This window comes from Apium graveolens, chromosome 9 (genome assembly GCF_009905375.1).
Source record: "Apium graveolens cultivar Ventura chromosome 9, ASM990537v1, whole genome shotgun sequence".
NCBI classification, from domain to species: Eukaryota; Viridiplantae; Streptophyta; class Magnoliopsida; order Apiales; family Apiaceae; genus Apium; species Apium graveolens.
In genome coordinates, this window is record NC_133655.1 from 155,445,218 (window position 1) to 155,517,306 (window position 72,089).

The 72,089-nt window shown below is 38.7% G+C and overlaps 2 protein-coding genes across 2 annotated transcripts; both read left to right on the top strand.

Annotated features, from left to right (window-relative positions):
- The first annotated feature begins 29,767 nt into the window (after nucleotides 1–29,767).
- LOC141685675 (uncharacterized) lies at nucleotides 29,768–30,253 on the top strand. Its single transcript, XM_074490766.1, has one exon. The coding sequence runs from the start codon at nucleotides 29,768–29,770 to the stop codon at nucleotides 30,251–30,253; it is 486 nt and encodes a 161-aa protein (XP_074346867.1).
- A 2,561-nt stretch (nucleotides 30,254–32,814) lies between these two features.
- LOC141685676 (uncharacterized) lies at nucleotides 32,815–33,231 on the top strand. Its single transcript, XM_074490767.1, has one exon. It carries the CDS (start codon nucleotides 32,815–32,817, stop codon nucleotides 33,229–33,231), a length of 417 nt encoding a protein of 138 aa, XP_074346868.1.
- The last annotated feature ends 38,858 nt before the right edge of the window (nucleotides 33,232–72,089 follow it).

Consider the following 72,089-nt stretch of genomic DNA (forward strand, 5'->3'; position numbering starts at 1 on the left):
TCAAAACTAAGCTTGAGGAGATGCCAGTGCACCTGGACCGCACCAGCCAGTATGTCATTCAGATGGTGGCGGATGAGCTCCAGAGCATTGTGAAGATGCTTCGAGAGGAAAAGACTACCAAGCCCCGTTCAGATGGAGTGGAGCCTTAGTTCTTTCCATTTACCTTTTCATGTTGTTGTACTATCAGACTCCGTAGAATTCCCAGTTGTTTCTGTTATTTCCTTTAAATAAGCATGTTATTCCTAGAATCAGACTTTGTCCTAATCCTATGTATTGTGACCTTTAAATTTCAATAATCAGGCTCTATTGTTCCATTTGCTCTCAACTGTTATTTTACGTTTTTATATGCATCGCCATGTCTGCTTAACTTGAAACTTGACCTCATAAGTAAATAAGAATGCCATGCGATACCCTCAAATTATTTTATCATTCATATCTGTTTTGACATAACTCTTATTTCAGGATCATGCCTCCCAAAAAGAAGAACCCAACAACCACATCTACCACAGACCCAAATATTCTTCGAATACTGGAAGCTTTGCAACAACAAACCAATGCTATAGCTCAACAACAACTAACTCTTCAACAACGAATTGAAAACCAAGATAACCATGAACCTCACCAACCACCTGAACCACCAGTACCACCTAGACAAGTTGTCACTTTCAAGGCTTTTCAGAATGTGAATCCACCTGCATTCCATGATACCACTGATCCAGTAATAGCTAACACATGAATTAAGGAAATGGAAAGGGCTTTTGAGTTGGTACAGTTAGGAGACGGTCAGAAGACGCCGTATGCTACTTACTTCTTGAACGGCGAAGTCATCTATTGGTGGGAATCGGTAAAAGCTATGGAAGCAATCCAGCAAGTTTCTTGGGAGAGATTTAAGAAGTTATTTCTGGACAAGTATTACCCTAAGTACATGCAGAATCAGATGGAGCTTAAATTTTTGGAGTTGAAGCAAGGGAACATGACGGTACTGGAGTATGAGAAGAAGTTCACTGAGTTGTCAAGGTTTGTGACAAAGTATACCAGCACCGAGGAGGAAAAAGCGAAGAAGTTTCAGTAAGGATTGGAGCCTTGGATCAGAGATAGAGTAGTTATGTTTGAGCTTGAAACTTATGCGGGAGTAGTACAGAAAGCTGCTCTGATTGAGAATAATGGGATGCAGTCAAGGAAGGAAAGAGATAACAGGAAGAGGAAGGTTCCATTGTATGGAGAAAAGTCTGGAGAAAAGTCTGAAGCCGGAAGTTCACAAGATCGGAATATAAAGAGGATCGGATTCCATAAGGGCGGAAATTTTCAAAAGAAGGGAAATTTGGGCAAAAGGCAAGAATCAAAGGAGAACAACCAGGCAAGCCAATGCCAAGTTAGAGAAAACAGGTTCCAGAGACCCGAATGCAAGCACTGTGGAAGAAGGCACCCTGGAGTGTGCAATAAACTGAGCATGACCTGCTATAGGTATAACCAGAAGGGACATTTGGCGAATGAATGCAAGATGCTGAAGCCATGAGTTACGTGTTACAAGTGTGGGAAGACTGGATACATAGCTAGGGAGTGCAAGGCAACCGGACCGGTCAAAGCTTTAATGAACGTGGCAAGTACCAGTGCGAGCGTGCCAGCTGAGGTATTGGCATTACCTCCACCACCTACATCAACCCCGCAAGCAACAGCAAGGACATTTGATCTGAAGATGAAGGATGTTGTTCAGAATTCTGAGGTGATAGCAGGTACACTTTTACTCAATAATGTCAAAGCTAAAGTATTGATTGATTCGGGAGCAACAAGATCTTTCATATCAGAAACTTTTTTTGATAAGCTTCAATTTGATAAAATGATTATGAGCGAGGTAGTAAATATGGTAATTGCGAACCAAGAGAAGATTCCTGTTAATCAATTCTGTCCGAAGTGTGAGATTGATATTTCGGGATATAAGTTTTCAGCCGACTTGATACTCTTCAAGTTGGGGGAGTTTGATATAATTTTAGGAATGGATTGGTTAGGAGAGAATAACGCTCAGATTAATTGTAAAACCCAGAAAGTGTATTTAAAGACGAAGAGTGGAGAGAAGGTAGTATTTAAGGGGCAGAGGAAAGAACAACTATTTCTTACAATCGTTCAGGCTAAGAAACTACTTAGAAAAGGTTGTGAGTCGTTCCTAGCTTATGTAGTGCATTCAGAAAAAGGCAGTCCCAGTATAGAAGATATACCTGTAGTTAACTAGTTTCCCGATGTGTTTCCAGACAAACTACCAGGCTTACCACCAAATCGACAAATCGAGTTCGAGATCAACCTTGCTCCAGGCACGGAACCAGTTTCAAAGGCCCCATATAGGATGGCACCAGCAGAAATGAAAGAGTTGGCGAGCCAGTTACAAGAATTGTTGGATAAAGGAGTGATACGACCAAGTACGTCGCCATGGGGAGCACCTGTTCTGTTTGTAAAGAAGAAAGATGGGAGTATGCGACTATGCATAGATTATCGGGAGTTGAATAAGGTAACGATCAAGAACCGCTACCCGCTACCAAGAATAGATGACCTTTTTGACCAGCTAAAGGGAGCAAAATGATTTTCAATGATCGACTTGAGATCGGGATACCATCAATTAAAGATCAAAGAAGAAGATATTCCCAAGACAGCATTTAGGACCAGATATGGGAATTATGAATTCCTAGTAATGTCGTTTGGGTTGACCAACACCCCGGCCGTATTTATGGATCTGATGAATCGAGTATTTAAGAAGTATTTGGACAAGTTTGTAGTGGTATTCATTGATGACATCCTTATTTATTCTAAGTCGGAAGAAGAACATAAGCAGCATCTCTGGATAGCATTGGAGATACTTTGTCAAGAGAAGTTGTATGCCAAGTTTACCAAATGTGAGTTTTGGTTAAAGGAAGTTCAATTTTTGGGGCATGTCATTGGAAATGAAGGAGTTAAAGTGGATCCGGCAAAGATTGAGGCAATGCTGTGTGCTTTGCTCGGGGTTAGTGTGTGACTGATCAGCAACCTAACCTTGGTTTTTAACATGAAAATATAATATCCAATTCTAAATCATAATCCATTGTTCACTTGATATCATAATCACGTTCACTTGATGATCATTATTCTCAGTTTTGTCATTGTGACTTGTTGAGCTAGTTAGCTCATTTGTGCAATATTGTTTCTGTTCTTTTCCAGTTAAGAAGGAACCAGTTGGTACCGCGGATCCCCAGTCCAGCGCGAGAGCTAGGGGTTCAGGTTGATCGAGCTAAGCTAGTAGGTTTTTTTTGGGATAAATTAAGTCTGTAAAAGTTTGTAATAATGTTTAATACTCAGTTATGGGTTTGGAATAGTTGGGATTTGAACCGTATGTAATATAAGTAGATGTGTGGCTTGTGTGCATACTTTAACCTGTTGCGATCCGTGGTAGTTGGTAAATAGGGTCACTGCATATTATTGTTATCTTTATTATTGCTATAAGCAGGTTATAAATAAGGCATGTGTGTGTGTGGACCCCAAACTTCTGACCCGGGTTTGGAAGGCGCCACAGGTTTGGTATCAGAGCTACAGGTTATAAGTCACTGACACAAGCCTAGGTTGACGGGAATGGGTAGAGGGTTAGGATTAGAAGTAAGGAATAGAAAGATAGAACGTCGAGAGGTTGAGTGCTTCGGTATATCAGGTATTAGTGTAATTCACGTTATGGTTCGAGATTTTGATATTGCGATATGATTTCAGATAGCAGCGATGGCCGACTCTTTTATTCCCGTATCAGCTGATCACTCAGAGCCTTCAGTTGGAGTGCCGTCTTCGGATCCACGTCTTGTTGTTCCACCAGTGTTGGCTATACTACCTCCACCTGTGTTGCAGCCCGTACCACTGCAGGCTATTCCACCTCCAGGCATGAGGCCACCTATCAGAGGACCCCCACCAGCTGATTCAGATTCCACTGGACATTCAGTTACAATTGCCCCATTCCAGTCTACATTGCCCCCAGTTCCTTACTACCGGTATGAGGCTCTTCTATTGGAGCGTGATTCCTTGTTGGCCCAGATCAGAGAGCTACAACATATCATTAGGACTACTGATGTTGATCGTGGTGTGAGGGAACTTCGAGAGGAGATTCATGTGACACGGAGGGTTCTTGAGGCTAGGCTACATGGAGCTACATTACCTGGCAGAGGCCCTGATATACTGATGGGCTGGGCTACTGAGGTGATGGAGGAGTTTGAGAGGCTGGCAGGACCAGAGTTTCCCTAGAGCTGAGTCAGAGATTCAGAGATGGAGATTTTGAGCAGTGTTTTTATGGTTATGTAGTATGTACAGTAGTGTGTAGTGTGTATCAGTAGACTTTTGAGTTGTATTTATAGACTAGCTATGCTGACTAGTGAGTAGGTTGTTGTACCCTTTTGCTTTTACTTCCGAAGCGTCTTTACGCTTGTACTACCTAAAACTTTTGATCTATATATATCAGTACCTTTTTCCTTTCCAGTACTGTCATTTATTTTATTGCATCCGTGTTACCTTACCTTATCTATTGCACCAGTTATACCCCTGTGATACCATGTACCCAATTTTCCATAACTGTTTATATATTCTGTAAAGAAGCATGCAATTTACTTAGTTATAACTGTTTTCAAAAAGAGATATTTTTGTTTTGCAAAACTGTTCTTTTATGCAAAAGATTGATTCAAAAGCTAAATAAGTTGATTGATTCTTTACAGAAAATGCCTCCCAGAAGAAATACCCGCACCAACACCCAGAATGAAGAAACCAACAACAACAACAACCAAGATGATACAAACCCAAATGTGAACCCAGGACCCATAGACCCAGCAATAGCCCAGATTCTTCAAATCTTGGCCCAAGAAACAGTTCACCTGGCACAACAACAACAAAGACAGACCAACCCCCAGGTAACTTTTAAAACTTTTCAAGCAGTAAACCCACCAGAATTTAAGGGTTCCTTAGAGCCAATTGAAGCAAATGTTTGGTTAAAGGAAATAGAGAAGGCATTTGCCTTAGTGAAAGTAAAGGAGGAACAGAAGGTTGAGTCTGCAAGTTACTATCTGAAGAATGAAGCCACCTATTGGTGGGAGATTGTAATAACCCCAAAATTTTGAACTTTTTGTAACCCTTATGAATAGTGTTTTTGCTGATATTTCTGAACAAGAAAACTTTTCATGCCACACTATGTAGGGGTTCTGTTATTGATATTCTGAGATTTTATTGGTACTCTATATGGTATATAAGTGTATGTAAAGATCGTCAGAATCCAATTCCGAATACTTTGATTTTTCCCGGAAATCCACTAGATACAGAAAGAATTGAGTATAAGGTAACATGATAAAAATGATTTAAATTAAAGGATTATAAGAGAGGATCATAAAAGGAATATAATGTATTGAGAAAGGTTAAGGAAACCCAAGTAATAAGATCCCGGGTATGATCCCTCAAACGAGAAACGAGAACGAAAGTTAAGCGAACCGTATAACAGATCAGCGGTCATTAGGAAAACAATTAGGAGTTAATCAAGGAGGTTAGGGATGATGAGGTCATCAAACCAATAAGAAGAGGGCAAGTAAGGGGTGATGACATAACAAAGGTGACATAAGCATGACATAGGGGGGAGGAGGTGTGGTTGGTTTTTAACCACACAATTTTCAAGGTTAATAAGGTAATTAACCAAAATCAAATCAAAAGCAACCAAGCTAAGCTAAACAAATCACAAACACAAAAATCATTTCCTTTCTTCTTCAACATTTGCTCTCGGCTTTTCTTTATTTCAAGAAGAAGAAATTTCAAAGTTCAAGTTCCAAGCTTCCTTAATTAGTAAGGTAATTATCTAGTACTCCTTATGCATAGATATGGCTATCCTATAAGTTTAAGTCTCCAATTCATTCTCAATCTCTTCCAAGAAATCAATGAAGAAGATAATGAATAGTGATTTCAAGATTTTTAACTTGATTTTCTTGTTTTTCCTTTAAGATCCAAGCATCCCTAAGACATCTCAAGGCTTCTTAAGGCTTCCTAGCTACTAACATCACTTCAAGGAAGGTATAACATCTCCAAACCCTAGCTTTATTTTGTATATTAGGATGATTTTTATTGTTATGGTAAAAGAGTAGCTTGATGCTTGCATGTTTAGAGTTTGGGTTGGAGTTGTAGTAAATTGGATGTTGAAATCTTATTGATTAGTTAAAGGACTTAAGTATAGTTTTAAATTGATGTTTGAGAATAACATAAATTGGAGAACTTGAGGTGTTGGGGATGTTGTAGTATGGTATGGATGGATTTTGGTTGTATGAATGAATTGGGGTTGCTTGGTGGTTGATTTGGAATGGTATAAATTTGGGAAATCGCGTAAACATAGCCGTCATAATGCCCGATTTACTTTAGACTGTTTTTGCTCTTAACATTAGGACCCGTGAACTCACTGCTAGGTTTTGACCATTGCCATTTTTAGATAGTTCATGTTACGAGCTTCATTTTGATATGTGGTTCGTTTGATTCCGATGTACGGGTTAGGAGAAACGGCCGTTTTAAGTAACGACGTTTCGCGAACGAACCATTACCCCTCGCCTTACTTTGAAACCTTGGTTAAAGACCTTAAAGGACTAATTGGAGTATGAAACAATTATTTTAAGTGGAATAGGCAGTTGGTAAGACACTCGCGAAAGAATCGCCTTAAAACTCGTAATGGTTAATTTATTAAAAATGGTGGAGCCGAGGGTACTCGAGCGACTTAAGTGAATCGTTAAGCGCAAAGCGAGCGTTAGAGTCTAAATTGGTTAAAGTATAGATTTATAAGTGACTTTGGTTTAAATTCCAACTTATATGTTGTTTATAGGTTACCAGACTCGTCCCAAGCCATTTGTAACCCCCAGTCACTCAGGCAAGTTTTCTACCCGTTATAATGTTGTTGTGATGTAAATATATGTATATGCATTATCTTGTGATAAGTGCATGATTGTTATTAGCAAATCTTGCGATATATTGGAGCATGCTGATATGGTATATACGCATGTCTGTTTCGTAATCTTGATATCTAATTGTTGATTCTATTGCTTATAAGTTGCATAATACCTATGCTAGAGATAAGCAGTAGTTGCGTATACCCTTAGTATAGGGGACCCAAAGGTGAACATTTTTCTAAAACCGGGAGGCGAGGCTCCCGAGTATAATATATATATATATATATATGAATAGTTTTTAAAACTATTAATCGAATAAGGTTTATTCGATAACTTTATATTATTTAATGAATATTACTTGAATATTCATTCGAGGACTTATGACTCCTTTTATTTTATTTATGAATATTATTTCGAATATTCATTCGAGGGCTTATGACTCAGTTTATATTATTTAATGAATATTATTTGGATATTCATTTGAGGACCTATGACTCCGATTATTTGCTGAGATATATTCTTTATTTTATTAAAGAATAAGTTGTCGATAATCAAACTTATTTTTGATTATTCAAATAAAGATAGTACTTTCGTACAAGTATATCTTTGGTTATTTAATACTCGTTTCAAGTATAAGTTTTACAACTTCTACTTCAATTATTTGTATAAAGATTATTCTTTATGGGAATATTATTTAAATAATAATATTCAGATATTTTCTAATATATTGGGACTGATTTACTTTATTAAATCAGCATTACTCCAAACACTCTTTAAAGTGTTTTCGAGTCCTTAAAATGATTTTCAAAAGTTAGAGCGGATCCCAAAACTCAATTTTTTTATATATATTTAAGATCTTCCTTTTTAAAGGGGATTTAAATACTCACTCAAAACCAGAGGGATCCGGCTCTGTGGTGTATTTTATATTCGCAACAAGGTTACGGTTTTGGTAAATGAATTGATTACTTACCCAACGTTCGGGAAGTAAGTCCATCTATCGAGTCCATCAAATGCGTAAGTGGCTGAGTGGCAGTCCAGCATAAGGTCCTATTGCGACCAGGGTGATGACCAGTGGGGAATTCGTCCATCTACTAGTAGAAAAGGTTACTTATTGGTATCTTTGCCTGATCAGCAAGATATCAAGTTTATGCCAAGGTTTTCTCCTTTCCAAAATTCATTGGATATTGCAACTCTGTTTATAATTTTCATTACAGAGGCTTTCAAGGAGTGTATGAAATGTATATATATAGGTGTATATATATATCGGGACTTAATGAAGTATCTCGTAACTTCATTATTTATAATGATATTTCAAGGATTGAATCTATTCAAGTCTTATCTTGTAGTCTCATCTGGGTGATGAACTATTGAAACTGATTATAACTTGAACGGTGGTAGTTCAAGTAGTATTCGGATATAAGTATATTGGAGTATCTTGTAACTTCATCTTTTAAACTTATATCTAGTAAATGATTATCTTGTGTATGTCAAAGATTTTCGGAAAAACGTTGAGACAAGGTTAGATATATGAGATCACCTTGCAACGATATTTTATACAGTTATAAACGGGAACTCTGTGTATATTATACATGTCAGAGGATTTCAAAGATTGTGAAAAGTATATATGTACATATATACTGAATATTTTGCGACTTGGTCGCGGTAAGATATCAAACTTGGTTCATTTCTTCTTGACCAAGACTTTCATGAGTACTATGAGAATGCTCATATATTGTAAATCATTATACATATTATTTTGGTGGGCTTGTTGCTCACCCTTGCTTTCTTCTTTCATCACACAACATCAGCTAGACAAGATGAACAGGGCCAAGCTTCCAATTCGCAAGCGGTTAGAAAATGTTCCGCAGTTTTCTGGAAGCGTTGATGCCGCCGTAGCTGAGGTAGGAGCTACCAATAGGCTAGGTTTTCAACTATTGATGAACCAGATTTATGTATATTTATGAATTGTAATAATGGCAAAGAAATGTAAATTTATTCAGAAACCCTTTTAAGGTGTATTGACATATAATTGTGGAATAAAACGACTTGTGATTATTTTTGGATATTCATCTCTGAGACTATAACTTGTGGTGTGTGTGTTTATGGTGGGGTCACAGTACAGAATAGTTGATTAATTATTAAGATTGGGTGTTATTAAGGGAAATGGAACTCGTGACAACCCGGATCCCCGACCCCGGATTTGGGGGTGTTACAGAAATGGTATCAGAGCCAAGCGTTATAAACCTCAGAGATGATGTGACGTTAAGATAATAAGTTCACTAAGATAATAAGAACTCTTGCCAAGTTCATAGTCGGACTACCTAACGTAATACTGACAGTTAAAACCCTTATGGGAACCCTTATAAATATCGTGATAGTAACATAGCTCGTTCTCGTATAGGGCAGCGGGGCACCGAACCCTGGGGTTCAGGAGCATCAGCATGAGGATATTTTATTACATGTTGGAGATCAAATTGTTAATCTGATAGAGTACCCTAACGAGGGACCGGATGAGATTCATATTGAGAATGTTGCAGTTGAGGATGTTATCCCAGAAGGGATTTTTGCCGAGGAGGATCTCGTAGAGGATCCTGATGAGAATGAAGAGAGGACCGCTGAGGAATTGATGACCGTAGTCAGGGCGACTACCAGAGCAAGAGTGGCCGCGAGGGTGGCACTAGAGAATGAAGAGTTACCAAGGGCACAAAGGTTAATGAGGGCAGAAGGAGTGGGGCCTTCCATGACACCAATTATACCAGTATCAGACCCTCTTCCCGAGGCTCCTGAAGACATCCATGAGGTTCCACCAATTCCTGTTCCCTCCCCTGTACAGAGCCCAGCACCTACTGAGGAAATGCCACCTTTATCTCCTGCACCATTGTCACCTGATACCGTGCTTGGTTATCCATTTGGATCCCCCGGGCCTGCACCACCTACACCCCATGGACTGCTAGATGCAACCACTCAGGCTTCTCTTATCGCCGATTATTACATGACTTTGGGTGGCCTTTCCGAGGCCCAGAATGTTAGGAGTGATCTGTTGGATCGACTTACTGCACCAAGGATTGAGGGCGGGGTACTTCCGGCAGGATTTGCTCATAGCATGGAAAGGATTGAGGCTATCACCCGTGTTTCAGCTAGAGGCCATCTTGAGGGTCAGATTGATCCAGCTCTACTTGCCACTATCTTAGACCTCATCACCTCTGTGATGGAGCAGGTTAGGGATGTCGTGCCTGCCCGCATTTCTTGATCCATGGTAATGTGCCGAGCCAGAGCTATCAGACAAGGGTTTCATGTAGCACCGCTTTTGGAGGATTAGCCTAAGTTATGAATGATTAGTTTTAATGACGAGATGATTATCTATGGTAGTACTTTTGGGATATAAGTGATCAGATCAAATGATGTAATTCTCTTTAATGTGTTCAGTAGTTGTACCCTCGAACAAATGGTTATGTATATATTCATTAATTTCAGTTCAGATCAGTTGTTTGTGATAAGTTCATATTGTTAATTGCATTATTAACACTTAAGAGAGTGTCATGAAGTTTATAGAACTTGAGAATTCATAATTTGCAATCATGCAAGGACAGAACGAGGGAAAGACTTAAGCAAAGTAAGTAAAATAAATATCCAGAGATTCTTAAAATTTTTCCAAGCATTATGCCCCCATGAGGAATAAGATTAGGGGAAAACCTTGAATGTGATAATTAGGGAGGTCGTAATTAAGATATAAGGAACCCAGAATATAATGAAGTGGAAAATGAAGATTTTTTTAAATTAAAAGATGACCCCAATTATGGGGAGTAGGAAGAAATATTTAGACTGAGAAAACAGAAGTCGAGCAAGATAGGAAGAACCAGGATGGTACTCCTATTGGGAAATCCATGGACCTGCCTAAAACAAAACTTATACTTTTACCCTAACCACCACCTTGAGGAAACAATGTGGTGTGAAATTCTTTCAGGACCTTTAAGTCGCTAAGCTCTCAGAGTTCCAAGGGAATAGCTGACCCAGCTGAGGCAAGAGCCTGGCTAAAGGAAATACAGGAATCATTTGAGATTCTAAATGATTGACGAATCAGAAAATAGTGTTTTTGTCACTTACCCTCCTAAGAGAGAGACCACCCACTGGTGAAAGACCAAGAAAGGCACGGAGCAAAAGGTTATGATAAACTGATTACAGTTCAGTCAATTATTTTCAGGAAAGTACTTCCCAAGGTTATGAAGATAGTGTAAAAGCTTTAGAGCCAGAACAAGGCGGACGAGTATGATGAATTATGGATCTAAGTTGTAAAAGTTGTCAAGATTCGTTCTGAGGACACGAATCCAGAATGACGGGATGTTTGAAATCAATGCTTATGTTGTGTTAGTTCAGGAAATAATGATAAGAGAAAGGAAAATAAAAAGAAACTGAAGTGGAAAGGAATATAAAGGCAATAGAGTTTGAGGAATAATAAGGAATTTGGGTATGAGGAAACCCTAAAGACTCGTAGCAATAGAAATAGAAAAGTAAGTAATCGTCAGGATGAGGGTGATTCACCATGAGTTAAATTGATGGTTGAAGGCATAAGAGATACATATATGTTGTACCCCCTTCAAGTTGGAAGGATTCGGGAAACCTTGAGATAGTTCGAAGGATAAATAATGAGACGCGGATAGACCGAGGAGACAAGAAAGTAAGAAATTAGGAAAATTGGATGAAGGAAGTGACCTTCAAGAAGGTGGAGTGTGAGACCGGTGGCTTGATACCCAGGAAGGAAGACGCCAGGAATGAGAGATATCCCAACATTGAGATGACTGTTGAGATAAACAACAAAAGTAAATACGGAATTATTAAGAATAAGTTCACGTTGAACACGACCAATATCTTCCAGGACATCCTTGTTATCATTACCGAATCAGGCAAGAAAAGTGGATAACCGTTATTGTCTTTTGGAGGCCATATGGATTGAACTCATTTTGGATAAGGATATTATTATGAAATTAGGCATATACGATCGAGGTGGGAATGATTGAATAAAGACACCCTCATCAGGGATATATGACTTGATTTATCCATGGAAGGATGCATGTACCTTTTCAAAGGTGGAATTAAGGACAGAACATCGGTAACTTAAAATGAATCCTAGGGGAATGCATAAAGGTTGGCATTTCACCCTTAATAGGGACAGCATGAGTTTTGACAAGTATGAATTGGAAAGGATCAAGGTAACAACAACCTTTAAAGATCAGTAAAGAAATTTTTCAGAAGTACATAAACAATGGTTCTAGTATTAGTAAATGGTATTTTGATATGCCCTGTATCTAGGGAATACAGGAGGAACGATTCAAGGATAACCTTAGAGGTTTTACAAGGAGAAAGGTAATATTCAAAATTCTCAAGAATAGAAATATTGATAAAGGAAATATGACGTAATTATAATGATGCCAAGTGGGGCACGTGTAAACCACGAGAAAGTATGGATCGAACCAGTAAAGGTCGAAATTTTTCAGGGAAATTAGGACCTAAGATAAAAGATGTTCTAAGTATGATTGAGAGTCAGTCGTGACAGTGATTAACCTCTAAAGACTGAGGCAATAACTTATGGAAAAATGGTGATATTTTTTTTTCTCATCAGATTTTAAGGAAAACATCTTCACATAAGCAGTGATTGAAATGAGGTAGAAAATTTATTTGGAGGTGGTTAAAATGACATTGACTGTAAGGAAATTTTACTATCAGGAAAGGCCAAAGAGGTGGCCGACACTTTAAAGGTAAGAGGATAATTATAGGCGCTTGTGCCAAAGGAATACAGTGATGATGGTTAAAGCTGTGAAGGTTGTATTATGGTTTGGAAGATTGACATTCCTTCTGATGACTGTGCAATACCCAACCGTAATAGTAGTTGGTAAAGGTTTAATTCGTGTAATCGCCATGAGCGGGCTATCTATCTCAGAAGGTACTATCTTGAGATAAGCCAGGACCATGTTTCAAAAAGGACTAGACGAACCTTTGAGTTAAGTCTTCTATTGAAGGCATATGATTAAGAATGGTATTAACCTGCTATCGTTGCTTTGATTGAAACTCTTCTGCAATTTTATCTGCTTCATGTCATGAAAGTACGTCAGGATCTGGAGTGTTCTTCATGGATGATGAATGGTAATTATGTTAACTCCTTAGAAGAATTTGATACGACAGGTATGGACTCCATATGGTTAGCTATTAAGATTCCAAGGAAAATGAATGACGACAGTAGGTCAGTGGTGGACCATAGTAATGCAGCAACGATTCTTTGAATAATGAGCCGATTACAACCGTAAGAGTTGTAGTGTAATGGATGTTGAGATTGGGTACCCCTAATTGGGTTGTGGTGATGTATAAGTTATCGTTGAATAGACTGGTTAAGTAGATTATCTACCTATTGAATATTTATTCCTTCTTATCAATAGAGAGTCGTATTACTATACGAGGAAGGTTGCGATGCAAGCATAGAATTCTAGTAACGATGGTGTCTAGAATGAGATCCCAGATTCGATTTTCGATGTCGAGGGAGTTTCAAAGGTGATTATGTATAAGCTCGAGGAAGAGTATGGGTCCATAGAATGATGGACGGAATAGCAAAAATATTTAGGCATGTGAAATATGATGCTATAATACTTGATGTTGATATAAATACATATATGTTTTGTTCTCCTATGACAAACCTCTATAGTTCAGAGGTAGATTCCAAGCCAGATATTTTATGGCAATATTTTTTACATATATACAATTCTCTTCAGTTCGTTCTTTTCTCTTCTTTTCATTTCATGTAAGCTGAGAAGAACAACCCTTCCAGAAGGGGAGGTATTGCCGAATGACTATGTATCTGTGTGATAGAAGCCTAGTAGGATACCACATGTCGTTTAATTGCTTGTCAAGTGCTAAAGGCTGGCCACCTTCTGTACTAACTATGCAATAGAACAAGTGTTCATGATCATAGTGATCTCTCAATAAATTCCTTTACTTCTATATGATGGATCAAGCTTTCGAAGATGGAAGCAGCTAAAGGAAGTAGTATCAGTACGATGGTATTCCGATTCTAACGTGTTAGTGATACTAAGGTTGACGTGGTTATTAAAAGGTTATAGAACGCTAACGAGCAAAAGTATAACCAGTATAATATTAGGAACGAAAGGTAGTAGCGATTACGAACTGGAAAAGAATGGGTATTGAGAAGCAAAAGCTCTAATGCTAAAAGCTATAATGAGAGTATGTGCAATAGACTTGAGAGAATTTGGAATGATCACTTAACGCGGATTGAGTTTTCTCACGATAATAGATCGTATGTCAAGTATCGAGATGTCGTCTTATGAGATCTTTGAGGGAAGAAAATGTAGATCTCCCTTATGTTAGGATGAAGTAGTAGAGCGCAAGATGCTCGGACCAGCAGTGGTCCAAAGGACCAAGGATATGATAGATCTAATCAGAGGACGGTTGGTAGTAGCCCAAGATGGACATGAGAAATATGTTAATTTGACACGAAAGGATAAAGAATAGGAAATAGGGGACCTAGTAATGTTAAAGGTATCCCTTGGAAAGGATTGATGAGGTTCAAAAAGAAAGGAAAGCTAAGCCTACGAATTGTTGGACTCTTTGAGGTATTAAGACGTATTGGGAAGTTAGCATATGAGCTAGCCCTACCCCCGAACATGTAGTAAGTTCATAATGTGTTCCATGTGTCAATGCTAAGGAAGTATCATCGGGATGCCAGACACATAGTGGAGTAGGAGCATATGGATATGCAACCAGATCTGACTTACGTGGAGAAACCAGTAAAGATTATGGATAAGAAGGAGCAGGTGCTTCGGAACAAAGTGATCAAGCTAGTCAGAGTGCTATAGCAGAATCATAATATGGAAGAATCAACTTGGGAACTAGAGAGCGCAATGCTAGAAAAGTACCCCCAATTATTTTCTATTTGATTCCGGGACAGAATCCTTTTAAGGAGGGGAGACTGTAATAACCCCAAAATTTTAAACTTTTTGTAACCCTTATGAATAGTGTTTTTGCTGATATTTCTGAACAAGAAAACTTTTCATGCCACACTATGTAGGGGTTCTGTTATTGATATTCTGAGATTTTATTGGTACTCTATATGGTATATAAGTGTATGTAAAGATCGTCAGAATCCAATTCCGAACACTTTGATTTTTCCCGGAAATCCACTAGATACAAAAAGAATTGAGTATAAGGTAACATGATAAAAAGGATTTAAATTAAAGGATTATAAGAGAGGATCATAAAAGGAATATAATGTATTGAGAAAGGTTAAGGAAACCCAAGTAATAAGATCCCGGGTATGATCCCTTAAACGAGAAACGAGAACGAAAGTTAAGCGAACCGTATAACAGATCAGCGGTCATTAGGCAAACAATTAGGAGTTAATCAAGGAGGTTAGGGATGATGAGGTCATCAAACCAATAAGAAGAGGGCAAGTAAGGGGTGATGACATAGCAAAGGTGACATAAGCATGACATAGGGGGGAGGAGGTGTGGTTGGTTTTTAACCACACAATTTTCAAGGTTAATAAGGTAATTAACCAAAATCAAATCAAAAGCAACCAAGCTAAGCTAAACAAATCACAAACACAAAAATCATTTCCTTTCTTCTTCAACATTTGCTCTCGGCTTTTCTTCATTTCAAGAAGAAGAAATTTCAAAGTTCAAGTTCCAAGCTTCCTTAATTAGTAAGGTAATTATCTAGTACTCCTTATGCATACAATAGGCTATCCTATAAGTTTAAGCCTCCAATTCATTCTCAATCTCTTCCAAGAAATCAATGAAGAAGATAATGAATAGTGATTTCAAGATTTTTAACTTGATTTTCTTGTTTTTCCTTTAAGATCCAAGCATCCCTAAGACATCTCAAGGCTTCTTAAGGCTTCCTAGCTACTCACATCACTTCAAGGAAGGTATAACATCTCCAAACCCTAGCTTTACTTTGTATATTAGGATGATTTTGATTGTTATGGTAAAAGAGTAGCTTGATGCTTGCATGTTTAGAGTTTGGGTTGGAGTTGTAGTAAATTGGATGTTGAAATCTTATTGATTAGTTAAAGGACTTAAGTATAGTTTTAAATTCATGTTTGAGAATAACATAAATTGGAGAACTTGAGGTGTTGGGGCTGTTGTAGTATGGTATGGATTGATTTTGGTTGTATGAATGAATTGGGGTTGCTTGGTGGTTGATTTGGAATGGTATAAATTTGGGAAATCGCGTAAATATAGCCGTCGTAATGCCCGATTTACTTTAGACTGTTTTTGCTCTTAACATTAGGACCCGTGAACTCACTGCTAGGTTTTGACCATTGCCATGTTTATATAGTTCATGTTACGAGCTTCGTTTTGATATGTGGTTCGTTTGATTCCGATGTACGGTTTAGGACAAACGGTCGTTTTAAGTAACGACATTTCGCGAACGAACCATTACCCCTCGCCTTACTTTGAAACCTTGGTTAAAGACCTAAAAGGACTAATTGGAGTATGAAACAATTATTTTAAGTGGAATAGGCAGTTGGTAAGACACTCGCGAAAGAATCGCCTTAAAATTCGTAATGGTTAATTTATTAAAAATGGTGGAGCCGAGGGTACTCGAGCGACTTAAGTGAATCGTTAAGCGCAAAGCGAGCGTTAGAGTCTAAATTGGTTAAAGTATAGATTTACAAGTGACTTTGGTTTAAATTCCAACTTATATGTTGTTTATAGGTTACCAGACTCGTCCCAAGCCATTTGTAACCCCCAGTCGCTCAGGCAAGTTTTCTACCCGTTATACTGTTGTTGTGATGTAAATATATGTATATGCATTATCTTGTGATAAGTGCATGATTGTTATTAGCAAATCTTGCGATATATTGGAGCATGCTGATATGGTATATATGCATGTCTGTTTCGTAATCTTGATATCTAATTGTTGATTCTATTGCTTATAAGTTGCATAATACCTATGCTAGAGATAAGCAGTAGTTGCGTATACCCTTAGTATAGGGGACCCAAATGTGAACATTTTTCTAAAACCGGGAGGCGAGGCTCCCGAGTGTAATATATATATATATATATATATATATATATATATGAATAGTTTTTAAAACTATTAATCGAATAAGGTTTATTCGATAACTTTATATTATTTAATGAATATTACTTGAATATTCATTCAAGGACTTATAACTCCTTTTATTTTATTTATGAATATTATTTCAAATATTCATTCGAGGGCTTATGACTCAGTTTATATTATTTAATTAATATTATTTGTTATTCATTTGAGGACCTATGACTCCGATTATTTGCTGAGATATATTCTTTATTTTATTAAAGAATAAGGTGTCGATAATCAAACTTATTTTTGATTATTCAAATAAAGATAGTACTTTCGTACAAGTATATCTTTGGTTATTTAATACTCGTTTCAGGTATAAGTTTTACAACTTCTACTTCAATTATTTGTATAAAGATTATTCTTTATGGGAATATTATTTAAATAATAATATTCAGATATTTTCTAATATATTGGGACTGATTTACTTTATTAAATCAGCATTACTCCAAACACTCTTTAAAGTGTTTTCGAGTCCTTAAAATGATTTTCAAAAGTTAGAGCGGATCCCAAAACTCAATTTTTTTTTATATATATTTAAGATCTTCCTTTTTAAAGCGGATTTAAATACTCGCTCAAAACCAGAGAGATCCGGCTCTGTGGTGTATTTTATATTCGCAACAAGGTTGCGGTTTTGGTAAATGAATTGATTACTTACCCAACGTTCGGGAAGTAAGTCCATCTATCGAGTCGGCATAAGCAACATGGGCTCAGTGGGCGTCCATGATAGTGTAAGTGGCTCAGTGGGAGTCCATCAAATGCGTAAGTGGCTGAGTGGCAGTCCAGCATAAGGTCCTATTGCGACCAGGGTGATGACCAGTGGGGAATTCGTCCATCTACTAGTAGAAAAGGTTACTTATTGGTATCTTTGCCTGATCAGCAAGATATCAGGTTTATGCCAAGGTTTTCTCCTTTCCAAAATTCATTGCATATTGTAACTCTGTTTATAATTTTCATAACAGAGGCTTTCAACGAGTGTATGAAATGTATATATATATATAGGTGTATATATATATCGGGACTTAATGAAGTATCTCGTAACTTCATTATTTATAATGATATTTCAAGGATTGAATCTATTCAAGTCTTATCTTGTAGTCTCATCTGGGTGATGAACTATTGAAACTGATTATAACTTGAACGGTGGTAGTTCAAGTAGTATTCGGATATAAGTATATTGGAGTATCTTGTAACTTCATCTTTTAAACTTATATCTAGTAAATGATTATCTTGTGCATGTCAAAGATTTTCGGAAAAACGTTGAGACAAGGTTAGATATATGAGATCACCTTGCAACGATATTTTATACAGTTATAAACGGGAACTCTGTGTATATTATACATGTCAGAGGATTTCAAAGATTGTGAAAAGTATATATATACATATATACTGAATATTTTGCGACTTGGTCGCAGTAAGATATCAAACTTGGTTCATTTCTTCTTGACCAAGACTTTCATGAGTACTATGAGAATGCTCATATATTGTAAATCATTATACATATTATTTTGGTGGGCTTGTTGCTCACCCTTGCTTTCTTCTTTCATCACACAACATCAGCTAGACAAGATGAACAGGACCAAGCTTCCAATTCGCAAGCGGTTAGAAAATGTTCCGCAGTTTTCTGGAAGCGTTGATGTCGCCGTAGCTGAGGTAGGAGCTACCAATAGGCTAGGTTTTCAACTATTGATGAACCAGATTTATGTATATTTATGAATTGTAATAATGGCAAAGAAATATAAATTTATTCAGAAACCATTTTAAGGTGTATTGGCATATAATTGTGGAATAAAACGACTTGTGATTATTTTTGGATATTCATCTCTGAGACTATAACTTGTGGTGTGTGTGTTTATGGTGGGGTCACAGTATAGAATAGTTGATTAATTATTAAGATTGGGTGTTATTAAGGGAAATGGAACTCGTGACAACCCGGATCCCCGACCCCGGATTTGGGGGTGTTACAGAGATGGTGAAGACATTGGAAGGTACAGATGTTATTACTTGGGAAATGTTTAAGGAATTGTTTTTAGAAAAGTATTTTCCTCAGTTTGTTCAGGATCAAATGGAGCTGAAGTTTATAGAATTAAAGCAAGGGAATATTTCGGTAACAGATTATGAGGGTAAGTTTGAGGAATTGTCAAGGTATGTACCGTCGTATGTGGATACTTACAGGAAGAAGGCTAAAAGATTCCAGCAAGGTTTGAAACCCTGGATCAGAGGGAAGGTAGCCATTTTTGAATTGGATACCTATGCAGGAGTAGTACAAAAGACTATGATCGCAGAGACAGAGAGTGAGATGTTCCAGAAGGAGAAAGAAAGCAAAGAAAAGGAAAGTTGAGGGAAGTGAGGGTCAGTCACAACCAGGGAAGTTTCCAAATTTTAAGAAGGGCAAGTTTCAGCCAGGGAGAAATTTTAATTTCAGGAAACAGAATGCAGGAGACGGAGGCCAGAGCAACCGTCCAGTTAATACAAATCAGCCAAATCAGTTGAGACTAACTTTTCCAGATTGTCAAGTATGTGGAAAGAAGCATGGGGGAGTTTGTAATAAGTTGAATGTGGTATGTTTCAAATGCAACCAGAAAGGGCACTATTCGAGGGAGTGCCGAAATCAGCCAGCAAGAGAACCAACAAGGATCAGCCTATCCGGAATCCAGCAGTAAAGGTTCCAGCCATTGGATTTACGTGCTTTAAATGTGGAAAGCCAGGACATATGTCCAGGGATTGCAAGACATCAGCCCCAGTCAGTAATGCATTAAGGATTATGGGATCTACCCCAGCAGTGAATGAGACTCCAAGGGCTAGAGTTTTTGACATGTCGGTGAAGGATGCGATCCAGGATACGGATGTCATGGCAGGTACGCTTAATGTGAATTCTTTATGTGCCAAAGTGTTAATAGATTCGGGAGCAACTCGATCGTTTGTTTCACAAGATTTTGTTAGTAAGTTAAATTGTCCAGTTGAGTGTTTAAATGAAATAATGACTGTGGAATTAGAAATCAAGAACGTGTATCTGTTAATCAAGTTTGTGGGAATTGTGAAATTGAGATTTCTGGTAGTAAGTTTTGTATAGATTTGATACCATTTAAGTTAGGAGAATTTGACGTTATATTAGGGATGGATTGGTTATCTAGGCACGATGCCCAGATAAATTGTCGAAATAAGAAGGTAATGGTGAAAACGCCAGACGAAAGCATAATAACGTTCAAGGGTCAAAAATAAGTAAAGAAGTTCTTAACGATGATTCAAGCCAAGAAGTTACTACGACAAGGATGTGAGCATTTCATGGCATATGTGATTGACAGAAGTCAAGAACCAACAAAACTTGAAGATATTCTAGTTGTGAATGAATTTCCAGACGTATTTCCCGACGAGTTACCAGGACTTCCTCCAGATAGAGAAATTGAATTTGTGATCAACTTAGCACCTGGAACAGAACCAGTATCCAAGGCCCCGTATAGAATGGCGCCCGTCGAGATGAAAGAGCTAGCGAAGCAATTGCAGGAGTTGTTAGAGAAAGGAGTAATCAGACCCAGTGTATCCCCGTGGGGAGCCCCGGTATTATTTGTCAAGAAGAAAGATGGAAGCATGAGACTGTGTATCGACTATAGGGAGCTCAACAAGCTGACAATCAAGAACAAGTATCCGTTACCCAGAATTGACGATTTGTTCGACCAGTTGAAGGGAGCCAAGTATTTCTCCAAAATTGATTTAAGATCAGGATATCATCAACTAAAGATCAAGCTAGAAGATATACCAAAGACAACTTTCAGAACAAGGTATGGACATTACGAGTTTTTAGTGATGTCTTTTGGGTTGACCAATGCCCCGGCAGCGTTTATGGACCTGATGAACAGAATTTTCAAGGAGTATTTGGATAAGTTTGTTATTGTGTTTATAGACGATATTTTAATCTATTCAAAAATGGAAGAGGATCATGTGGAACATGTGAGAACGGCTTTGGAGATTTTAAGGAAAAAGAAGTTATATGCTAAATTCTCGAAGTGTGAGTTTTGGCTACAGGAAGTTCAGTTCTTAGGGCACATAATTAGTAATGAAGGGATCAAAGTGGACCCGGCAAAGATCGAGGCAATTACGAATTGGGAGAGACCGAAAACACCCACCGAGGTAAGAAGTTTCTTAGGATTGGCGGGATATTATCGTCGATTTGTTCAAAATTTCTCGAGGATTGCCACACCATTAACAAAGCTTACATGAAAGAATGAGAAGTTTATATGGAACGACAAATGCGAGGAAAGTTTTCAGGAGTTGAATCGACGATTAATCACGACACCTGTTTTGTCACTTCCAGATGATCAAGGGAATTTCGTAATTTATAGTGATGCTTCTCACAAAGGATTATGATGTTTTCTAATGCAGCACGAAAAGGTGATTGCGTATGCGTCAAGGAAATTGAAACCACACGAACAGAAGTATCCTACTCATGATTTGGAGCTAGCAGCCATAGTTTTCGCTTTGAAGATTTGGAGACATTATTTGTATGGAGAAAAGTGCGAGATTTTCACGGATCACAAAAGCTTAAAGTACATATTCACATAGAAGGAACTTAATATGAGACAAAGGAGACGGTTAGAGTTGATCAAAGACTATGATTGCTCGATTAATTATCATCCCGGTAAAGCGAACGTGGTAGCAGACGCATTGAGTCGGAAGGAAAGGTTGAATGTGTTATCAGTACCTGAAGATATATATAAGGAATTTCAGAAATTGGAATTGGAGATTAAAGTTTGCAAGCCTGAGGAAGCGAAAGTATACAGTATGACTTTCCAACCGGAATTATTTGAGAAAATAAAGAAATGTCAAGAAGATGTAATAGATCAAGATATAAATCGCTTGGTAGGGGAAGAGTTATGCACACAGAAAGATGACCAAGGTATTATGAGGTTTTCATCTAGAATTTGGATTCCACGAGTGACGGAGCTGAAAAATAAAATTTTACAGGAGGCACATAATTCAAGGTATTCCATCCATCCAGGGAGGACCAAAATGTACAGAGATTTAAAGAAGAATTATTGGTGGCTAGACATGAAGAGGGAAATTGCGGAATGGATTAGCAAATGTTATACCTGTCAGAGAGTTAAAGTAGAGTATCAAAGACCAAGTGGATTGTTACAGCCATTGGAGATTCCAGAGTGGAAATGGACATATTGCCATGGATTTTATAGTTGGATTACCAAGGACAAGGGCTAATCATGATGCCATTTGGGTTATAGTGGATAGACTTACCAAGTCAGCTCATTTTCTGCCTATAAATGAAAGATTTTCGCTCGACAAGTTGGTCCATATGTACCTGAAGGAAATTGTAGTTCATCATGGAGTTTCTGTGTCTATTGTATCTGATCGAGATCCAATGTTTAATTCAAGATTTTGGAAGAGTTTTGAAGAATGTTTGGGAACATGGCTGAATATGAGTACGGCCTATCACCCCCAGACGGATGGCCAAAGTGAAAGAACGATCCAGACAATCGAGGACATGTTACGTGTTTGTGCTATTGATTTCAAAGGAAGTTGGGACGAACATTTACTTCTGGTAGAGTTTGCTTACAACAGCAGTTATCATGCCAGCATTGGGATGCCACCCTATGAAGCCCTTTATGGACGCAAATATAGATCTCCAATATATTGGGACGAAGTAGGAGAACGCAAGATACTTGGACCTGAACTGGTATAGCAGACGAAGAAAATTGTTGAAATTATCTAGAAGAGATTGATAGCCGCACAAGATCGTTAGAGGAAATATACAGATCAGTCAAGGAAAGACATGGAATTTGAAGAAGGAAGCTTGGTATTACTGAAAGTATCACCGTGGAAAGGACTAATGAGGTTTGGAAAGAAAGGAAAGCTGAGTCCAAGATATGTCGGACCTTTTGAGATCCTAAAGCGCGTTGGTAAAGTAGCTTACGAGTTGGCGTTACCACCGCACATGGAGCACATTCACAATGTTTTTCACGTATCGATGCTCAAGAAATATAATCCAGACTCCAGGCATGTAATAGAATATGAGCCAATAGAGCTTCAGGCAGATTTGTCATATATAGAGAGTCCGATAGAGATTCTAGAGGAGAGGGAGAAAGTATTGATAAATAAAGTGGTAAAGTTAGTAAGAGTATTGTGGAGAAACCCAAAGGTTGAAGAGTCAACTTGGGAGTTAGAAAGTGATATGAAAGAAAAGTACCCTCATTCGTTTTCTTAGGAAATTCTGAGGACAGAATCCTTTTAAGGGGGAAGGATGTAATATCCGGGATATATCGTGCAATTATTTTGCTATTAAATAATTATTATGTGAGTTCAGTATCTATTCTGTGAGTTAATTGTTAAATGTTATCTATACTTGGATATTCAAAAATAATATTAATTGAGTATTTTAATTTTTATATGTCCAAAATAAAACATAGATAATTGTCATATCTTCCTAATTATTTTTATGTTGATTTATGGATTTATAAGGATCATATGAAGTTTATAAAATCTTTTTCCGAGTATTTAAAATCTATTTTATAAAAACGGGAACCAACCGACATCAACCATTGTTACGTTTTTGGAACCCGAAACTCTTCCGAGAACTCCTTCCTAACCTAACTGTAATATTCTGAGCATATTCCATGTTTCGACTTTTTCGATCCGGCGTACGGTTTGTCCTGTGCGGGTCCCGGCGCAATATTTTCGATACAATATTCGTTTCGGTAAATCAATAAAACCCGTATTTTCGATAAACGGGAGTTTTTTATTAAACTATCACAATTATCACTTCGTAATACGTGTAACCAGGCGCTGAGACCAAGACCGCAGTACAAATTGTACTGATTTGGATAATTGTCCCGAAAACCGATACTGTTTGGATCAGTTTTTACAAATAAACGTACCGTTTTTCTGTATTTTATTTCGTATCAAAATCATTTGCAGATAGTTAATTCTATAATTTTTAGAGAAAAACCCTAATTACATAAACTGTTCTAAGAATCAAACAGCAAAACGAAGGCGTTACTGATCTCTGTTTTCAAAGCTTGAGTAACGAAAACGAAGGATTTGAAGTATTCTATCAGATTCTGAGCTTTGTTTCACTGCAGAATCAAAGGTTTATTTTCTGGAAATTTATTTATTTTCGAATTAAATTTATTAAAAATATGAATTTTTGTTCGGATGATTGTTTGTATGATTTGATGATTGCATGTTGTAGAGCTTGTTTTTCTGATGATTTTGATATATTATACGTCTGATTTGGAGTTCAATAACATGTTCAAATTTGAGTTTGATTTTCGAATTTTAAAATTAGGGTTTATAACCCGTATGAATGTTCTTAATTGAAATTTGGGGGTTTCTTATTCTGAAATAGATTGATGTTATGGTATAGTGTATTGTATTCTCTGTGAAATTTGCAATCTAGTCGTATAAGTTTCATGAATCAACGAGGTCTGTAGAGAAGGGAGTTGTGTTTTGAAGTTTACGTCGAACCCGCCGGAAACCGGCGAGTTTCTTAATCAAATTCCGGCCAAGTCTGGGGTTATTGATGAATTTTGATTACAGATATAGGTTCCTGGTGTTGTGTAGTTTAATTCTGGAGGTGATGGTGGTGGGAGGATGCCGGAGGTGAGTTCTCCGGCCACCCCCGATTTTCCGGCGACTGAAACTGCAAAATTGCAGTTTAGTCCCTGTATTTTTGAAGATGGTGAAGTTTAGTCCCTGTAGTTTGCAAAATTTTCAAAAATAGGATTCATGTTTATAAAATATTTAAAAATCATATTTCCTAATTATTTTTATTATAAAAATTCATTTTTAATTTCTAAAAATTCTGAAAATTATTATTTTAATTCCGAAAATTATTTTTAATTCAAAAATAAATCTAAATTAATTAGTTAATTAATTTCAGTTAATTTTTAATTATTTAATTGGTCAATTAATTCGAAAATTAATTGATTAATTGATTTAATTAATTATTAATTGATTTTAATCAATTATTTAATTAGATTTAATTATTTAAAAATGATTTAAAAATTCCGAAAAATAGTTTCGAGCTTTAAAATATTATTCTAAATTATTTCCAAAGCTCGAAATTAATATAAAATTATTTCGGAGCCAGAATTGGCCTACCGAACCCTGTTTATTAACCCAAAATTGATCCAACGACCCGTTTTAGTTCCGAAAAATGTTTTAAAAATCATTTTAAATATCAGAAAGCCTATTTATGACCGGAGACTTCTTTATAAATAATATATCATTGATTACGTTATGTATTATGTGCTATATGTGACTTGTTGATTGACTATCAGTCTATATATTCGGTGTTTACTTGATTATTGCATAACTTTCAATCCGTTAATCGGATTTGGGTAAAACGAAGGGTAGATAGAAGTATGTGTTGAATAGAACTCTATGAGTCGATTATTGATAGATGCTTATGATATGTGAGCAGAAGAGGCAAGGCGTAGGAAAGGGAAACAGGTAGTTGAGGAGTAAGACGATTGTGATTGGAAGCGAGTGCAGTGTAGTAAGCTAATACCAGGCAAGTGTTCTGAACTTTCTCGAGATATTGTAGTACTTGATAGTCTTGTTGATATTGCAAGTGCTTTGAAGCACTGTACCCTAAACCTTGATTCCAGTTATTGATCTTGAGCCATAACCTGATTCTTTCTAGACCATTGATTGTTGTATACCCAAACACGAACCTCAAGTATACGATCCTACTCCACAAATACATACAAACTAAATATTAAACACTGAACCAGATTGCTTACACAATCAAATATTTGTATTTTATGCTCTGAAAGACCAAATCCTTGAAACCCTGAAACATTGATTCCTTTGTTATCCAATTCTTTCATTGCCCAGCATCCAAGCTTTGAAATTACCATATTGATCCTTACAAGGATTGAAACCCTTTCATTGTTAAACACTCATTGTTGTTAATGATTCTGGCTATTGATTATTATTGCTTATTCTGTTATTATGCTAGAATTGGATTGTTTTTATAAAATTGTGGACCAGATTCGTGGTCAGACCATATAATGGTCAAGTTAGGCCAATGTGTGCCTTGGATCCAGTAGTTAGAGCAGTGCTGTGTGCTTTGCTCGGGGTTAGTGCGTGACTGATCAACAGCCTAACCTTGGTTTTTAACATGAAAATATAATATCCAATTCTAAATCATAATCCATTGTTCACTTGATATCATAATCATGTTCACTTGATGATCATTATTCTCAGTTTTGTCATTGTGACTTGCTGAGCTAGTTAGCTCATTTATGCGATATTGTTTCTGTTCTTTTCCAGTTAAGAAGGAACCAGTTGGTACCGCGGATCCCCAGTCCAGCGCGAGAGCTAGGGGTTCAGGTTGATCGAGCTAAGCTAGTAGGTTTCTTTTGGGATAAATTAAGTCTGTAAAAGTTTGTAATAATGTTTAATACTCAGTTTTGAGTTTGGAATAGTTGGGATTTGAACCGTATGTAATATAAGTAGATGTGTGGCTTGTGTGCATACTTTAACCTGTTGCGATCCGTGGTAGTTGGTAAATAGGGTCACTGCATATTATTGTTATCTTTATTATTGCTATAAGCAGGTTATAAATAAGGCGTGTGTATGTGTGGACCCCAAACTTCTGACCCGGGTTTGGAGGGCGCCACAGACTGTATTGGTTAACTAATTAAGGTTATTATTCAATGCTAAGACGATAACAAAGTAAGGTTGTTTATAACTAAGAATTAAACTAATAATTATAACTACGAGAATAAGATTGAATGAATTATTATGAATGACAACATGGGATTCTAACTTCATTAAATACTTCATTAAATAGCCTTGTAGTTCTTAACCTTAGCATGCAATGATGATGATACTAATCAGACAACACGAAACTGATAAACGCCAACTTTCATTGCATGAGTACCATTCTACCAGACATCCACAAAAGAGATAGAAGCTGAATAGGCACTAATTATATTGAGACCCTATATGTCTATAGAATTTTACAACATAACGGTTTAAGCGCAAGTTATCTATCTTGATTACATAAGGCAAGTAAGATGGTTAAAATTACCTACGAATCATGCGTAACAATACATGAACCTATGCTAGCATGGCAAGTTCTAAATCCTTAAATTCACTTTCGCTTCATTAAAAATTAACACGCTATCTTATAAGTTCGCGACGCTCATAAGACGAATACGCACAACCAATACTAGGATATCATACAATCACCACATACTAAGGCATCAAACAATTTAACTAAAGAAATCCATAAATAAATCCGCTAGAACCCCACGATAATGATTAGCCTATAATCGAACTCATCGCCAACGTGGGTTCCAATGAAAACATGATATAGCAAACGTAGTCTTTGTACGAATAAACAAACCAAAGTACAAACAAGCGTAAAGGTTCAGCAAAACAAGAAACAAGCATCCAAATTACAACTCAAAACAAAGATTCACAAGAATAAACTAGATCATCTTCGCCTTTGTTCAATTGTGCCAAAAGGTCTTTTGTCGTCTTCTCCTCTGCTTAATGTCTTGATCTCCCTTAAAAATGACCTAGAGTTGAGTTTATATAGCAGTCCATGCATCCCAGGAGTCCAACAAATCAAATTATAAAGGAATCGGGATTTGTTTATCCCGACCCAGCGAGGCCGCGCGCTTCACCAGGGCGGGCGCGCTGACTTCCTCATCTCCCGGCGCGGCCGCGCGTAACACAAGCGTGCCTGCCTTCTGCCAAAAATTATTATTTTCTTCTTTTTTATTCCTTGCAGCTTCGAGCCAATCTTTCAAGCTTTTATTCCAACACATCCTAAATACCATATTAGCATCAAAACAATGTTAATTCACCTGATTCACGAGGTAAAGCCTGAAATGCAAAGACACTTGAAAATACGTTAAAACAAAAATAACTTGAGTACAAATACACCAACTCAAAGCTTATTAGAGCATAAATAAGTGTCATAAATGCCACTTAACATCCACAAGGGACGAATCCCCCGGCTCCTCAAGGGAAGAATCTCCAACTTCAGCAGCTGCATGCACCTGTGAACACTCAACCCATTGGGTATGAGTACTCAACAATTATGACTACTAACCCCCCTACAGAATGCCTCTATACCCCGAAGTTGGAGGGAGTGGACACTCTGGTAGGAGTGAAGCACAAGGGCAGACGCCCCAATACATACGTGGCTTGGCTCCTATTCCAGAGGATCAAGAATTCTCTGGACCTTATACTAAAAGAGACTCTGAGTTATCGAATGATGATGTTGCTCCAAGAAGGAGGCGTGCTAGCAAAGAGCCGATGGCTGACATTGAACAACGCCCCAGGAGCACTTAAGAGATGAATCCCCAAGATGTTAAAGAGAGGATCAGGGCTCATGAAGCAGAGATCAAAAGGCTAAAGCGAGACCTGGAGACACATCTGGCCCCAAGACCCCCACTCACTCCAAGGAGGAGAAATCCTCCTCCAATCATAGACCTGGATGGTCCAATACCAAGAAGGGTAGTTGCCCCAAAGGCTGATCCAAGTGATCTTATGCCCTTAGGAGATCCTGATGATCCAAACCCACCATTTACTGATGAGATAATGAATGCTCACATCTCAAAGAAGTTCAAAATGCCCACATCAAAGCATACGATGGTACTGGCGACCCCGCTAATCATGTTAGGACACTCTCTAACACCTTATTATTACAGACCGTGAATGACTCTATTAAGTGCCGGGCCTTCCCTCAAACCTTATGAGGCATGACTCAAAGGTGGTATAACCGTCTGCCCCCAAACTCTATTGGATCCTTTAAGGACTTGAGTCAAGCTTTTATTAAGCAGTTCATAAGTGGTAGAGTGCACGAGAAGAGTTCAGCATCTCTCATAGGTATAGTCCAAGGAGCAAAGGAGTCCCTGAAAGAGTATTTGAATCGATTTATGAAGGAGGCTTTGAAGGTCCCTGATCTTGATGATAAAGTAGCTATGATAGCCCTACAGTAAGGGACTAGAGACAAGTTCTTTAAGATGTCCTTGGCTAAGCGCCCTCCCGAAAGCATGTTGCAACTCCAAGATAGAGCCGGGAAATATATTAAGGTGGAGGAGAGTATGAAGAAGATAGCTGTGAATAATGAACCTACTGGGAACAAGAAGCGGAAGACGGATCAGGAGTACGACACGAATTGGCAAAAACTCTGACTCCTCCTCTTCTAAGAAAAATCAGCAACCAAGGTTCGCTGAATATGCAAAGTTGAATGCTCCAAGGAGCCAAATCCTTATGGAAATTGAAAAGGACAAAGACTTCAAATGGCCGAAGCCACTAAGGGGAGATCCCGAAACAAGAGACAAGAGTCGATACTGCAGATTTCACAAAGATGTTAGTCATGGCACTAACGATTGTAGGCAACTCAAGGATGAGATTGAGTATCTGATTTGAAGGGGAAAATTCGGACATTTTACTAAGGGTGAAGAGACCGGAGGCCAAAAGAGAGATAATGATCGAAGAGATGACGATCGAAGGGGTAACGACATAGATCACAACCCGCATCCCCGAGGACCAGTAATCAATATAATCTCAGGAGGACCTACAGCATATGGTACTACAAGGAACTCCCGAAAAGCTTATGTAAGAGAAGTGATGAGCATAGTTGGGGAGCCATCTAAGCGTTCCAAGTCAGAGATGATGCTTGAATTGGTGACCCAGACCTTGAAGGTTTGAAATTTCCTCAAGATGATCCTCTGGTTATCACTCCGATAATTGGAAATTGTCTTGTTATGAGGGTCCTAATGGACAATGGAGCTTCTGTGGACATTCCGTTTTATGACATATTCATAAGGATGGGCTATAATGATTCTCAGCTAACTCTGTCCGACGCACCCATCTACGGGTTTAACCATGTGGAATGCAAAGTCGAAGGAGCAATACAACTTGCCGTAACTATCGGGGAAGAGCCCAGGGAGGCCACGCAGATGTTGAACTTTCAGGTTGTCAAGGCAACCTCTACTTACAATGCTATCATGGGTAGAATAGGGATCAATGCTTTTAAGGCTATGCCCTCAACCTACCACATGGTACTGAAATTCCCAACTAAAAATGGTGTTGGAGAAGCAAGGGGAGATCAGAAGATGGCCCGCAGTTGCAATGTTGCAGCACTTAGGCCCGATGGAACAGGGGGCAGGTCCTCCCCATCGAACACATGGATGTCCGAGAAAATGACGAACTGTGAGGAAAGCCAGCCGAGGATTTGGTCCCAATTCCTTTGGACCCCTTAGACCCGGAGAAGGTCACGTATATTAGGGCATCTCTGGACAAGCCTTTGAAGGGCCGAATGACAACTTTCCTCCAAGAAAACAATGATGTATTTGCTTGGACAGTAGCTGATATGCCTGAGATTGACCCAAACCTTATAACTCATAGGTTGAGTGTTGATCCAACTCGGAAGGCTATAAAGCAAAAAAAGAGAACTTATGCCCCTGATAGGCTGGAAGCCATTAAGCAGGAGGTCGAGAAGCTTTTAGAAGTTGGATTTATTGAGGAAGTGCAATTCCCTGAATGGTTGGCCAGCCCCGTAATGGTTAATAAGGCCAATGGAAAGTGGAGGATGTGCATTGACTTCACTGACTTGAATGATTCTTGTCCCAAGGACTGCTACCCCCTACCAAGAATTGATACCCTGATAGATACCACTGCTGGACACGAGATGCTAAGCTTTATGGATGGCTTCAGTGGTTACAATCAGATTAGAATGCATAAGGATGACACCCCAAGGTATCCTTCATAACTGACTTTGGTGTATTTTATTATCTTGGTATAGCTTTTGGACTTAAGAATGCAGGAGCTACTTACCAAAGACTGGTAAACAAGATACTTGCCCATCTAATTGGGAAGACCATGGAGGTCTATGTTGATGACATGTTAGTCAAAAGCCTAAGCAAGGTCAATCATATTAGCCACCTCAGAGAGGCGTTTGAAGTGCTGAGGCACCACAAGATGATGTTAAAACCAGCCAAATGTGCTTTTGGCGTTGGCTCTGGAAATTTTTTGGGTCACATGGTCTCTAAGAGGGGGATAGAGGCCAACCCTTATAAGATTAAAGCCATCCTAGACATGGAGCCACCACGCTCCATCAAGGATGTTCAGAAGTTGACAGGAAGAATCGCAGCTCTAGGGAGGTTCATCTCCAAGTCTGGAGATAAATGCCTGTCCTTTTTCAAAACCCTTAAGAAGGTGAAGGACTTTGAATGGACAGTTGAGAGCCAAGAGGCCTTTGAACAGTTGAAGAAGTACATGAATGAAGCCCCATTGTTGGCTAAACCAAGTCTAGAGGACACTCTTTATTTGTACCTCACGGTATCTGAACAATCCTTGAGTGTAGTCCTCGTGAAGGAAGAGCAGAAGCTCCAGAAGCCTATATATTATGTATGCAAGGTGATCCATGAAGCAGAATTGAATTACCCCACCACGGAGAAGTTCGCGCTTTCTCTCATCACAACCTCGAGGAAGTTGAGACCATACTTCCAGGATCACAAGATCGAAGTCATGACGGACCAACCTTTGAGGAACATTCTTCACAGCCCGAAGGCCAGTGGAAGGCTCATCAAGTGGCCCATTGAGTTAGGAGAATTTGATATCAAATACAAGGCTCGAACGGCCATCAAGGCTGAGGCCTTAGCAGACTTCATGGTCGAATGCACCATTAATGACCAAGAAGTCGGGGGCAAGAGATAGTAACCCCAGAAGGAGGAGAGAATGAGAAGGATGAAGAAATAACCTTGAAAGAGTATTGGGTTCTCCATTTTGATGGAGCGTCCAAAAAAATCTAGTGGTGCAGGCCTAGTCTTGCAAAGCCCAGATGGGTTTATAATTGAATATGCTTTGAAGTTGGACTTCCCGACTACGAACAACAAAGCAGAATATGAAGCATTGATAGCTGGCTTAGGCTTGGCTAGAGCCGTGAGGGCCAAAAACCTGAAGGTCTGCGGAGACTCAAAACTTGTAGTTGCTCAAATTAATGGGGAGTTTGAGGCGAAGGATGATACTATGGCCAAGTTCCTGAGAGTCGTAAAGGGAATACTGACTCAGTTCGATGAATGGTACGCAAAACATGTTTTGAGGGAGGAGAACACTACGGTAGATGCCTTGTCTCAGTTCGCCACATCTGAAATCGAGAATTATCCGAGAACTATTTACTTCCAGGTCTTGAAGACCCCTACTGCTCATATCATAAATCTGATAGCACCGGTTGGTATGGAAAGCTTTTGGATAGACCCGATCAAGACCCACTTAGAAACTGGGTGGCTCCCCGACAATGCCTAGGAGGCACGCAAGTTATCGTTTAGAGCATTGAGATATTCATTGGTTGAAGGCCTTCTATACAAAAGGTCCTTTGTTATTCCGTACTTGAAGTGCTTAAGACCTCTTGAAGCATAGGATACACTTAAAGGAGCCCATGAAGGGATTTGTGGACAACACTTGGGGGAAGGGCCCTCGCTCACAAGATAACTCGGTTGGGATTCTACTGGCCAACTATACTAGCCGATGCAAAGGCTTATGTGAAGAAATGTGACAGATGCCAGAGGTACGCTCCAATAGTACGACAGCCCCCGGAGAGGCTTATATCGATCAGCACACCCATCCCTTTCACAATGTAGGGAATGGGCATACTTGGACCATTTCATGTAGTATAGGGACAAAGGAAGTCCATTGTGGTAGCCATAGACTACTTTACAAAGGTATTGAGGCTAAGGCACTAGCCAAGATAACCACCAAGCAAATTGCCCAATTCTTCTGGGAGAATGTGATATGTTGATATGGAATCCCACGCATCCTTGTCATGGATAATGGGAAACAATTTGATAATACAGAGTTCAGAGAGTACTGCAACGATAACAGCATAGAACTTCACTTCACCTCGGTTGCACATCCTCAGGCAAACGGGCAAGCGGAAGTTGCTAACAGAATCATCCTTGATGGACTTAAGAAGGGGGTTAAATGCTCGAGAAACACTTGGGTGGATGAGTTGCTACCTATAGTATGGGCATATCGTACCACCTGCAAAGTGACAACTGAAGCTACCCCATTCATGTTGGCTTATGGAGCCGAGGCACTAGTGCCCCTTGAAATCACATATGGATCCCCTAGGATCGAAGATTATGAATCGGAAACCAATAAAGAAGGCATGAGGCTCGCTCTCGATCCCATTGACGAGGTCAGAGTTGAGGCCAGCGCCCGCAATACAGAGCATCAATGAAGAGCCTCCCTCTATTTTAATAAAAGGGTTAAAGAAAGGTTCTTTTACCAAGGAGGCTTGATCTCAAGAAAGATTGAGCCTTCAGGAGTTGAAGAGAAATAAAAGATTAGCCCTAACTGGGAAAGGCCGTATAAGGTCAAGAAAACATGAGGACGGGGATGGTACAAGTCAGAAACCCTGAGCGGTGACAGAGTGCCTCATACCTGGCGCGTTTTGAAGCTGAAGGTTTAATATGTTTAGGACATGAAAGACATGTTCCTAGTACTTAGTATTAAATGGAGGAATAAGGTCGACCAGTGTACAAGCATTCAATGAATAAAAAGAAGAGATGTATCAAATACAAGGCATGAGCCCCGCACATCCTCGCCTCAGGAAGCTGTTCGCCTAATTGGAACGAATTTAACCTATGGAAAATAGGAGGGGTTAGGCCAACTTTAACAAGCTTCCTTTGAATTATGAGGACCCATCAAGAACACGAACATGATAGTTTATGTTTGAGGCCCATCGAGACATGTTGTCCAAGAAAGCAAAAATGTTTCCCCTTGACCGACCAGAGGAGGCCGAGTAGCCATCCATAAAGATCTTTGACCTTCTAAAGGGTCCTTGGATGAGGTCCCCACCCGGCAAGGCACTCCCTCGAATAAAAAAGAGATAAGTCTAATCCACAAATTGATATTAAGAAGATTGAAGTTCAAGAACTTCCACGAAATAAGATCCCGAAGGGCCAAGAAGCTCTAGACATTAAGGTTACGGCTGACCAGGGCCTCAAGGGTTTGGTCTCTATGGCCGACCAAGAGTCCTTGAAGCTGACTCCTCCACATAGAGGGGTTAGGCCGACTAGAATGTCCTCGAAGGAACGTCTACAGACATCCAGAACTAATAGCGATGGCCCCTAAGAGAAGGTTCCAAGAAAATCATGAAATAGAGCCAAGGGATGCTCCTGGTAAAGACAAGAACTTCCACGGAAACAAGTGTCGTAAAGAACAGAACGTTCACGAGAACAAGTTTCATGAAGAGTAAGACACTCACGAAGGTCAGATTCTGGCCTACCAATAGTCAGTGACTCCTAGTCCTCCACAAGGAAGGATTAGGCTGACTAGAATCCTCACGGAGGGAAATATGTTTTGTGAAAAGTAGAATGTTCACGAGAACAAGTACATAACGCTCACTAGAAAAAGGGCCAAATGTCCAAAAAGAGCAGAATTGGTCGACAGGCCACATAAAGGCCTTATAGCTGACAGGAACCCATGTAGGGTTGATCCTAAAGGTTTTCTGGTGGAACTCTTATGAAATTCCTTGACAATTCTTGAAAAATTAGGCGCCCAACGAGAACAAGTTTCATGAAGACTAGAACATCCATGAGAACAAGTTTTACGAAGGCTAAAGGGTCCATGAGAACAAATTTTGTGAAGACTAGGACATCCACGAAAATAAGTTTCATGAAAAATAGAACGTTCATAAGAAAACGATCAGAAAAGCTTGGCTGAGGCTAAACACAAGCCGTTAGTCTTAACTAAGGGACGATTATGTTAATCACCATGATAAGCAAAACTAGTGAAGATTAAGACAAGATTAGCTTTTCAGCTGAACTCACGAATACGAGAACAGAGCGTTCTCCTCCTAACAGATCAGACAATCCTGCAGGATACTCTCAAGGTCCATTAAGACTACTCTCGGCCGACCATCGCACACATAGGGGGCATATTGTAACACCCCCAAATCCGGGGTCAGGGATCCGGGTTGTCACGAGTTCCATTTCCCTTAACAACACCCAATCTTAATAAATAATCAACTACTCTGTACTGTGACCCCACCATTAAACACACACACCACAAGTTATAGCCTTAGAGATGAATATCCAAAAATAATCACAAGTCGTTTTATTCCACAATTATATGCCAATACACCTTAAACAGGTTTCTGAATAAATTTACATTTCTTTGCCATTATTACAATTCATAAATATACGTAATCTGATACATCAAAAGTTGAAAGCCTAGCCTATTGGTAGTTCCTACCTCAGCTACAGCGACATCAACGCCTATAGGAAACTGCGGAACGTTTCCTATCCGCTCGCGAATTGGGAGCTTGGTCATGTTCATCTTGTTTATCTGATGTTGTGTGATGAAAGAAGAAAGCAAGGGTGAGCAGCAAGCCCACCAATATAATATGTATAATGATTAACAATATATGAGCCTTCTCATAGTACTCATGAAAGTCTTCGTCAAAAGAAATGAACCAAGTTGATATCTTAATGCGATGAAGTCACAAAATATTCAGTATATATATACATATATACTTTTCAAAATATGGGAAGTCCTCTTCCATGCATAATACACAAAGAGTTCCAGTGTATAACTGTATAAAAATATCGTTGCAAGGTGATCTCATATATCTAACCTTGTCTCAACGTTTTTCTGAAAATCTTTGTCATGCATAAGATAATCATTTACTAGATATAAGTTAAAAGATGAAGTTACAAGATACTCCAATATACTTATATCTTTTCCAAATACTACTTGAACTACCACCGTTCAAGTTATAATTAGTTTCAAAAGTTCATCACACTGATGAGACTACAAGATAAGACTTGAATAGATTCAATCTTTGAAATATTTTGAAGGAAATGAAGTTATGATATACTTCATTAAGTCCCGATATATATATACACCTATATATATACATACGTTTCCTGAAAACCTCTGTCATGTAAAGTATGAATAGAATTGCAATATCCAATAAATTTGGAAAGGAAAGAATTTTGGCATAAACCTGATATCTTGCTGATCAGGCAAAGATACCAATAAGTAACCTTTTCTACTAGTAGATGGATGAATCCCCCACCGGTCATCACCCTGGCCACATAAGGACCTTGTGCTGGACCGCCACCCGGCCTCTTACGCGTTGATGGACTGCCACCCAGCCACTTACACTTTGATAGACCGTACCCCGGCCTGTCGCTTATGCCGACTCAATTAGATGGGCTTACTTCCCGAACGTTGGGTAAGTAATCAATTCATTTGTTTTCTCAAAAAAGCAACCACGTTGCGAATGTAAAATGCACCACAGAGCTGGATCCCCCAGGTTTTGAGCGAGTATTTAAATCCCCTTTGAAAGGAAGATCTTAAATATAAAAAAAATGAGTTTTGGGGTCCACTCTAACTTTAAAAATCATTTTGAAGGCTCGAAAACATTTTTAAGAATGTTTGGAGTACTGCTGATTTATTAAAATAAATTAGTCCCGATATATTAGAAAATATCTGAATATTATTAAATAATATTCCCATAAGGATAATCTCTATATAAATAACTTGAAGTAGAAGTTGTAAAACTTATACTTGAAATGAGTATTAAATAACCAAAGATATACTTATACGAAAGTACTATCTTTATTTGAATAATCAAAAATAAGTTTGATTATCGACACCTTATTCTTTAATAAAATAAAGAATATATTTCAGTAAATAATCGGAGTCATAGGTCCTCAAATGAATATTCAAATAATATTCAATAAATAATATAAAGTGAGTCATAAGTCCTCGAATGAATATTCAAGTAATATTCATTAAATAATATAAAGGAGTCATAAATCCTCGAATGAATATTCAAGTAATATTCATTAAATAAAATAAAAGGAGTCATAAATCCTCGAATGAATATTCAAGTAATATTCATGAAATAAAATAAAAGGAGTCATAAATCCTCGAATGAATATTCAAGATAATATTCATTAATAAAATAAAGTTATCGAATAAACCTTATTCGATTAATAGTTTTTGAAAACTATAACCATATATATATATATATATATAATCTACTCGGGATCCTCGACTCCCGGTTTTAGAAAATGTTTTCACCTTTGGGTCCCTATACTAAGGGTATATGCAAATTACCGCTATTCTCTAGCATAGGTATTATCAACTGAACCAACAGATATATATGGCAAGAATACGAAACAGGCATGCATATGTACCATATCACATGCTACAATATATCGCAAGAATTTGGTAATATAACCATCATGCATCTATTACAAGATAATGCATATACAAGTGTATACATCACAACAACAGTATAACGGATAGAAAACTTGCCTGAGCGACTGGGGGTTACGAATGGCTCGGGACGAGTCTGGTAACCTATAAGCAACAAGTAAGTTGGAATTAAACCAAAGTCACTTGTAAATCTATACTCTAACCAACTCAGACTCTAACGCTCGTTTTGCGCTTACTGATTCTCTTAAGTCACTCGAGTACCCTCGGCTCCACCATTTTTAATAAATTAACCATTACGAGTTTTAAGGCGATTCTTTCACAAGTGTCTTACCAACTGCCTATTACACCTTACATAAATGTTTCATACTTCAATTAGTCCTTTAAGGTCTTTAACCTATGTTTCAAAGTAAGGCGAGGGGTAAGGGTTCGTTCGCGAAACGTCGTTACTTAAAACGGCCGTTTCTCCTAAACCGTTCATCGGAATCAAACGAACCACATATCAAAACGAAGCTCGTAACATGAACTATCTAAACATGGAAATGGTCAAAACCTAGCAGTGAGTTCAAGGGTTCTGATGTTAAGAACAAAAACAGTCTAGGTAAATCGGGCATTATGGCGGCTATGTTTACGCGATTTCCCAAATTTAAACCATTCCAAAACAACCACCAATCAACCCCAAATCAATCATACAACCAACATCCATCCAAAAAACACTCCAACAGCCCCAACAACTCAATATTATCAACTTTATACTACCCTCAAACATGAACTAAAAGCTATACTTAAGTTCATTAACTAATTAACAAGATTTACAACTCCAAAAACACCACAAAACCAACTAATCTCTACAAACTCAACTAAACTTTAAACAAACAAGCCTCATGCTTCACATATACTATATCAATCATATTCATTCCTAATTACTCAAAACCAAAGCTAGGGTTTGGAGTTTATACCTTCCTTGGAGCTTTTAATCCATGAAAGATCCTTGAAATGCCCATGGAAGCCTTAATCTAACCTCCTACAAGCTTGTTCTTTCAAAGAAATCAAGAACACAAAAATTAATTTCAAGAAAGTACTATTCACCATCTTCTTCCATGATTTATAGAAAAAGATTGGCTTGGAATTAGAAGCTTAAACTTATAGGAAGTATGTAACTATCCATGGGGAAGCTTAGATAAATACATTGCTAAATAGTAAGTGGTGGAGCTTGGATATTCATTTTTTAAGAAAAGGGACCGAGAGCTTCATGAAGAAAATGGGGGGTTTTGTGTTTTTTGATGAAAATGAAATGTTTTGGCTTGGTTGGTTGCTTTTTGTTTTGTTTTTTGGTTAATTACCTTTCTAGCCTTGACTTTGTGTGGTTTTAAATCAACCACATCTCCTTCCCCTTATGTCATGCTTATGTCACATTGCTATGTCATCATCCCTTCTAATCTCTTTGATTAGCTTCTAATTGTTTGCCTAATGACCGCTGATCTATTATACGGTTCGCTTAATTTTCGTTTTCGTTTATCGTTTGAGGGATCATACCCGGGATCTTATTACTTAGGTTCCCTTAACCTTTCTCAATATATTATATTCCTTTTATGATCCTCTCTTATAATCCTTTAATTTAAATCCTTTTTATCATGTTACCTTATACTCAATTCTTTCCGTATCTAGTGGATTTCCGGGAAAAATCAAAGTGTTCGGAATTGGATTTTGACGATCTTTACATACACTTATATACCATATATAGTACCAATAAAATCTCAGAATATCCATAAAAGAACCCCTACCTAGTGTGGCATGAAAAGTTTTCTCATTCAGCAAAAACACTATTCATAAGGGTTTCAAAAAATTTCCAAAAATTGGGGTTATTACACATATGGCCTACCAGAAGCATCCATATCAGAGCCATGACGACCACAATTTACATTTGGGGAAGCTCTGGCCGACCAGCCAACAAATGGAGGCCTTTTGGCCTACCAGGAGCCTCTGTATCAGAGCCATAACGGCCACAATTTGTATGCGGGGAAGCTGCGGCCGATCGACTAACAAATGGAGGCCTTTTGGCCTACCAGAAGCCTCTGCATCAGAGCCATGATACCCACAACTTCCATGCGGGAAACTCCGGCCGACCAGGCAACAAGTTGAGGCCTTTTGGCCTACCAAGAGCTTCCGTATCAGAGCCATGACGACCACAACTTCCATGCGGGGAAGCTCCGGCCGACCAGGAAACAAATCGAGGCCTTTTGGCCTACCAGGAGCCTCCTTATCAAAGCCATGACGACCACAACGTCCATGTAGGGAAGCTCCGGCTGACCAGGCAACAAATGGAGGCCTTTTGGTCTACCAGGAGCCTCCTTATCAGAGCCATGACGGCCACAACTTCCATGCGGGGAAGCCCCGGCCGACCAGCCCACAAGTTAGGGCATTTTGGCCTACCAGGAGCCTCCGTGTCAGAGCCGTGATGGCCACAACTTCCATGCGGGGAAGCCCCAGCCGACCAGGAAACAAATGGAGGCCTTTTGGCCTACCAGGAGCCTCCGTAGCAGAGCCACGACGGCCACAACTTGCCTCTGTAGTGGCCTTGGCCTACCATCCAACAAATTGAGGCCTTTCAGCCTATCAGAAACTCCTGTTGGAGAGCTATGAGGCCTTCAAAAGTTATTCCGGAGACCCTCTTGAGAGGTCCTTAGGAAATTTCTCAAAAATGATAACTCTCAGCAGAACCTAGTTTCGTGAAGACTAGAGCTATGAGGCCTTCAAGAATTCTGTTATGAGAGCATTTTGTGAAGAGAATGAGATTATGCATGAGTTTTGTAATAACCCCAAAATTTTTCAACTTTTTGTAACCCTTGTGAATAGTGTTTTAGCTGAATGAAGAAACTTTTCACGCCACACTATGTAGGGGTTCTGTTATGGATATTCTGGGATATTATTAGTACTCTATGTAGTATATAAGTGTATGTAAAGATCGTCAGAATCCAATTCCGAACACTTTGGTTTTTCCCGGAAATCCACAAGATACGGAGAGAATTGAGTATAAGGTAACAGGGTAAAAAGGATTTAAATTAAAGGATTATAATAGAGGATCATAAAAAGGAATATAATGTATTGAGAAAGGTTAAGGGAACCTAAGTAATAAGATCCCGGGTATGATCCTTCAAACGATAAACGAGAACGAAAGTTAAGCGAACCGTATAACAGATCAGCGGTCATTAGGCAAACGATTAGGAAGTTAATCAAAGGGATTAGTGGGAATGATGTCATCCAACCAATAGAAAGAGGACAAGGAAGGGAGGATGACATCATGAGGATGACATAGGCATGACATGGGAAGGAAGGAGGTGTGGTGGCTTTGTAACCACACAAATTCAAGGGCAAAAAGGTAATTGACTAAAGCAAGCACAAAAACCAAGCAACCAAGCCAAGCAAAAATCATTTTCATCAAAAATCAAAAAGCAACCAAGGCTTTGTTCTTGAAGCTCTCGGCTTTTTACTATTCATAAGGCAAGAACAATTCAAAACTCAAGATCCAAGCTTCCTAAATTGGTAAGATAATTCCCTAATCATCTTCATGCTTAGTTAGGACTATATCATGAGTTTAAGCCATTAATTCCTTCTCAATCTTCTTCATTTAATCAAAGAAGAAGACTATGAATAGTGTTTTCAAGTTTTTTTAACTTGAAGTTTTCTTGTTTTTCTTGAAGATCCAAGCTTTCCTAAGACTTCTCAAAGCTTCTTAAGGCTTCCTAGCTCATCCCACCACTTCAAGGAAGGTATACCATCTCCAAACCCTAGATCCCTATGTATTATAAGATGATTTTGATTAGTAGGATGATATTGTAGCTTGTTGTTGTGATTTAGAGTTTGGGATTTGGAATGGTAGTAAAATGGAATGGTAAATGTTGTGGTTTTGATTAAAAGAACTTAAGTATGGTTAAATTAAGCTTAGGCATAAGTATAAATGATTAAATTGAATTGGTTGGGGTTGTTATGATGTGATGAGGATGGATGTTGGTTGTATGTTGGATTTGAGGTTGGTTTGTGGTTGGTTTTGAATGGTTAAAATTGGGAAATCGCGTAAACATAGTCGTCGTAACGTCCGATTTTCTTTGGACTGTTTTTGTGCATAGCATTAGGACCCGAGAACCCCCTGCTAGATTATGACCACTGCCATGTTTAGATAGCTCATGTTACGAGCTTCGTTTTGATATATAGTTCGTTCGATTCCGATGCACGGTTTAGGAGAAACGACCGTTTCAAGTAACGGCGTTTCGCGAACGAAACTTTTTCCCTCGCCTTACTTTGAAACATAGGTTAAAGACCAAAAAGGGTTAATTAATGTATGAAACATTTATGGTAAGTGTGTTAGGCAGTTGGTAAGACACTCGCGAAGGAATCGCTTTAAAACTCGTAAAGGTTAAATTATTAAAAATGGTGGAGCCGCGGGTACCCGAGTGACTTAAGCAAATCAGTGAGCGCAAAACAAGCGTTAGAGTCTAAGTTAGTTAAATTATAGATTTACAAGTGATTTTGGTTTAATTCCAACTTACTTGTTGTTTATAGGTTACCAGACTCGTCCCGAGCCTTTCTCACCCCCAAGTCGCTCAGGCAAGTATTCTATCAGTTATACTGTTGTTGTGATGTATACATTTGTATATGCATGACCTTGCGATAAATGCATATTGGTTATTTAGCAAATTCTTGCGATATATTGTAGCATGTGATATGGTATATATGCATGCCTGTTTCATATTCTTGAAATATATATCTGTTGGTTCCGTTGATAATACCTATGCTAGAGAATAGCGGTAACTTGCATATACCCTTAGTATAGGGACCCAAAGGTGAAAATATTTTCTAAAAACCGGGAGTCGAGGATCCCGAGTAATCTTGTATATATGGATATGGATATATATATATATATATATGGTTATAGTTTTCCAAACTATTAATCGAATAAGGTTTATTCGATAACTTTAGCTTTATTTTATTATTGAATATTATTTTGAATATTCATTCGAGGGCTTATGACTCTTTTATATTATTTATTGAATATTATTTGAATATTCATTCGAAGGCTTATGACTCAGTTTATATTATTTAATGAATATTATTTGAATATTCATTTGAGGATCTATGACTCCGATTATTTGCTGAAATATATTCTTTATTTTATTAAAGAATAAGGCGTTAATAATCAAACTTATTTTCGATTATTCAATAAAGATAATACTTTCATATAAGTATATCTTTGGTTATTTAATACTCGTTTCAAGTATAAGTTTTAATACTTCTACTTCAATTATTTTTATAAAGATTATTCTTTATGGGAATATTATTTAAATAATAATATTCAGTCATTTTCTAAATATTCTGGGGACTGATTTACTTCATTAAATCAGCTTTACTCCAAACACTCTTTAAAGTATTTTCGAGTCTTCAAAATGATTTTTAAAGTCAGAGCGGATCCCAAAACTCATTTTTATATTTAAGATCTTCCTTTTTAAAGGGATTTAAATACTCGCTCAAAACCTGGGGAATCCGGCTCTGTGGTGTATTTTATATTCGCAACGAGGTTGCAGTTTTGGTAAATGAATTGATTACTTGCCCAACGTTCGGGAAGTAAGCCCATCTAATTGAGTCGGCATAAGCGACAGGCCGGGGTACGGTCTATGAATGTGTAAGTGGCTAGGTGGCAGTCCATCAACGCGTGAGGGGACGGGTAACGGTCTAGCGCGAGGTCCTAATACGGCCAGGGTGATGACCGGTGAGGAATTCATCCATCTACAGTAGAAAAGGTTACTTATTGGTATCTTTGCCTGATCAGCAAGATATCTGGTTTATGCCAAAATTCTTTTCCTTTCCAAAATTCATTGGATGTTTCAAACTCTGTTCATACTTTACATAACAGAGGTTCCAGGAAATGTTTTAGAGATATATATATGTGGATATATATATATCGGGACTAAATAAAGTATCTCATAACTTTTTCATTCAATAATATTTCAAAGATTGAATCTATTCAAGTCTTAACTTGTGGTCTCATCTATGGGATGTTTTTCTTAAAACTTATAATACTTTGAACGGTGGTAGTTCAAGTAGCTTTATAAATGATATAAGTGTGGTGAAGTATTGGTAACTTCATTCCTTGTTTTTACTTATATCTAGTAAGTAATTATCTTACACGATAAAGATTCTAGTAAGTATCCATTTAGATACTTATATTATTGTTATCACTATGTATTATCTTGCGAGCTGTAAGGCTCACTCTTGCTTTATTTCTTCATCACACAACAACAGTTAGGAGAGATGGCCAGACTCCAGCAGACCCAGCGCAAGCGCGTGGGAAGCGTCACGCGTCTTCCCGATGATGTTGTAGCTGCTATAGCTGCAGAGGTAGATCCATTGTAGTTCAGACCATCTACTTTTGAGAATCAAATTATGTATAATTATAACTTGTGGCAGATAATGGCAATTAACTGTAAATTTATCAAGTAATCATTTTGGGTTGTAATAACTTTTAAATGGTGGATTCAAAGACTTGTACTTATTTCAATTTCATCTCTGAGACTATAACGGGTTGTGGTGTGTGTTAGTATGGGGTCACAGCATGAGGTTATTTATTATTAATTAAGTGAAGTGATATTGTGGAAAGAAAGACCGTGACAACCCGGATCCCCGACCCCGGATCTGGGGGTGTTACAAAAATGGTATCAGAGCTAAGCGTTATAAACCTCAGAGATGATGCGTCGATATAATAACAAACTCACAAAGATAATAAGAACTCTTGCCAAGTTCATGGTCGGACTACTTAAAGTAGTGCTGACAGTTAAAACCCTTACGGGAACCCTTATAAGTATCATGATAGTAACTTAGCTCGTTTAATGTGTAGGCGCCTGAGATAGAGGACCCTGAGATGTTCGAGCGTGAGCACGATGAGGCATTGCTAGATGTTGAGGATCAGGAGGAGCCTGAGATGGAGGAGGATGAGGAGGACCCCTCAGAGGAGCCTGAGACGGAGGTCATTGCTATTTCAGCTGAGGAGGACCCCTCAGAGGAGTCAGAGACAGAGGTTATTGCTATTCCAGATGAGGAGGACCCGGATGAGGTCCCAGTAGCTGAGGAGCGTGTTGGACCTATGGTAGTGTATGCTGGTATCCCTTTACCCACACTTCCGGTGGTCAGAGCCCCTACCCCTCCACCACTATCCTGGATTCCCGATGATGACAGCTCAGAGACCCATACTTCCGAGCCTAGGCAGACCGAGGAGGCACCCTCAGCGGCTCCGGATTCACCACCTCTTGACCCTGCCCACAGGCAGTCTTCGTTAGCTCATGGATATGTTCAGGATGTATTGAGGACCCGAGTGGCTGTTGCCGAGGGCCGACTAGATGAGGCCAGGAGGGAGTTGGATGCAGAGAGGGCGGGTAGGCATACCCGAGCTTATGAGACTAGGGCTTCTATACCCCGATCCTTGAGGAGGGAGCTTACGGGGATAGAGCTCACGTCCCGAGCGAGACTCAGATCTCTCCAGGGGGACAGGCATGGTAGGATCTCCAGGCGGCAGGCCGACTATATCTTCCGTCGTGCGATGGAAAGGGTTTGGGAGCTGACCCGCTCCGGTGTGTGATTCAGGATTGATGATGGAATAGTCTAGTTGTCTAGTTAGCCGAGGCCTTAGTAAGAGCCAATTTTCCGGGATAGTTGACTTGTATATAGCATCCCTTTTTCTGACTAGACAGATAGACTCTTGTGTATCACTTTTGGGATAGATGACTGTAGCACTGTTGTACTTTTGACCAGATCAAACTATGTATTTCTCGCATTATGTATATATTTGTTTCCTTTCGGTTCAGTTCCATAGTGACGGGATCACTGTTTTATCATTATTATTACTGCACTTCGTATTAGAACTTTCTTAAGATAATAGAATTGCGATATACGTTCTCCCCATTATAAGAGCTGTGCAAGGCACAATGTTGTATATGATTGTGACCTAACGTTGAATTTTCCCAATAATTGTTTTTATTATTATCAGAATCATGCCGCCAAGAAAGATTGGAACTAGGGCGAACCCTGGATCTGAGGACCAGGGAAGCCATAATCAGGACAATAGAAACCAAGAACACAGTGAAGAGGAAGATGAGGATTATGTGGAACAGGATGACTCCCTGTATGAAGAGGAAGAGGAAACATATGATGTTGAGGGATTTGAGATAGAGGCTGAAGAAGGAGAAACCGAGGTTGAGCAACCAGTACCAAACCCAGGCATGGATCCCATGGGCCAGTTCATGCAACTCCTAAGGCAGAATTTGGAAAGTCAACCCAACCCACCCCCTCAAGGAAGTAACAATGCAGTGGCAAACTCTTTCAGGGCTTTTAAGTCCCTTAAGCCCCCTGAGTTCCACGGATCAGCCGACCCAGTTGAGGCAAGAGCATGGTTAAAGGAAATGGAGAAATCTTTTGAGATTTTGAGTACCGAGGAGGCACAGAAGACTGTATTTGCTACCTACCTTCTGAAAGGAGAAGCTAACTACTGGTGGGAGGCCAAGAAAAACATGGAGACAGATGCTATTATAACCTGGGAGAGATTTAGTCAGTTGTTTCTGGGAAAGTATTTCCCGAGGTTTATGGAAAACCAGATGGAGCTCAAGTTCTTGGAGCTAAAGCAGAATAACTTGTTTGTAGCAGAGTACAAGGCGAAATTTACTGAGTTATCAAGGTTTGTGCCGGAGTTTGTGAGCACCGAGGAAAAGAAAGCTAGGAGGTTTCAGCAGGGACTGAAACCGTGGATTCAGAATAGGGTGGCAATCCTTGAGCTTACGGACTATGCCACTCTGGTGCAAAAGGCAACGATTGTAGAAGTTGGAAGTGAACAGATGCAGAAGGAAAGAGAGAAGAAAGGAATAAAGAGGAAAAGTATGAACATGGGTGGAGGTTCCGCAGGAAGGAGCTTCCCAACTAGATTTAATCGAGGAGCAGTGTCCCTACCAGGAAGGAACACTGGGTTTAAGCGGCCAATGAGTGTGAGTGTGAGCCAGGGCGGCCAGAAGTCAAGAATGTCCTATTCCAACCAGTCTCGACCCCCATTGCCAGCCTGTAACATATGTGGAAGGAATCACACTGGGGAGTGTAAAGAAAGGCCAGTAACCTGTTTTAAGTGCGGTCGGGAAGGCCACTACTCAAATAAATGCCCTTCGTCAGCCCCTGTCGTCGTTCCAACCACCAATTGTCATCGGTGTGGACGCTCGGGTCATTGGAAGAGGGAATGCCCAATGAACAAACCAGCAGCTTCGGGAGCAAGCAGGGCTGCTTCTAATAAGCCACCTACTGCGAGGACTTTCAACATGACAGTCCAGGATGCTATGAAAGATTCAGATGTGATAGCAGGTACCCTTTCTCTAAATTCAGTCAGTGCAAATGTTTTATTTGATTCGGGAGCAACTAAATCTTTTATATCAAAGGACCTTGCGCGTAAGTTAAGACTTAAGGCTGAACCCTTGATAGAACCCTTACAAGTAGAAATAGCCAATCATGAAATTATTCCTGTTAACCAGATTCACCCCGCCTGTGAGATAGGCATAGGGGAGCAATCTTTCAGTGTTGATCTGATTCCTTTTAAATTAGGGGAGTTTGATGTGATTTTGGGAATGGACTGGCTATCTAGCAACGATGCTCAGATAGACTGTAAAGGGAAGAAAGTTAAGTTAAATATCCCCGGGAAGAAAGAAGTTATATTTAGAGGAAAGAGGCAGACGCAGAAATTTTTGACTATGGCTCAGGCCAAAAGGATGCTACGAAAAGGAAGTGAGGCTTACCTAGCCTATGTGGTGGACACGCAGAAGGAGGTGCCCAATTTACAAGATATTCCAGTAGTCAACGAATTTGAAGATGTATTCCCACAAGACCTTCCGGGATTACCACCCGATAGAGTGATTGAATTTGCTATTGAGTTGGCCCCAGGGACGGCGCCAGTTTCAAAAGCACCTTACCGGTTAGCCCCGTTAGAAATGAAGGAATTAGCTATCCAATTGCAGGAACTCTTGGATAAGGGTATGATAAGACCCAGTGTGTCTCCGTGGGGAGCACCAGTTTTATTTGTTAAGAAGAAAGATGGGAGCATGAGGTTGTGCATAGACTATCGAGAGTTGAACAAGCTAACCATAAAGAACAAGTACCCATTACCTAGAATAGACGATCTGTTCGACCAGCTAAAGGATGCTGTTTATTTTTCCAAGATCGACCTGAGAACTGGATATCACCAACTAAAGATTAAACCCGAAGATATTTCCAAGAAAGCATTCCGTACCAGGTATGGGCATTATGAGTTCTTGGTAATGTCCTTTGGATTAACCAACGCCCCAGCGGCTTTCATGGATTTAATGAATAGAGTATTTAAGAAGTACTTGGACAAGTGTGTGATAGTTTTTATCGATGATATTTTGATCTACTCAAGGACTGAGGCAGAACATGCAGAGCATTTGAGGATAGCTCTAGGAATACTCAGAGAGGAACAGTTATATGCCAAATTCTCGAAGTGTGAATTCTGGCGGAATGAAGTACAGTTTTTAGGACATGTGATCAATAAAGAAGGAGTATTGGTCGACCCCTCCAAGATAGAGGCGGTCTCAAATTGGGAAAGGCCAACCACACCCACAGAGGTAAGGAGTTTCATAGGATTGGCCGGCTACTATCGAAGATTTGTACAGGACTTTGCGAAGATCGCAGCCCCTTTGATACGACTTACTCGTAAGACAGAGAAGTTTGAATGGATGGAGAAATGCGAGAACAGTTTTCAGAAATTAAAGAAAAGGTTGATAACGGCTCCGGTATTGGCATTGCCGGACAGAAAAGGAGATTTTGTGATATATAGTGACGCGTTGCACAAAGGATTAGGATGTGTGCTTATGCAGCACGGTAGAGTTATTGCGTATGCGTCGAGACAACTGAAGGAATACGAGGTTAGATATCCTACTCATGACCTTGAGCTCGCGGCAATAGTATTTGCTTTAAAAATTTGGAGGCACTACTTGTATGGAGAGAAGTGCGAGATTTTCACAGACCATAAGAGCCTCAAGTACATATTTACGCAGAAAGAGCTCAACATGCGCCAGAGGAGATGGTTAGAACTAATCAAGGACTATGACTGTGAGATTCTCTATCATCCAGGGAAAGCCAATGTGGTGGCTGATGCCCTTAGTAGAAAGGAAAGACTCAGAATGATAACGACTTCGGAAGAATTAATGAGAGATTTTGAGAGAATGGAAATAGAAGTAAAGGTAACCGGAACCGGAACTGAAAAGCTTTTTGAGATCTCAATGCAGCCAGAGTTATTGGAAAAGATCAGATTGTGCCAGGAGAAAATAATGAATGAAGGCAGAGAGTCAATGACTGGAGAGGAGATCCATACTGAGAAAGATGATAAAGGGATAATGAGGTACTCCTACCGAATTTGGGTTCCGAATGTTCAAGAGCTTAAAGATGAGATTTTGGATGAAAGCCATAGTTCAAGGTATTCCATTCACCCAGGAAGTACCAAGATGTATAGGGATTTGAAGGAATATTACTGGTGGCCCAACGTGAAGAGGGACGTAGCAGAATGGGTAAACAAGTGTTTGACTTGCCAAAGAGTAAAGGCAGAGCACCAGAGACCCAGTGGACTTTTGCGACCCCTGGAGATTCCCGAATGGAAATGGGAACAGATAGCGATGGATTTTGTTGTAGGCTTGCCAAGGACGAAAGCCAATCACGACGCCATTTGGGTAATTATAGACCGACTGACAAAGTCAGCTCATTTCATTCCTATCAATGAGAGATACACAGTCGATAGACTGGTGGACATTTACCTTAAGGAAATAGTGACGCGACATGGAGTCCCAGCGTCCATTGTCTCAGACCGAGACCCTAGGTTCAACTCCAGATTTTGGAGGAGCTTTCAGGAGTGTGCGGGGACCAAGTTAAATATGAGTACCGCGTACCATCCCCAAACGGATGGACAGAGTGAAAGGACCATCCAGACACTAGAGGATATGTTGAGAGTCTGTGCAATAGACCTTAAAGGAAGTTGGGATGATCACTTGCCGTTGATCGAGTTTTCTTATAACAATAGCTTTTATGCTAGCATCGGAATGCCGCCTTATGAGGCCCTGTACGGAAGAAGGTGTCGATCTCCCTTATACTGGGATGAAGTAGGAGAGCGGAAGATGCTCGGACCCGAAGTGGTCCAAAGGACCAAAGATATAGTGGATCTTATCAGAGGGCGACTTGTAGCAGCCCAAGACAGACAAAAGAAATATGCAGACCTAGCCCGAAAGGACAAGGAATATGAAGTAGGGGACTTAGTACTGCTGAAAGTATCCCCTTGGAAGGGATTAATGAGGTTCGGAAAGAAAGGAAAACTAAGCCCAAGATACATTGGACCTTTTGAGATATTAAGACGGATTGGAAAGTTAGCTTACGAGCTAGCCCTACCCCCTAATTTGCAACAAGTTCATAATGTGTTCCATGTGTCAATGCTAAGGAGGTATCATCGGGATGCCAGGCACATAATGGAGTACGAGCAGGTGGATATGCAGCCAGATCTAACTAACGTGGAGAAGCCAGTAAGGATTATGGATAAGAAGGAGCAGGTGCTTCGGAACAAAGTGATCAAGCTAGTCAGAGTACTATGGCAGAATCATAATGTGGAAGAATCAACTTGGGAACTAGAGAGCACAATGCTAGAAAAGTACCCCCATTTGTTTTCTGTTTGATTCCGGGACGGAATCCTTTTAAGGAGAGGAGACTGTAATAACCCCAAAAAATTTCAACTTTTTGTAACCCTTGTGAATAGTGTTTTAGCTGAATGAAGAAACTTTTCATGCCACACTATGTAGGGGTTCTGTTATGGATATTCTGGGATATTATTAGTACTCTATGTTGTATATAAGTGTATGTAAAGATCGTCAGAATCCAATTCCGAACACTTTGGTTTTTCCCGGAAATCCACAAGATACGGAGAGAATTGAGTATAAGGTAACAGGGTAAAAAGGATTTAAATTAAAGGATTATAATAGAGGATCATAAAAAGGAATATAATGTATTGAGAAAGGTTAAGGGAACCTAAGTAATAAGATCCCGGGTATGATCCTTCAAACGATAAACGAGAACGAAAGTTAAGCGAACCGTATAACAGATCAGCGGTCATTAGGCAAACGATTAGGAAGTTAATCAAAGGGATTAGTGGGAATGATGTCATCCAACCAATAGAAAGAGGACAAGGAAGGGAGGATGACATCATGAGGATGACATAGGCATGACATGGGAAGGAAGGAGGTGTGGTGGCTTTGTAACCACACAAATTCAAGGGCAAAAAGGTAATTGACTAAAGCAAGCACAAAAACCAAGCAACCAAGCCAAGCAAAAATCATTTTCATCAAAAATCAAAAAGCAACCAAGGCTTTGTTCTTGAAGCTCTCGGCTTTTTACTATTCATAAGGCAAGAACAATTCAAAACTCAAGATCCAAGCTTCCTAAATTGGTAAGATAATTCCCTAATCATCTTCATGCTTAGTTAGGACTATATCATGAGTTTAAGCCATTAATTCCTTCTCAATCTTCTTCATTTAATCAAAGAAGAAGACTATGAATAGTGTTTTCAAGTTTTTTTAACTTGAAGTTTTCTTGTTTTTCTTGAAGATCCAAGCTTTCCTAAGACTTCTCAAAGCTTCTTAAGGCTTCCTAGCTCATCCCACCACTTCAAGGAAGGTATACCATCTCCAAACCCTAGATCCCTATGTATTATAAGATGATTTTGATTAGTAGGATGATATTGTAGCTTGTTGTTGTGATTTAGAGTTTGGGATTTGGAATGGTAGTAAAATGGAATGGTAAATGTTGTGGTTTTGATTAAAAGAACTTAAGTATGGTTAAATTAAGCTTAGGCATAAGTATAAATGATTAAATTGAATTGGTTGGGGTTGTTATGATGTGATGAGGATGGATGTTGGTTGTATGTTGGATTTGAGGTTGGTTTGTGGTTGGTTTTGAATGGTTAAAATTGGGAAATCGCGTAAACATAGCCGTCGTAACGTCCGATTTTCTTTGGACTGTTTTTGTGCATAGCATTAGGACCCGAGAACCCCCTGCTAGATTATGACCACTTCCATGTTTAGATAGCTCATGTTACGAGCTTCGTTTTGATATGTAGTTCGTTCGATTCCGATGCACGGTTTAGGAGAAACGACCGTTTCAAGTAACGGCGTTTCGCGAACGAAACTTTTTCCCTCGCCTTACTTTGAAACATAGGTTAAAGACCAAAAAGGGTTAATTAATGTATGAAACATTTATGGTAAGTGTGTTAGGCAGTTGGTAAGACACTCGCGAAGGAATCGCTTTAAAACTCGTAAAGGTTAAATTATTAAAAATGGTGGAGCCGCGGGTACCCGAGTGACTTAAGCAAATTAGTGAGCGCAAAACAAGCGTTAGAGTCTAAGTTAGTTAAAGTATAGATTTACAAGTGATTTTGGTTTAATTCCAACTTACTTGTTGTTTATAGGTTATCAGACTCGTCCCGAGCCTTTCTCACCCCCAAGTCGCTCAGGCAAGTATTCTATCCGTTATACTGTTGTTGTGATGTATACATTTGTATATGCATGATCTTGCGATAAATGCATATTGGTTATTTAGCAAATTCTTGCGATATATTGTAGCATGTGATATGGTATATATGCATGCCTGTTTCATATTCTTGAAATATATATCTGTTGGTTCAGTTGATAATACCTATGCTAGAGAATAGCGGTAACTTGCATATACCCTTAGTATAGGGACCCAAAGGTGAAAATATTTTCTAAAAACGGGGAGTCGAGGATCCCGAGTAATCTTGTATATATGGATATGGATATATATATATATATATATTTTTATATATATATATGGTTATAGTTTTCCAAACTATTAATCGAATAAGGTTTATTCGATAACTTTAGCTTTATTTTATTATTGAATATTATTTTGAATATTCATTCGAGGGCTTATGACTCTTTTATATTATTTATTGAATATTATTTGAATATTCATTCGAAGGCTTATGACTCAGTTTATATTATTTAATCAATATTATTTGAATATTCATTTGAGGATCTATGACTCCGATTATTTGCTGAAATATATTCTTTATTTTATTAAAGAATAAGGTGTTAATAATCAAACTTATTTTCGATTATTCAATAAAGATAATACTTTCATATAAGTATATCTTTGGTTATTTAATACTCGTTTCAAGTATAAGTTTTAATACTTCTACTTCAATTATTTTTATAAAGATTATTCTTTATGGGAATATTATTTAAATAATAATATTCAGTCATTTTCTAAATATTCTGGGGACTGATTTACTTCATTAAATCAGCTTTACTCCAAACACTCTTTAAAGTGTTTTCGAGTCTTCAAAATGATTTTTAAAGTCAGAGCGGATCCCAAAACTCATTTTTATATTTAAGATCTTCCTTTTTAAAGGGATTTAAATACTCGCTCAAAACCTGGGGAATCCGGCTCTGTGGTGTATTTTATATTCGCAACGAGGTTGCAGTTTTGGTAAATGAATTGATTACTTGCCCAACGTTCGGGAAGTAAGCCCATCTAATTGAGTCGGCATAAGCGACGGGCCGGGGTACGGTCTATGAATGTGTAAGTGGCTGGGTGGCAGTCCATCAACGCGTGAGGGGCCGGGTAACGGTCTAGCGCGAGGTCCTAATGCGGCCAGGGTGATGACCGGTGAGGAATTCATCCATCTACAGTGGAAAAGGTTACTTATTGGTATCTTTGCCTGATCAGCAAGATATCTGGTTTATGCCAAAATTCTTTTCCTTTCCAAAATTCATTGGATGTTTCAAACTATGTTCATACTTTACATAACAGAGGTTCCAGGAAATGTTTTAGAGATATATATATATGTGGATATATATATATCGGGAATAAATAAAGTATCTCATAACTTTTTCATTCAATAATATTTCAAAGATTGAATCTATTCAAGTCTTAACTTGTGGTCTCATCTATGGGATGTTTTTCTTAAAACTTATAATACTTTGAACGGTGGTAGTTCAAGTAGCTTTATAAATGATATAAGTGTGGTGAAGTATTGGTAACTTCATTCCTTGTTTTTACTTATATCTAGTAAGTAATTATCTTACATGATAAAGATTCTAGTAAGTATCCATTTAGATACTTATATTATTGTTATCACTATGTATTATCTTGCGAGCTGTAAGGCTCACTCTTGCTTTATTTCTTCATCACACAACAACAGTTAGGAGAGATGGCCAGACTCCAGCAGACCCAGCGCAAGCGCGTGGGAAGCGTCCCGCATCTTCCCGATGATGTTGTAGCTGCTATAGCTGCAGAGGTAGATCCATTGTAGTTCAGACCATCTACTTTTGAGAATCAAATTATGTATAATTATAACTTGTGGCAGATAATGGCAATTAACTGTAAATTTATCAAGTAATCATTTTGGGTTGTAATAACTTTTAAATGGTGGATTCAAAGACTTGTACTTATTTCAATTTCATCTCTGAGACTATAACGGGTTGTGGTGTGTGTTAGTATGGGGTCACAGCATGAGGTTATTTATTATTAATTAAGTGAAGTGATATTGTGGAAAGAAAGACCGTGACAACCCGGATCCCCGACCCCGGATCTGTGGGTGTTACAAGTTTTCAGTAGCAAGAACTCCATAAAAAATGGAGTAGTGGAAAGAAAGAACAGATCACTTATTGAAGCTGCGAGGATAATGCTTGAAGAATCAAAATTACCAACATACTTCTGGGCTGAAGCTGTAAATACTGCATGCTACACTCAGAATATTTCTTTGGTTAATCAAGAAAAATCTATGACTCCCTACCAATTGTTCAAAAACAAGAAGCCAACTCTAAATTTTCTTCATGTCTTTGGCTGTAAATGTTATATCTTGAGAAATCAGACTGATCAACATGGGAAGTTTGATACTAAAGCAGATGAAGGAATTTTTGTTGGATATGCTGTGGGAAAAGCATTTAGAGTCTACAATCTTAGAACCAACATTATTATGGAATCAATACATATTATGTTTGATGATTAAAAGATTGAAGGACTGCAAGATGAAGATTCTTATGAAAGTCTCAAATTTTATAATCTGGAGATGGTTAGTGATGATAGTGATGATAAAAGTGATCAAGAAACAGTAGCAAAGGAAAATGCAGAAAAATCTACTACTAATGAAGCACAAAATTGAACATCTTTCGAGTTGCAAAATGCTTCATCCGTCAGGAGACAATCTGCCTTATCCGTCGGGAGAAAATCAGCTTCATTCGTCGGAACTCAAAATGCACCATCCGTCGGGTCATCAAAAGAAGCTGAAGTCAGAATAGATCACTTATAGAAAATTCCCCTTTATCAAATCAAAGATCCATAAACTCAGGGGGAGTTTCTAATAATCAAAACTCAGTTACACATCAAGATAACAATGAGGCCTCTTCATCTAGAGCTAATCTACCTCAACAAAGAAAATGGACAAAAGATCACCCATTTGAGCTCATCATTGGTGATGTATCTTCTAGAGTTCAAACAAGGAGAGCAACTCAAGAAAAATGTCTATATAGCAGCTTCATATCTAAGGAAGAACCAAAGAAGGTAGAAGAAGCTTTGTTGGATCCTGATTGGATTTTAGCTATGCAGGAGGAGCTAAACCAATTTGAAGGGAATAAAGTATGGAAGCTGGTACCCAAGCCTAAAGGAAAGAATCCAATTGATACCAAATGGGTATTCAGAAATAAGATGGATGAAAATGGCATAGTGGTCAGGAACAAAGCTAGATTGGTTGCTAAGGGCTATTTTCAACAAGAAGGAATAGATTTTGATGAAACTTTCGCTCCTGTTGCAAGACTTGAAGCCATCAGAATTTTCTTAGCCTATGCAGCCCATGCCAATTTCAAGGTCTATCGAATGGATGTCAAGAGTGATTTTCTAAATGGAGATTTGGAGGAGGAAGTCTATGTCAGTCAACCTCCTGGTTTTGAAGATCCAAATTTCCCAAATCATGTCTACTATCTTTTGAAAGCACTCTATGGACTGAAGCAAGCACCTATAGCCTGGTATGACACTTTATCAAAGTTCCTTTTGGAAAATCACTTCACAAGAGGTACTGTGGATTAAACTTTATTCTTTAGAAATGTTAATGGCTCTAGTATACTTGTTCAAATTTATGTAGGTGATATTATATTTGGCTCTACAGATGAAAAACTTTGCAAAAAGTTTGCCAAATTGATGCAAAGTAAGTGTGAAATGAGCATGATCGGAGAACTAACTTATTTTCTTGGCTTACAAGTTAAGCAAGTTAGTGATGGAATATTCATTAGTCAAACTAAATACATTCATGATCTTTTAAAGAAGTTTGATCTAATGGATTGCACATCTGCAAAAACTCCCATGGCCTCTACAACTAAGCTTGAATTAAACACTACTGAAAAGTCTGTGGATATTTTAAGTTATAGGGGCATGGTTGGCTCACTTTTGTACTTAAAAGCTAGTAGGCCAGATATAATGTTTGCTACTTGTCTTTATGCTAGATTTCAGACTGATCCTAGAGAATCTCATTTAGTAGCTATTAAGAGAATTTTCAGATATCTCAAGAGAATACCAAAACTTGGCATTTGGTACCCTAGAGATTCTGGTTTTGATCTAACTGGTTATTTAGATGCAGATTATGTAGGTTGTAAAATAGACATAATAAGTACAACAGGAACCTGTCAATTTCTAGGGAACAAGCTTGTGTCCTGGTTCAGTAAAAAGCAAAATTCAGTTTCTACTTCAACAGCTGAAGATGAATATATTGATGCTAGTAGTTGTTGTGCACAGATTTTGTGGATGAAAAACCAATTGTTGGGCTATGGTCTACAAGTGGATAGGATTCCTATTTTCTGTGATAACACAAGTGCAATTGCCATCACTGAAAATCCAGCACAGCATTCAAGAACAAAGCACATAGACATTAAGTACCACTTCATAAGGGAACATGTGATGAATGGTACTATGGAACTGTATTTTGTTCCAAGTGAAAAGCAACTTGCAGATATATTTACCAAACCACTTGATGAATCCACCTTTTCAGGGTTGGTAAGTAAATTATGTATGTTTAATTTCTCTTGAATTATTTTAGATATTTTTGCAAGTGGTTGTGTAGCCAGAAATTTAATTGATTTTTCTGTTTTGGATGAAATTTTGGCTAAGTCAAATTTACATCCCGACGGATGATAATTATCCATCGAGTTTGATCATCCGTCGGAGTACAATTTGTCAATAAAATCAATTATTTTTCTAGAATATTTTATAAATCGACGGATAACTGATTTATCCTCATCCGTCGAATTGTCTCAATCCTAGCCGTTAATTCCCTGAACATTATCCATCGAGTATACTTACAGCTTGTAAGCATGACACGACGGATAAGTGACGGAATTTTTACAGTATATTTATTTTTAAACGGCTATTTTGGGCAATTTTTATTGGTTACATTATTTTACTTTATTATTTTTGACAGTTAATTTCTGAGATAGTATAAAAGCCAATTCAATTTTATTCATTTCTTTTATCATTCTCAAGCCTCAATTGCTCTAATTTCTTTCTTCTCAAAAGCAAACTCTCTCTCTGCAAATTCCAAACCTCTAACAATGGCACCTGTAGTGAAAATCATGTCTCAAACCGGTTATATCTATGAGAAAAACAACTTCACAACTTTGGTGAACAAGGAGATTCAACAGTCTGGTGACTATCACAAAATGATGGATTTTGTGAAGAACTACAAACTCAACTATGTCATGCTGGAATCACCCACCATTTACTGTGAGGCTGTTGAAGAGATATGGACAACTGCAGTGTACAACTCGTCAGACAAGACCATCACATTCACTCTGAAAGGTAAGCAGTTTTGCATAAATAGTGATTTTGTTAAAGCATGCTTCAAGATTCCTGATAATATTGTAACTTCTCTACACACAGACACTGACATTGTTAATATGCTTAATTTCATGGGCTATGCACTCACTACTTCTAAATTAAGTGAAAGTAGGAGGTTGGGTCTTAGGAAAGAATGGAGTTACCTGTGTGATGTAGTAACTAAGGTGTTTTTTGGTAAAGTCAGTAACTTTGACTCTATAAACATTTCTATGCTTAACATGCTTTACATGTTAGTTACTGATAAGTATTTCAATTTCAGTGACTTGGTTTTGTTTGAGTTAAGCTTTAAATTAGGAGAGATCAATAAGAGAGGTAAAAGTGTCTATTATGCTAGATTCTTTATGATGCTTGCTAACCATCTTATTGAAGATATTGTGATTGAGAACCCAACCAACAAGTTAAATTGTTGGGTTCAAGAAAGAAGGATCATTACAGATTTAAACAGAGCAAACCATCACAAGGAGGTTCCCTTATACTACTTTTCAGTAATGAAGGGACCTCATGTAAGCGAGGTAATTTCTTCTGTTTCCACTCTTCCAACCTCACAAATTTCTTTGCTTTCTAGTGTAGCCATGGTAACCGTGTCAATGACCCAATAGTTGCCTACCCAAGCTACCAAATCAATAAAAGTTCCTAAATCCAAAGCTAAGAAAGCCCCCTTTGATTTCTTTCAAAAGAAATCAGTTGTAAAATCCACCAAACCTAAAGAGGAGAGTGTGAAGGTGGGCAAGAAAGGTGAGGGACAGGGTGAAAATTAAAGAAGCCCTAAGGATAAGGTTGGAGAGGTGAGTGTTTCTCAGCCTAGCCACACTGCAGTTTCTCAACAAACTTCAGTGCTTAATAAGGATATAAGCTCATTACTAGTTGCATCCTCCCAAAAGGATGTGACTATTGAACAAAGCTCTCAGCCAAAAGCACAGGCCAAGAGGATAAGGGACATAAGCTCACCTCAAACTTATACCAGAAAGAAGAAACCAAAAACCCTTGGGGATGCACAGGGATCACACACTATGCAAACTAGTGCTATAGACCCAATCACTGCACCATCTCAAAGTCAGGTTGATGTGGCTCCAATAAATATGGAGTCACAGCCAAACTCTCTCATAATTGAAGCACCTGATACACCAAATTCTCCCACACACTCATTGGATGTTGACATGATAAACACATCACTTCCAAATTCTCTATCTTTAACTCTGTTGGAGAAGCCAAAAATCCATGCAAGAGAGCACCATCTTCTAGATGATTTGTTGGCTCACTTGTCATTTTTTCTGAGACTGTTGACACATCTGTGCCACAATTTTCATCAATCTACACAGAATCTACAATAGTCTCCACTCCACACTCATTCATTTCTACTCACTCGATGGATATTGTTCATCCATCGAGTAGTGATTGTATCCCGACGGATGTGCCTAACAGCGGTCATCCGTCGGATAGTCAAATTACTGACCCGATGGATATTTCTCATACGTCGGGAGTCTCTGCACATCTTCAAAGTTCAACTATAGCTACAAGTGCAGATTACTTAGTAATTGTACAATCACTTTTAGGATTGAGGGAAGGTAGTAATTTGAGTGAGAGTCTGGGTTGCTCCCAGGAAAAAGGAGAGGAAAAGAGTGATCTAATGCAGTCCATTTCTTCAGGACTGGAAAAAGTGAGTGAGAGGAGTCCCACCTTAGATGGTGAAGGTGAGGGTGTGAGGGTGGGGAGCCAAGGTGAGACCTTGATGCAAGAAAAGAGAGATAATGAGAGAAATGCAGGTACAGGAGAAATAAGGGTGGATGTCATTGCAAGTGAGTTAATGAATGCCAATGATGTAGATATTGAGAGACTATCTCAGTATCCTCAAGCTGTTATAGGTTCCATCTCTTTGGATGCTGAGATATTTACTCATCCTGTTCCAGCATATCAAATTTTGGCTGGACAGGGCAATGACAATGCAGAAAGAATGCTAAATTTCGTGCACACCACACAATCTATGCAAAGAGAAAAGGATGCAATCACAGCTTTGCCCTCTACAGCTGGTGATATTGACTATGAGACTGGTGGTTCAGAAGATTTCTTTGGTGGTGACAATGAAGAAAGTAAAGAAGAGCCATTGGACATAGGGGAGAAATATGCCCTAGTTCCAGATCAGGCATGCCATCATGGGCCTTCTCAAAGAAATGTGATGAACATCATTTCAAGACCACACTCATCCAACTTATCAATCAAACACAGTCTGCACTTCAATCATCCAAAAATGCTAGCACCAAGAAGCTTCTGCAAGCACATCTTGCTTCTCTCCAACTACAACAAATCCAAGGCTTCCAACACAATCAGGATATCACTTCTATCAAAATAGAAATCACTCAAGTGAAAAAGGATATAGCTGATAGATTAGATGCAAAACTTCTAAAAGCTACAATGCTTGATATCAAAAGATAATTAAGGAAGAACACTGATCTTGCCACCAAGGTGGATTCCTTGGAGAAAAGAATGACAATAATGGAAGCCTCTCTAACAGCTATACATCTAAATCAGGAACAGCAAACAAACTTGCTTCAAAGGCTAATGGCGGCACAAATCCCTTCTTCTACTCAACTTGCTGATAACAAAAAGGGGGAGAAAGAAACCTCTTCTAAGGGGGGGGGAAAGCAAGCTCAATTGTCTTATTGAGTCAAGGGAAATCAAGAAGTGAGGGGGAGCAAAAAGTTCTAAACATACAAGTCAGCAAAGTGATTATGCCAACAATTGCTTTCCCAAAGCCACCAGTTTTGGATAGCATTGATCTAATCCAAAGAGCAGCTGAAAAGATTGAGTTGAAATCAAATCCTAAGATGCTTGATGTTACAGCTCTAGAGAAGGAAATAAAAGAAAACCGGAGAAAAATAGATGCAGATATTCAACAAAAGTTTGGGCCAATTCAGAAGCCAGACAAAGTCTTCAATCATCATTCTAAAGTCATGAAAATTTCTGTGAATGAGATAAGCATGAACTATCTGGAAGAGGTCAAACTTTATGTATCAAATCTCTAAAGAAAGATCTCATCATGAAGGCCAAATGGAACTATCCTAAGTTTTCAGAAAAGAATCACATGGATACAGTGTTTGAAATACCTAGGCCAGATGAGAAGAAGCTGCTGGCTAGGTCTATTGTATTCTACAAAGATCCAACTAATTCAACATTGAAAAGAAGAATTGCCAAAATTTACAGAAATGGTAAGGAGATTTGTGTGGTGGTTGGACACCCACTATTTGTGGAAGCTAAGAAGGAAGAGAAAGAAAGAATCAGGCTAGAAAAGAAGCAAGCTACTTTCGATGCTAAGAAGCAAAAGCAAAAGAAAGAACAAACTGCTATCTTGGCCAAGCTTCAAGCTGTAAAAACCACAACAGAACTTCCTGTACAACCAACTGTAATTACTGAACCTAAGGATCTGCAAATTCAAGAAGAATCACAGCAGAAAAAAAGATTTAGATACAAGCTCTATTCCAAGAGGAAAGTGAACTTTAATGATGAGGAATTGGAACACCAATTTCCCAAAAAGCCTACTACTACAACTCAGACATCAAAACCCTCTGTGGTATTTGAAGAACTCAAAGTGGTGGATCCAACAAGGAATATTCACGGTGAGCCAGTTATTCCTAAGGATGAGCTAGTAGATCGGGATAGTTTTCCAATTCCTGAGCTAAACTTACCCATTTTCAAGCCAAAGAAGACAAAGACAAGAGCAAGCAAGAAAGTGAAGCTTGTGATTCTCAAATACAAGACCTCAACCAAAGCTAAGCCTACAGTCAACAAGGGAGACATGCTGTTCATCTGTGACATCAAGGAGTTTTCTGACATAAACCTTTACTTAGATGAATTGGAAGAAGTTAGAGGAATTGATGCTCACAGACATATTCCTGAAAGGCTGGTATTCAAATACAAGGGAGGAAGAGAGTTCATATGGCCACTTCACAGGATTTTCCAAGAAAGTCAATTTGTTCTGATTAAAGTCTACTCATCCTTCAAAAATAACTGTGGATACAATGTGACTGCAAGAAGAATGGTTCTAAAGAGGATTGAGGAACTAAGGAGTACTAGAGCCAAAGATGCACTTCCAAAAACTCTATCTATTCCCTTTACAGGAAAAAGAGTGCATATAAGGCCCTATTCGCTGATGAAATTCAAGGATGAAAAAGGAGTTAGAAGATTCTTCAGATTGGAGGACCAATTGAGTATCTCTAGTAATGAGAGTCTTTTGGAATTGCAGTAAATGTTAGATCTCTCAGAAGCTGATGAACTTGAATTCCACAGACAACTCCAGAATCAAATTGAAGAAAATAACAGAAAGCTTTGGAAGAAATCCAGACAATTAAGAAAATAGATCTATCTGCTCATACTAGAGGAGCATCTTGATAACAATTGTGAGCAATTTCTTTGTGTACTTTGCATTGTTCAACTTTCAGCAATTTGTAATACTTATCAGTTTTATCTACTATTTTTCATTCTGTATATTTAGGATGTTTTGTTATCATCAAGTTTCTCTTAATTTATGGCTACAATTCCAGTAGACATAAATTGGGGGAGATTGTTAGGAATATGTTGTGTACTTGATGATAAGCTAAACAAAACACCTTAGTAGATTTAATTTAGTGAATTTTGTAGCACTCGACGGATGATCAATTATAGTCCCGACGGATGATTCAATATAGTCCCGACGGATGACTAATTGATATCCACCGGGTGAGTAGCTTATGTAAAAATAAGTAATGTAGCACATTTCTGCAAATAACTTTGTATAGATTATGTAGTAGCTTATGAATCATGTAGACTGCTAGTAGATGTGCAGAATAGGTTGATTAAATGTAAATATAAGATATCTTGTAATTCTGCACAAATGAAATGGAGTCAAGTGATAAATGGCTACCCAACGGATGATCAACAAAGCTACCCAACGGATGATCAACAAGGCTACCCGACGGATAACAAGCGTGTACCTGACTGATGATCAATTCAAATATCTGTTGACAGTGACAACACAGTCACATGCGTCGAGTATTTGCAAAAGGAATGTGGAAGCCTGTTTAGCAGGATTTTTAGAACAAAGAAGCATTACCATTTCCATGCTAGTTTGAAGATATTCAAAGATGCTGGAATAGAGTAGTGAAGCAGCATGGAGTTAGACTTGATAGGTTTTGTTTTATTATCATGTCTTATTACTATGTAAACTTGGTGATATATAAATCAAAATAGCTAGTAGAACAAATAATAAATAAAACACATTTTTAACAGAGAAACATTTGTAAGCTGTATTCTGTAGAATTTCTCTGTAGTTTTGTTTGTTCACTTGTAAAGCAGCTGTGAGCTATTCAAGCTTCACACGGTTCTCTTGATATATATATATATATATATATATATCTGGTGGATACATTTAAATCCACCAGAAAGTTTTAAAGACCTGAGTTTTTATTACCTTATGTTTGATTAACTTAACTCTGAATTCCGCACTTTGGAAATCAAACATTTAAATATAAATTGAGTTAAAACCATTTTTCATAAATCTTAAAAGAAGCTAGAATTACATTCAACCCCTCCCTTCTGTAATTCTTGTTGTATTGTTAGGGAATAACAGTATCACGTCCTTCAAATGGACTTAAAGGAAAATGAATTAATGGGCAATCAGGCCCTAGCCACGGTAGTTTTTTATTTTGAAGCTTTTAGTATTCCATTTAATCTTCCTTTCTTTTGAACCCACATGTTTATTCCTTCCCTTTTTAGGCAAACACCCACTTTCAAGGGACACATTGGCTTCTAGGTCTAGAGAGCCTATAGTTGATAAAGGAAAAAAGAGGAAAGAGGCTGAATCCAGCTCTAGCGAAGAAGCGTTTTCATTTGAGGAAGAAGCTGAGTCTGCCGGCAAAATGGCTAGGACTAAAGATCTTCCGAAGAAGACTTCTCAAGAAGGATAATTCTGAGAGTAGATCTGATGGAAATTCTGAGAGCAACTCATAAGAGGAGTCTTAGGAAGAGCCTGAGCCTACTAAGGCCGATGCCTAGACTTATTTTTCTTTTTTATTGTAATTTTAAAGCATTATTATAAAATCCTTTTCTTTTAGCTTTAAATTCATATTTGCTAATTCTTATGACTTCTATTGCTGTTATGAATAGTTATGTCTAAGTTCATTATAAAAATACAATTTTGTAAAATGTAGCTTGGTCCTTCAAAACCTAGAAAATATAATGGGTTCAACCCTTACAATCTGAATAAAAGATCCTCATAAACTGAAATGTAAATTCTAAAATACTGGGATGCAAATCCTAAGCATCCAAAGGCTCATGGTTTCAACGAACCTTATAATAACTTGATAGCTAATAACTTAGCATCGGACTTAAACAGGGAATCATTAGTAATAAATCTTCAAGTTCTGCGCATGCCAAGTTCTTGGAACCTCTTCTTCTTCCATCGTCTCTAGCTTGTAGGATACTCGTCCTTGAACGCTTTTGACTTTGTATGGTCCTTCCCTATTTAGGGTTAGCTTTCCTTGCTGCCCTACCTCGGATACTTGAACCTTCCTAAGTACCAAATCACCTTGCTTGAAAAACCTTTCCTTCACACTCATATTGTAGTCAGAAAAAATATTTCTTCTGATATTCCATGATCTTTGCATGTGCTTTGTCTCACACTTCATCTATTAAATCCAGGGAAAGACTTTGTCCTTCCTCATTTTTCTCAGCATTGTAGGCTTGAAAGCGTTGCTCCCATCATAACCCTACATGTGGTCCTATATGCCAATATGAAAGCGTTGCTCCCATCATGACCCTACACGTGGTTCTATATGCCCAAAGTATCGGAAGTATTTCATCTACCCAATTATTCCTGGATTTCTCAATCATCTTCTTTAACCCATCTAGAATAATATGGTTTGCTACTTCTTCCTGCCCGTTGGCTTAAGGGTGGGCAACAAAAGTGAACCGCAACTTGATTTCATTCTCCTCACAATACTTCTTGAATTCTTCATTGTTAAACTATATTCCGTTATCGGTCACCAAGATACGTGAAATTTCATATATACAATTGATGTTTTCCCACAGAAATTTAGCAACCTGCTTGGTTGTAATCTTAGCCAAAGGCTTGGTTTTGATCCACTTAGTGAAGTAATTATTAGCCACAATAATAAACTTTCTTTGTACAGTGGCCATCGGGAACAGTCCAAGAATATCCATACCCCACATAGAAAAAGGAATGGGAATTTATGTAAGTCAGCATCTCAAGTGGTTGTCTAACAACTGGTGCATGCTTTTGATAACGATCATACTTCTTCACGTAATTTTTGGCATCGACCATCATCTCCGGCGAATAGAAGCCCAAACGAATAATCTTCTGAGCCAGGGCCCTGCCCCCCAAGTGTTGGCCACAAATACCCTTATGTACTTCTTCAAGGGCTAGTTGTGCTTCATCATACCTGAGACACCTTAGTTAGATAAAACAAAGGTCCTCTTATATAACATCTCATCTATCAAGGAATACCTCAAAGCTCGTACAAAAAACTTTCGTGCCTCCATTACGTCATTGGGGATCCATCTGGTATGAAGATGAGCCTTGATGGGATCAATCCAGGATTCTCCAAGCCCAATGGGGGCGATCAATTTAACATCAATGTTTCGCATTTTAAAACACGGAAGTATATGCTTTCAGAATTATTCTCGACTTTCGAGGAGGCAAACTTGGACAATGCATCTGCTTCAGAGTTTTCCTCCTTTGGGATGTACTCAACATGACATTCATCAAATTGAGTCATCACAGCTCTCACAAGTCGCACATATTTGGCCATGGATTTATATCTCGTCTCAAATTTTCCATTGATCCGGGACACCACAAGTTTCGAGTCTTCACATAACCCCAAGTTTTTAACCCTCAATGTCCCTCCTAGGCCTAGTCCACCTATCAGGGCTTCATACTCTGCCTCGTTCTTTGTGGTAAGAAAATCTAATTTCATAACGTACTCAATCAGGAACCCGTCAGGGCTTTGTAAAACTAGCTCGGCTCCACTCGAATTTTTTTTGATGCCCCATCAAAATAGAGCACCCAAAACTCTTTTGTTAGGTCCAAATGTACATACAGAGGGGGTGAATGTATGTTCTTCATTTTCTAAAATTAATTGCAATGGAAAATAAACCTCAAAAACGTAATAAACAAACACAATGAGATTCATGGAATAATTCTTATTATTAAGAAATTAAACCAAAAAGGTTTGCTTACAACTTCGAATATAAATAATTCGAAGCAACAAATATAGAGAGAACCAAAAGAATATCTATCAAACTAGGGTTCTATCTATCACTCTAAGAATTTAAAGCATTTATCAAAAGATATTAAATACAATTAGGAGAGCTTTAAATAATGAGTGTTACAAGTTTGTAAGGCTTTAATTGGTCTGGAACAAATTTGGGCAGCACTTCTCTCCTTAGTTTCAATAAATGCAATCAACTAACTCTCCAAGATATATTTCTGCAGAGCTTCGCTGTGTAAAAATGGAGAGAAGTATTTTTACCAATCTACTGCAAATTTGGTTTTTGTAAAAGGTAGAATGTAGGAGAGATAGAGGATAACACGTGGATAATTTTCAACCAAGTGTTTTAATTTACAGCTTGCAGGAATAATTTGTATGGCGATCAAGAGGATATGTGGTGACTTAGAATAGTATTATGTGATTAGTGCGCCGACTTTGCCTTGAATAATTCTTCATATGGCGACTACACGTAGCAGTAGGAGAAAAACATTTGCATGCATAAATTCTGTGGCGACCAGGAATTATACTTTCTTCTATGGCGATCAAGAGCATATAGTTGGATCTTTCTGTTGTTGAATAAATAAAAGAGGAGAAGGAAATGGTACCACATGCAGGTACATACAGCTGCTCAGAAGAAGCGCATGCCAGAAGGTGCTGTTGAGAAGCACGCGCCACGGAGAAGAGGGGGAATGCAGGTCGTGCGCGCACGCGCACATGGGGAAGCAGCCTGGGAGAATTCAAAAAAATGCTGCCATACTTCTATTTTTATACTGCTTTATTTCTTTTATTTTTCTCTCTTTGTACAGGTGAGGGTCCCACAGAAATACACAAAAAACCTGTATCCTTTTATTTTCACAACTGTGTTGTTCGCTTTTTGAACAAAAAAAACCGCGGGTATGCAAGCACAAGAAGAAAATGAAGCTAAGCTGTCAATCCTTATTTCTTTTGCAACGCTGATTTTCTTTTTCTTACAAATAAAATCCGAGTTATTTTAGTTAAGAAAATAAATAAAATATTCAGTTAATAAAATAAATAAACAAATGAGTACAGTTTCATTTATTTATTTAATTAAAAACAAATATCAACTTATTTTCCCAAAATTAAATATTAATATTAGATTAAATAAATAAATGACTGGAATTTCATTTATTCATTTAATAATAAACCAATTATTAATTTACTTATTTTAAAATCAAATGTGATATTAAATTAAACAAATAAATGAAATAATTTCCATTTATTCATTTCACATAAAACACCAGTCATTGATTAAAAAATAAATCCTGTAAATCCTCGGGTTGTACTCCTCTGTATCTGCAGGCCTCCTAATCTCCTTGACTTTGTACCTCAAAATATTTCCAGACTCCTCGAGTACAAAATCCACTTAACAGTGTTTCTAAAAATGATACTTTATTTCCTTTCACGGATCACTGATGTCTCGTGCCCAGGTCTGGTTCAAAGACGACTAGTTCCGCTCTTAGGCCTTCGTATTATACCCGTACAAACCACTGTTAAATCCTCTACCAAATATAATCAACTTCACTTGGAATCCTTGAGGTCTTCACACTGATTCTGACAACTGCTTCGAATGACTCCAAACTTATTACTCCGATACCTGAACAAATCAATGAATTTCATACGGATCACTGTTGACGTCTTCTTCACTGCAACTAACAAAACCTTTTATGCATATACCCAATTAAATAATCTGTACTAATCCTAGTGGAACATAGATTATTTTAAAGTCTTTGTCATATGTTGAGTTATCCAAACCAGTATTGTTGAGTTATGTTGTAGATAAAAAACTAAGGTTATTACTTGCTGTATTTAATATTAAGATTCGGGAGCTCAAGGCCTTTAATGGCTGCTCTCGTGTTTCGTGACTCGATCTGCCTTTACGAGATGCCTACGTATCTCTGTGAATTAGAGAATCAAGCCAAAAAACGTAGTTCTGATTGATGGGGGTGAGACCCCTTATATAGATGTTGGAAGTCCTTGAATTGGACTTTGTATAGGAGACTTGGTGGGCAAGTCTCATAATTAGAATGGACTTTGGAGTCCTAGATAGTAGGAAACTGATTCCTTATCCTTTTAGGTCCCCTTGAGGCTAATCTCCAAGGATTTATATCCTTATCGGGACTCTTTTCAACATCTGATTTGTCCCTTATTAATTAATTACGAAATTAATTAATAATCAGGGCTTTTGGGCCTTTTTTATTCCATCAGGCCTGATCTGGTCCATCAGGCTTAACCTTTCTGGTCTGAGTATCATATATCTTTTTATTGGGCCTAGCAGCCCACAGTTTGTACAATTAATGCAGTATTTAATTATACAATCATAATTTATTTATCCCTATCATTTGCCCCCCAACTTTTGGGAAACATTGACTAGGTTTCGCAGAAGTTAAGTCTATTTGTTCCCTTACAGGGTTTCGTTTTTCCGTAAAGTGTGGAGCGACCTACACATTTACAATGAATTTTTCCTTTTATTCAGGAATTATCTTAATTTCCAGGAATTTTCCCTTATTTCCGGGATTTTTCCCTTATTTTCTGGAATTTTTCCCTAATTTTCTGGGATTTTCCCTAATTCTCTAGGATTTTTCCCTAATTTTCTGGGATTTTCCCTAATTTTCTGGGATTTTCCCCTAATTTTCTGGGATTTTGCCTAATTTTCTGGGATTTTTCCCTAATTTTCTGGGATTTTTCCTTATTTTCTGGAATTTTCCCTTATTTTCTGGATTCTTCAAATTTCCAGCCCTTTTTTCGACTAGGATCCTAGTCGAAATTTCGACCTGGATCCTAGTCGAAAATAGGGGCCAGCCTTGTCATCCTGGTCGAAGGAATTCGACTAGGATCCACGACCTGGAATTCGACCAGGATCCTAGTCGAAATTTCGACCTGGATCTAGGACCTGGAATTCGACCAGGATCCTAGTCGAAAATTCGACCTGGATCTAGGTCGAAAATTCCACCCTTTTTTTTTTTTTTAGCTTCTTGTCATGAGCCTATCGACTAGGATTTCGACTAGGATTCTAGTCGATATTTCGACCTGAATCCTGTTCAAAAATTCCTTGATTTTCTTGTTTCCTAGTCGAAGGATTTTGACTAGGATCCACGACCTGGAATTCGACCAGGATCCTAGTCGAACTTCGACCTGGGTTTTTAATCCCCATTTTTTGAAAGATGCTTGGTTTATTCGACCTCATTTCTGGTCGAAGCTTCGACCTCAATTCAGTCCCGTTATTCCAGCTATTTTCGGGTGTCTGCTCGAAAGATTTCGGGCAGGATTCACGACCTGGAATTCGACCTGGATTCTGGTCTTTTTTACCCGTTATTTTCGGGTGTCTTCTCGAAAGATTTCGGGCAGGATTCACGACCTGGATTTCGACCTGGTTCCTGGTCTTTCACTAGCCTTCTTTATTTAGCTTTAATTTAGGGTATTGTATTTTCCAAATCCTAATTGGATTTGGGCCTGGCCTTTTTGTTTAGCCCTATAAAATTTTACTGAGCTTCTATTATTGGGCTTTTCAAATCTCATTGGGCCTCTTTTATTGGGCCTTTTCAAATCTTATTGGGCCTCTTTTATTGGGCTTTATCAAATATTGTTGGGCCTCTTTATTGGGCTTTATCAAATATTGCTGGGCTTAACACACCCTGTTTAGAATGCCCTAGAATTTCTAGGTATATTCTGGAATGTTCTTTTTTCTGGGCCTCTTCTTATGGGCCTTTGTTCTTAATGGGCTTTTCGTCCCTTCAACTTCTTTTTCCTCCTATATAAAGGAATGAGAAAAGGCTATTACTCCTCACTTTCTCATTTCTTAGTTTTCTTCTTTATCCTCCTGCTAAGATTCTCAGAGCAATAACAGCAAGTCGGAGCTCAAAGCCTTTTTCAGGAGTGCTTCTTTAGGTAAGATTCCTCCCTTTGCTTTTCGTTTCTATTTTTCCATTGTGTGCCATTTTAAGATAGCCTATTTACGTGCCTCATACTTTTTTCAGATGGCTGACAAAAGAATGACTCGTTTGGCCAAGATGAACGTGGCTAGAAAGTCCAATGATTTTCCTATTCAATCGAGGTATACTTCCTTAATCGACATGATCAACACTCAAGCGGACGAGTATCCGTCTGATGCGCATCTAGATGCGCACGATCATATCAGTGCTTTACGGGATCCCAAGGAGCTGGAAAAGTTGAGTAGCTGCTTCAAAATCAAGGAGCCTTTTAAGCTGGTTCTTGCGGGTCCGGCCGACAGGGCCTGTCAGTGGAAGAAGGACGCGCTATGCGTCTATAGGGATACTCTGAGGCAGGTATTAGACTCCCTTTTCATCCATTCATTCCTTTGCTACTGGCTGATGTGGGCATCAGCCCTTGCCAACTTCCCCCTAATTCCTGGAGGTTGATTATGTGCTATCTGTCGCAATGCGCCAAGCACAACGTCCCCACATCTGTTGCTGTCTACAGGAAGATTTTTCAGTTCAAAAACAGCCCTGATAAAAGTCCGGGTTGGGTTTCTATCAACCAGCGCCCCACTATCCCCCATATCATGAATGGGAAGTCCATCCCTGACAACAACTTGGGGTGGAAGAAAGATTTTTTGTTTGTCATTTGGGAAGGTGGAGATTGGGGCTCCCTGTTTCGATCATCCTTTGGGCTGGCCGTAGACGGGAGCCCGAATGACATAACTTTGTCTGAGTAGGAGGCTAGAGGTTTCAACCTCCTTACGCAAGACAACGATACTTCCCATTGTTGGGACCTTATCCGGGAGACCGTCCTGGTAGAACGCGGCCTTTCGCCCGTTAATAAGAAAAGTAAGTTCCCTTTCTTATCTCCTTTATTTCCTGCACTTTTATTTCATTGATTTTCAACTGACTTTGTTTGTTGCAGTGGCTGAGAAGATTGAGGAGGCTACCAAGCCGAAGGACCTGGAGACAACCAGGATGAAGAGGGCCGGGAAGATCTTTAAGGACCCTCGACTGGGTGACCGCTTCCCGGAGTTCCTTCTTCAGGCAACAGAGCCAGATGAGGAAGGCCCCAACTAAGTTCTGCGCACCAAGCAGAGGCCAGGTGCCTATTTTCAACCTGCTTGGGGGATCCGGGGCAAGGACTCAATTGTGGGCAGCACGGCCCTGTCCAAGGAATGGTCTAAGCATTCCATTTCCCCGGTGGATTATCAAGATTTTGTCCTTCAACAGGACTTGGAGGGGAATGAGCTGTTTGGAGCCCAAGCTCTGGCGACGGTACGTACTTTACTTATGCTTTTTACAATTCTCTTTTCTTTCTTTTCTAAACCTTTGCTGTTTTCTCTTGCAGGCTAACGCCCATTTTCAAGGGGCAATTCACCAAGCCAAGGCTTGGAAGGTTGGCCTGGAAGATGCCAACAAGAAGTTGGAGGAGGCCAATCAAAAAATTGAGGCCCTTGAAGCTCAATTGGCCTCTTCCACTTCTGACCTGGAGACGGCCCGGGCTGAAAATGTTATCTTGAAGGCGCAGAAGGAAAAAGCCTTTGATGGCTGGATGGACACTCAAGAATTCAAAGACTTGATGGTGGAGCATGATGCCCTTCTTCATCCTGTTAGCTATAAGGAAGGCTGGGACGCGGCTGTGGAGGCCATCCAGGATGAGTTTCCCGAGGTCCTTGAGCAGTCGCCCTTTCCTTGCCCAGTGCGGGTTCCAGAGCTTGGAGGTGTTACTGAAAAGCTTGCTGGCATGATCAAGGATGGAGAGGAGGAAGATTCCTCTGAGGAGGAATTCGAGCCTGTCGCTAAGAAGGCCAGGGTGGAAGAATCTCCCAAAGCAGCGCCTCAACCGCCATCATCTCCTGCTGAGGGAACTTCTACAGGGACTTCAGAGGGGACGACCGAGACGTCCGAAGAAACGACTGAAACTTCCGAAGAGACTTCGGATAGTGGTTCTGAGGAATCTCAGCCTTCCAAGGCCTAGCTTTTTGTATATCTTCTTTTTGAACTTTATTTATATCAGAACTTGTTACCCTTCGGGGTTATGTTTTATACGTTGCTTTTCTTGCCTTTTTCTGTTTTAACTTTACAATCTTAATACGCATTTGAACTTTAAACATCCTTAGATAGAAATAATTTCAAACTCTTTAATATGAAGTCTGGTTTTCCAAAACCTTACATAGCATGGGTTCGACCCTAATCAACAATAACTAGACAATGTAAATTCTACTGGAATATAAAATCCTATGCAAGCAAAGCTTCAAGGTGCTTTTAAACCTACTTGTCAATGACAAGTGAGAATCGTACTTCACCTATCTTACACGTAGTAAACCTTCAGGTTTTGTGCATGCCAGGTCCTCGGGACTTCAAAACCATCCATAGTTTCTAGCTTGTAGGTTCCTCTACCCTGAACGCTCTTGACTCTGTACGGCCCTTCCCAATTCGGGGCGAGCTTTCCTTTCTGTCCGACACCAGAAGCCTCTATTTTTCTCAAAACTAGATCACCTTGTTTAAAAAACCTCTCTTTAACCCTTAAATTGTAGTAGAATGAAGCTTTTTTCTGATATTCTACTATCTTTGCATGTGCTTTATCTCGCACTTCATCGATTAAATCCAGGGCTAACTTCTGCCCTTCTTCATTTTCTTTTTCATCAAAAGCCTGAATCCTTGGAGAGGAATGTGAT

Excerpts from the sequence above, each read along its gene's own strand:
- LOC141685675 (XM_074490766.1), top strand. The coding sequence starts at position 29,768 with ATGGACAATGGAGCTTCTGTGGACATTCCGTTTTATGACATATTCATA.
- LOC141685676 (XM_074490767.1), top strand. The coding sequence starts at position 32,815 with ATGGATAATGGGAAACAATTTGATAATACAGAGTTCAGAGAGTACTGC.